General features: G+C 70.2%; 5 protein-coding genes across 7 annotated transcripts; 2 read left to right on the forward strand and 3 right to left on the reverse strand.

Annotated features, from left to right (window-relative positions):
* Nucleotides 1-2,931: 2,931 nt before the first annotated feature.
* Nucleotides 2,932-27,947, reverse strand: INPPL1 (inositol polyphosphate phosphatase like 1). The gene is given in 29 exon segments (XM_075707806.1): nucleotides 2,932-3,022; nucleotides 4,008-4,135; nucleotides 5,115-5,219; nucleotides 5,221-5,824; nucleotides 5,918-6,067; nucleotides 7,328-7,412; nucleotides 7,491-7,646; nucleotides 7,754-7,841; nucleotides 7,962-8,050; nucleotides 8,167-8,280; nucleotides 8,395-8,484; nucleotides 9,361-9,442; nucleotides 9,540-9,628; nucleotides 9,735-9,834; nucleotides 9,938-10,076; nucleotides 10,951-11,047; nucleotides 13,197-13,314; nucleotides 14,627-14,823; nucleotides 14,939-15,041; nucleotides 15,317-15,423; nucleotides 15,663-15,813; nucleotides 16,010-16,108; nucleotides 16,908-16,997; nucleotides 17,855-17,945; nucleotides 18,030-18,167; nucleotides 18,241-18,361; nucleotides 18,457-18,607; nucleotides 20,201-20,264; nucleotides 27,766-27,947. Coding segments are annotated over 29 exon segments (3,819 nt in total).
* Nucleotides 27,948-29,250: 1,303 nt separating this feature from the next.
* On the reverse strand, nucleotides 29,251-30,729 carry LOC142595085 (folate receptor alpha-like). Its single transcript, XM_075722397.1, is given in 7 exon segments — nucleotides 29,251-29,293; nucleotides 29,295-29,544; nucleotides 29,883-29,934; nucleotides 29,936-30,012; nucleotides 30,121-30,196; nucleotides 30,198-30,317; nucleotides 30,583-30,729. Coding segments are annotated over 7 exon segments (765 nt in total).
* Nucleotides 30,730-32,904: 2,175 nt separating this feature from the next.
* Nucleotides 32,905-35,483, forward strand: ANAPC15 (anaphase promoting complex subunit 15). 3 transcript variants are annotated; one of them, XM_075719185.1, is made up of 4 exons: nucleotides 32,905-33,024; nucleotides 34,816-34,875; nucleotides 34,929-35,102; nucleotides 35,344-35,483. In XM_075719185.1, exons 1-4 carry the CDS (start codon nucleotides 32,905-32,907, stop codon nucleotides 35,389-35,391), a joined length of 402 nt encoding a protein of 133 aa, XP_075575300.1. In that variant the 3' UTR covers nucleotides 35,392-35,483. The 3 variants fall into 3 exon arrangements, with proteins under 3 accessions (XP_075575300.1, XP_075575313.1, XP_075575305.1); XM_075719198.1 differs by having other exon boundaries at nucleotides 34,965-35,102; nucleotides 35,332-35,483; XM_075719190.1 differs by having other exon boundaries at nucleotides 34,965-35,102.
* Nucleotides 35,484-35,972: 489 nt separating this feature from the next.
* On the reverse strand, nucleotides 35,973-38,051 carry TOMT (transmembrane O-methyltransferase). The gene is made up of 3 exons (XM_075727750.1): nucleotides 37,790-38,051; nucleotides 36,550-36,746; nucleotides 35,973-36,287 (listed from the first exon to the last, which is right to left on the reverse strand). The coding sequence occupies exons 1-3, from the start codon at nucleotides 38,049-38,051 to the stop codon at nucleotides 35,973-35,975; spliced, it is 774 nt and encodes a 257-aa protein (XP_075583865.1).
* An 8,142-nt stretch (nucleotides 38,052-46,193) lies between these two features.
* On the forward strand, nucleotides 46,194-51,629 carry LAMTOR1 (late endosomal/lysosomal adaptor, MAPK and MTOR activator 1). Its single transcript, XM_075722960.1, has 5 exons — nucleotides 46,194-46,251; nucleotides 48,279-48,424; nucleotides 49,382-49,459; nucleotides 50,036-50,162; nucleotides 51,298-51,629. Exons 1-5 carry the CDS (start codon nucleotides 46,210-46,212, stop codon nucleotides 51,388-51,390), a joined length of 486 nt encoding a protein of 161 aa, XP_075579075.1. The 5' UTR covers nucleotides 46,194-46,209; the 3' UTR covers nucleotides 51,391-51,629.
* The last annotated feature ends 7,257 nt before the right edge of the window (nucleotides 51,630-58,886 follow it).

Genomic DNA, 58,886 nt, shown 5'->3' on the forward strand with positions numbered 1-58,886 from the left:
TTGGGACCCTCAATGTGGGGACAGAACCCCCTGAGTGGGGATGGGACCCTCATGGTGAAGTTGGGACCCCTTGGGTGGGGATGGGACCCTCAGGGTGAGGTTGGGACCCCTTGGGTGGGGATGGGACCCTCAGGGTGAGGTTGGGACCCCTTGGGTGGGGTTGGGACACCCTGGGCGGGGACGGGACCCTCAGGGTGGGGACGGGACCCCTTGGGTGGGGATGGGACACCCTGGGTGGGGATGGGACCCCCAGGGTGGGGACAGAACCCCCTGAGTGGGGATGGGACCCTCAGGGTGAGGTTGGGACCCCCGGGGTAGGGACAGGACCCCCTGGATGGGGATGGGACCCTCAGAGTGGGGACGGGACCCCTTGGGTGGGGATGGGACACCCTGGGTGGGGACGGAACCCCCTGAGTGGGGTTGGGACACCCTGGGTGGGGATGGGACCCCTGGGGTGGGGACGGGACCCCCGGGGTGGGGTTGGGACCCCCGGGGTGGGGACAGGACCCCTGGAGTGGGGACAGGACCCCTGGAGTGGGGACACCCTGGGCGGGGACGGGACCCCCAGGGTGAGGTTGGGACCCCTTGGGGGGGGACGGGACCCCCAGGGCGGGGTTGGGACCCTCAGTGTGGGGACAGAACCCCCTGAGTGGGGATGGGGACCCCCGGAGTGGGGTTAGAACACCCTGGGTGAGGTTGGGACCCTTTGGGTGGGGACGGGACCCCCAGGGTGGGGACGGAACTCCTTGGGTGGGGATGGGACCCCCGGGGTGGGGACAGGACCCCTTGGGTGGGGATGGGACCCTCAGGGTGGGGATGGGACCCCCGGGGTGGGGATGGGACCCTCTGAGTAGGGATGGGACCCCCGGGGTGGGGTTGGGACCCCCCAGGTGGGGACGGGCACCCCGAGCTGTGCCTGGCCTCATGGGTGGGGGCTGGCAGAGCCCCCCCACCCCAAATCCCAGCTCGGCCCCAGCCGGGCACCACAAAGGCACTGGGGTTGGGACAGGGGGTTCCTCAGAGCCTCCTCCTCCTCCTCCTCCTCCTCCTCCTCCTCCTGCCCCCCGGGCGCGCTGGGACCCAGAGGTCCCCGGGGTTCACCCCAAACCCCCCCCCCCCCAGCCGCAGCCCCCCCCCGCCCCGGGGCGACCGCTCGCCCCTGCTCTCAATAAATAAGAAATAACTTAAACGAGGGGAGGCCCCAGCGCGGGGACCCCCTGAAATTGTCTGACCAGGACCCCCCGCCCCCCCCCCCCATCCCCCCCAAATCCTCCCCCCACCCCCCGCCATTACCGGGCACCGGGGGCGGGGGGCGGCCGCGGGGGGTCCCGGTGCTCCCCGCCGGCTGCTGGGGACGGCGGCTGCTGGTGATGGCGGGACGCACGGATGCGCGGCCGCGGGACGCACGGATGCGCGGTTGCAGGATGCGCAGCCGCAGGATCCAGGATGCGCGGTTATGGGATGCTCGGCTGCAGGATCCGGGATGCGCAGCTGCAGGATCCAGGACGCACGGCTGCAGGATCCGGGACGCACGGCTGCAGGATCCGGGACGCACGGCTGCAGGATGTGCAGCCACGGGATCCAGGACACGTGGTTGCAGGATCCAGGACATGCGGTTATGGGATGCTCGTCTGCAGGATCCGGGATGCGCAGCTGCAGGATCTGGGATGCACAGCTGCAGGATCCAGTATGTGTGGCTGCAGGATCCAGGATGCGCGGTTGCAGGATGTGCAGCCACAGGATCCAGGACACGTGGTTGCAGGATCCAGGACACACGGTTATGGGATGCTCGGCTGTGGGATCTGGGACACACGGTTGCAGGATGCGCGGCTGTGGGATGCTCGGCTGCAGGATCCGTGATGCACGGTTGCAGGATGCGCAGCCGCGGGATCCAGGACACGTAGTTATGGGATGCTCGGCTGCAGGATCCAGGATGCACGGTTGCAGGATGTGCAGCCACAGCATCCAGGATGCGCAGTTGCAGGACGTGCGGCCGCGGGATGCGTGGCCGCAGGATCTGGGATGGGCGGTTGCATGATGCGCAGCCATGGGATCCAGGACACTTGGTTGCGGGATGCACGGCCACGGGATGCTTGGCCGCAGGATCTGGGATGCTCAGCCGCAGGATCCAGGATGCTCGGCTGCAGGCTATGCAGCCGTGGGATCCAGGATACTTGGTTATGGGATGCTCAGCCGCAGGATCTGGGACACACAACCGTGTGCAGGATGCGCAGCCATGGGATGCTCGGCCGCAGGTTCCAGGATGCGCGGTTGCAGGATGCGTGGCTGCAGGATCCAGGACACTTGGTTGTGGGATGCGCGACCATGGGATGCTTGGACGCAGGATCCGGGATGCGTGGTTACGGATGCTCAGCCACAGGATCCGCAACACATGGCTGCAGGATGCATGGCCATGGGATCCGGGATGCTCGGTTGCAAGATGCACAGCCACAGGATCCAGGACACGTGGTTACAGGATGCTTTGCCATGGGATCCGGGATGCTCGGCTGCAGGATCCAGGATGTGCGGCTGCAGGATGTGCGGCTGCAGGATCCAGGACACATGGTTACGGGATGCTCGGTTGCAAGATGTGCAGCCACAGGATGCTCTGCTGTGGGATCCGGCATGCTCGGCTGCGGGATCCGGGATGCTCAGCTCCAGGATGTGCGGCTGCAGGATCCGGGACACGTGGTTACGGGATGCTCAGCCGCAGGATCCAGGACACACGGTTGCAGGATGCGCGGCCGCAGGATGCTCGGGATGCAGGATCCGGGATGCTCGGCTGCAGGATGCGCAGCCGCAGGATCCGGGACACACGGTTTGCAGGATGCGCGGCTGCGGGATGCTCGGCCGCAGGATCCGGGATGCTCGACCCGCAGGATCTGGGATGCTCAGCTGCGGGATCCGGGATGCACGGCTGCAGGGCCGCGGCTACTTGCGGAGCTGGAGGCTCTCCAGGAGGACGCGCTTGTGGCCGGGGTCCAGCACGCCGGCCTCCTCCAGGTCCTCCTCCGTGATGTCGCTGGGGGGGGGGGGGGGCGGGGCGTGGGGCTCGCTGCCCCCGGGGGGGACCCCAGCCCAGATGGGGACCCCCTCAGCGGGCGCAGAAAGCCCCCCTCAGGTTGCTGGGTGCCCACCCCCCTCCCCCCCACCCCTGCTGTGGGGCTACGCGGCCGCAGGGAGCAGCGGGGACCCCCCCAATGCAGTGGGGACCCCCAAGGGGCAGTGGGGACCCCCCAATGCAGTGGGGACCCCCCAATGCAGCAGGGACCACCCCAGGGGCAGGGGGACCCCCCCAATGCAGCGGGGACCCCCAAGGGGCAGTGGGGACCCCCCAATATAGTGGGGACCCCAAGGGGCAGCGGGGACCCCCCAATGCAGTGGGGACCCCCCAATGCAGCAGGGACCACCCCAGGGGCAGGGGGACCCCCCCAATGCAGCGGGGACCTCCCAGGGGCAGTGGGGACCCCCCAATGCAGCAAGGACCCCCCCCAGCACAGCAGGGACCCTCCCAGGGGCAGTGGGGACCCCCCAATGTAGCAGGGACCCCCCAGTGCAGGGGGGACCCCCCAATTCAGGGGGGACCCCCAACAGGGGCAGCGGGGATCCCCCAACACAGCAGGGACCCCCAGGGGCAGGGGGACCCCCCAACACAGTGGGGGCCCCCCAACACAGTGGGGACCCCCCAACACAGCGGGGACCCCCATGGCAGGGTGCCCCTACCCAGGCATCACCAGGACCCCCTGGGGAGGATGGGGACCCCCCGGGGGCCGGCAAAGGGGGGGTGTGGGACCCTCGGGGGCCGGCAAAGGGGGGGTGGGGGTGTTGTAGGGTGGTGTGAAGGGGGGTGGGACCCCTGGGGGCCGGCAAAGCAGGGGATGGGGGGGGGTGTGGGACCCCCGGGGGCTGGCAAAGGGGGGGTGTGAGGGGTATGGGACCCCCAGGGGCCGGCAAAGGGGGGGTTTTGGGGGGTGTGGGGGTCCCCGGCCCCCCCGGGGGCCGCTCACCTGAGGAACTCGAGGTCGTCCCAGCCGTTGCGCAGCAGCCCCTCCTCGTACCGCTCCAGCCCCAGCGCCCGCAGCCACGCGCCCACGCCGGGCACCGCGCCCCCGCCACGGCCCGCCGGGCACAGCACCTGCGCAGCACCCTCAGCCCGCGGGGCCCCCACGGCGGGACCCCCGCGGCGGGACCCCCGGGATGGGACCCCCAGGGCGGGACACCCCCAGGATGGGACCCCCGCGGTGGGACCCCCAGCACAAGACCCCCCCAGGATGGGACCACCAAGATGGGAACCCCAGGGCTGGAGCCCCCCAGGATAGGACCCCCAGGACGGGACCCCCCCCAGGACAGGACCCCCAGAATGGGACCCCGCCCCCCCAGGATGGGACCCCCTCAGGACAGGTCCCACTCAGAATGGGACCCCCGGGACGGGACCCCAGGATGGGACGCCCAGAATGGGATCCCCCCCAGAATGGGATCCCCCCCTAGGATCAGACCCCCAGAACAGGACCCCCCCAGGATAGGACCCCAGGACGTGACCCACTTAGAATGGGACCCCCAGGATGGGACCCTGGGATGGGACCCGCAGCACGGGATCCCCAGGATGGGACCCCCCAGGATGCAACCCCCCCCCCAGGACGGGTCCCCAGGACAGGACCCCCCCAGGATGGGACCCCCCAGGACGGGACACCCTCAGGATGGGACCCCCAGGACGGGACATGCTCAGAATGGGACCCCCCCAGGATGGGACCCCCCCAGAACAGGACCTCCAGGTTTGGGACCCCCAGGATTGGGACGCCCCCAGGACAGGACCCCCAGGACTGGGACCCCCCCCCCCCCCCCCCCCCCCCCCAGGATGGGACCCCCCTGCACCGCGGAGGGCCTCTTGCCGGTGCCGGTGGCCGTGCCCAGACCCCCTGCCCCATCCCAGCTGCTCCCCGGGGCAGGGGGTGCAGGCAGCCCCTGGCCCCCCAAATGTGGGGCTGAGGCAGGATGGGTGCCCAACACCCCCCCCCCCCTTCCCCGCTGCGTTTTGTGCCCCACAGCAGCACAGCCCCACACCCCGGCAGCCCCCCAAAACCATCGCCACACCCCCCCCCCCCCCCAGCACCCACCTCCTCAGCCAGGTCCTCCTGGATGCTCTCCCGGATGGGGTGGGGGGGGAAGGCGAGGGGGCGGCCGTAATCGGGGTGCAGGCAGCGGGGGGGCAGCTCCACGCGCACCCCCCTTCGCCAGCGGCAGCGGCGGGGGGGCCGCCCTCCCCTTCCCGCCGCCGTAGTCCACCTCGCTCAGCGTTTTGGCCATCTGCAGCACCGAGCAGGAGCGGTCGTCCAGCAGCCCCCCGGCACCGGGGGTCCCGCCGGACCCCTCCAACCCAAACCCAACCCCCACGGACGGCGGCGGCCGGGGGTGCGGTTTGGGCGGGGGGGACTCGCCGAAGGCGCCGGCGCAACCGGCGCCCGGCCACGGTTTGGGTTCCTCGCGCCCGACGGGCGCCGGCGACTCCTTGGCGCTGCCGTAAAGGGGGTTCGGGGCCAACTCCAGCTCCCGCGGCAGCGGCGGCGGGGGGAAATCCGGCGGCGGTAGGTTGAGGGTGCCGGCGTCTTCGTCCGAGGAGCTCTCCTCGCCGCGGCACGCCGACGGCTGCCCGGCCGAAGGGTGCCGGCGGCGTTCCGGCATGGCCAACTGGGCCTTGGCCTTGGGAGCGGGGGGTTTGCCGGGGTCCCCCGGCGCCAGGAGCTGGTGCGGGACCCCCTCCAGCACGTAGTAAGCCGGGTTGTTGAAGCTGTTCTTCGGCGGCTCCGGCGTCGCCTCCGCCTTGGAGCTGCGGGCACGGGGGTGAGCGCGGCACCCCCGGGGCGCGGGGAGCCCCTCGGTGTGTCCCGTCCCCCCCCAACCCTCCCCGTGCCCCCCTCACCGGCTCGGGGCGGCCTCGTCCCTGGAAGTGCCGCGGTGCGGGGCGGGGGGCCGGGGGGCCGGCGCGGCGCTGGCCTTCTCGGGCTCCTCCGGGAGTTTCGCCGGGGCGGCAGCGGGCAGCTCGGCAGCGGTGGGCTTCCGCCCCGCCGACCTGGGCGACGAGAGGTGTCGGGTGCCCCGCGGGGCTCGGCCCCCCGGGACGGGGCTCAGCCCCCCGGGACAGGGCTCGGCCCCCCAGGATGCTGCTTGGCCCCCCAGGATGTGGCTCAGCCCCCCAGAACAGGGCTCAGCCCCCTGGGACGTGGCTCGGCCCCCCAGGACACAGCTCAGCTCCCCACGACACGGCTCGGCCCCCCGGGACACAGCTCGGCCCCCCCAGAACAGGGCTCAGCCCCCCCAGGACGCGGCTCAGACCCCCAGGATGCAGCTCAGACCCCCAGGACGCGGCTCAGCCCCCCCAGGATGCAGCTCAGCCCCCGTGGCTCGGCCCCCCCAGGATGCGGCTCAGCCCCCCCAGGACGCGGCTCAGACCCCCCAGGACAGAGCTCAGCCCCCCCAGGATACAGCTCAGCCCCCCCAGGATGCAGCTCAGCCCCCCCCAGGACAGGGCTCAGCCCCCCAGGACAGAGCTCAGCCCCCCCAGGATGCAGCTCAGCCCACCCCCAGGATGTGGCTCAGCCCCCCCAGGACGTGGCTCAGCCCCCCCAGGACAGGGCTCAGCCCCCCAGGACAGAGCTCAGCCCCCCCAGGATGCAGCTCAGCCCCCCCAGGACGTGCCCAGGACAGGGCTCAGCCCCCCCAGGATGCAGCTCAGCCCCCCCAGGACAGAGCTCAGCCCCCCCAGGACGCGGCTCAGCCCCCCAGGATGCGGCTCAGCCCCCCAGGATGCAGCTCAGCCCCCCCAGGATGCGGCTCAGCCCCCCCAGGACGCGGCTCAGCCCCCCCAGGACGCGGCTCAGCCCCCCGGGACACGGCTCGGCCCCCCCAGGATGCGGCTCAGCCCCCCCAGGACGCGGCTCAGCCCCCCAGGATGCGGCTCAGCCCCCCCAGGACGCGCTCAGCCCCCCGGGACACGGCTCGGCCCCCCCAGGACGCGGCTCAGCCCCCCCCAGGACGCGGCTCAGCCCCCCCAGGACGCGGCTCAGCCCCCCCCAGGACAGGACTCAGCCCCCAGGACGGTGCCAGCGCCGCTCTCGGAAGCCCCGAGCCCCCCATCCCTGACCCACGCGGCAGAGCCGGCGCCGGGCCCGTCCCCAGCCATATCGCATACGCCCCCCCGCTCCCGCAGCCCGGGGGGACGCTTGAGCCCTCCCGACACCCCCCCGGGACCACCAACCAACCCCCCCCCCCCCCCCCCCCAGCCCCGGGACCCCCAGCCAGCGGCCACCGGCACTCCCCGGCCCCCCCGTACTTGGCGTAGTCCTGGTTGGATCTGGCACCCAGCGGCGCCTTCCCTTTGCCGGCCGCCGCCTCGTCCTTATCGACGCTGATCCACTCTGCCGGGGGACAGGGGCTCAGCGGCGGGGGTCCCGTCCCCGCCGTGTCCCCCCCGGGGGGTGGGTGGGGGTCCTCACCGTAGAGCCTCTCGCGGGTGCCCAAGCGCTCGGCGGGCACCCGGACCTTCATGGAGCCGCGGATGTTGCCCGTCTCCTCGCCGCGGTGCGAGAGGTAGGTGAGGAATTGCTGCGCCGTGCTGCCGATCATGGACTTCAGGGCGATGACGCACTCCCCTGCGGGGGGGGGGGGGGCGGGGGGGGGGAAATTGGGGGTCCCGCAGCTCCAAGGGACCCCCCCCGGGGAGCCGGCGCGGTGCCGGCGAGCCGGCGCGGGCGCTCACCGTAGGACTCGTAGCCGTCGAGGGATTTGACGGTGAGCAGGAGGTGCTGGTCCTGCAGGTACTCGATCTCGGAGAGGATGGGCTTCAGCTGCGGGCGATGGGACGGGATGACGGCATTTTGGGGGGGGGGGGGGGTGTCTCCCCACCAGCAGCCCCCCCCCCCCCCGCCCCTCTCCATCACCACCACCGCCCCGGGGTCCCCGCTCACCGTGGGCAGCTGCCGGGACGACCACTGCACCTTGAGGAAGTTGATGTTGTCGCTGCTCTGGCTGTCGTTCTCAAAGCTCTTCTTGAACTCTGCGGCGAAAAGGGGGACGCGCGGCACGGGCACCCTCAGCACCCCCCCGGCCCCGGCACCGCGCCGAGACACCCCCCCCCCACCCCCCTCGGGACCCCCTAAGCCCACCCCTCACCTTCCAGGCAGGTGGAATAAAACTCGATGAAGAATTTGGTGCGGCTGGCCGTCTTGACGATGGCCTCGACGCTCTCGAACTCGATGTACGCCTGCTCGGAGGACTTGGAGAGCCCTCCAAGGGAGAGGCGAGGTGTCGGGACCCCCCCCGGCACCCCCTTTTTTGTTCGCAGGGGAGAGGTGGGACCCGCAGGGAGGGGAGCGGGGCGTCCCCCCTTGGCACAGGCACCTTTTTTGGAGACGAACTGGGACGTCACCCCCACCTCGAAGGAGCCGAAGACGGGCGAGTGGTCGCTGGTGACGATGTCGTCCGTGCACCCTGCGGCCAGCCGGGGGTGGGGGGTCAGGCTGGGGGGGGGGGGCTGTCCCCCGGGGGGGATGTGACGGTGTCCCGGGGGACGCACGGTGTGATGGGGGGGACGTGGTGTGATGGGGGGGGACGCACGGTGTGATGGGGGGGCACACACGGTGTGATGGGGGGGACACACGGTGTGATGGGGGGGACACACGGTGTGATGGGGGGACACACGGTGTGATGGGGGGACACACGGTGTGATGGGGGGGACACACGGTGTGATGGGGGGACACACGGTGTGATGGGGGGGACACACGGTGTGATGGGGGGACACACGGTGTGATGGGGGGGACACACGGTGTGATGGGGGGACACACGGTGTGATGGGGGGACACGGTGTGATGGGGGGGACACACGGTGTGATGGGGGGGACACACGGTGTGATGGGGGGGGACACGGTGTGATGGGGGGGGGACACGGTGTGATGGGGGGGACACGGTGTGATGGGGGGGGACGCACGGTGTGATGGGGGGGGGACACGGTGTGATGGGGGGGGACACGGTGTGATGGGGGGGGACACGGTGTGATGGGGGGGACGCACGGTGTGATGGGGGGGACGCACGGTGTGATGGGGGGGACGCACGGTGTGATGGGGGGGGACACGGTGTGATGGGGGGCACACACGGTGTGATGGGGGGACACACGGTGTGATGGGGGGGACACACGGTGTGATGGGGGACGCACGGTGTGATGGGGGACGCACGGTGTGATGGGGGACGCACGGTGTGATGGGGGGGGACGCGGTGTGATGGGGGGGACACACACGGTGTGATGGGGGGACACACACGGTGTGATGGGGGGGGGACACGTTGTGCCGGGGGGGCCGCAGCGGCCGCTCACCGTAGGCGTTGCAGTTGATGTGGGTCTCGGGGTAGGACTTCCAGAGGATGCGGTCGCACCAGGACGGCACGTTGGTGCGCACCTGCCCGGGATGGAAGGTTTGGGGAGCCGGGGCGGGGGGGTCAGGCCGGGGTCCATGTGCGTCCCCCCCACCCTGACCCCCCCACCCCAGCACCTACCCCCGTGGGCTTCTGCTTGTGCCAGACGTAGGTGTCCCGGGAGCCCCGCTCGTAGCGGTAGGTGGGGGGGAAGGTGATCTCCTCCTCGCCTGCACCGGCACCGGCGGGGTCAGGACAGTCCCGGCGGCCGGGGCTGCCCCCCCAAATCCCCCCGAACCCCCCCCTGCGCCCCCCCGGAGCCCCCCAAGCCCTCACCGAAGCGCAGAAAAACCTTGTGCTTCTCCTTCTCCAGGTTGAGCTGATCCACCTTGAGCAGCGGCTCCAGCTCTTTGCGGCCGATGTAGTTGAGGATCTCCTGCGGGACGGAGGGGCTGGCATGGCTTGGGGGGGGGGGATGAGGACACCGACAGCCCCCCCCCCCCCCCCCCCCCCCCCCAGTCCCCCCTGCTCCCTCCCACCTGGATGTCCATGTCCAGGCGATAATTGAGGTCCCCGAACCAGAAAAGATGGGTGAAGCGGAGGGAGATGTCGAAGGAGCTCAGCTGCTTGTCCCCCAGCGAGAGCAGGCGCAGGATGTCCAGGTAGTTCTGGTTCCTCCTGCCCGGGGGGGACACGGGGACGGGAATAGAATCATGGAATCGTTGAGGTGGGAAAAGAGCTTTAAGATCACCCAGTCTAACCAGTAACCCAACACTGCCAAGGCCACCACTCAACCAGTTCAGGGCAGAGTCATAATTCCATGTTGCCTGCCTTGGGGGCTGGATTATTTGTTAATGACATTAAAAACTGGGAATCATTAAGGTTGGAAAGGATCTCTAAGATCATCAGTCCAACCATCAACCCAACACCCCCATGCCCACTAAACCATGTCCCAAAGTGCCACCTCTGCCCGTTTTTTGAACCCCTCCAGGGATGGGGATTCCACCACCTCTCTGGGCAGCCTGGTCCAACGCTTGACCACTCTTTCCATGAAGAAATTTCTCCCAATATCCAATCTAAACCTCCCCTGGCACAGCTTGAGCCCATTTCCTCCCATCCTATCGCTTGTTCCTTGGGAGAAGAGCCCAACACCCCCTCCCTGCCCCCTCCTGCCAGGAGCTGCAGAGCGATCAGGTCTCCCCTCAGCCTCCTCTTCTCCAGGCTGAACACCCCCAGCTCCCTCAGCCGCTCCCCACCAGCCCTGTGCTCCAGAACCTTCCCCAGCTCCGTTGCCCTTCTCTGGACACGCTCCAGCACCCCAATGTCCTTCCTGTGCTGAGGGGCCCAAAACTGGACACAGCATTCCAGGTGCAGCCTCCCTGGTGCCGAGTACAGGGGGACGATCCCTGCCCTGCTCCTGCTGGCCACACTGTTCCTGACACAAGCCAGGATGCTGCTGGCCTTCTTGGCCACCTGGGCACGGTGCTGGCTCCCGTTACGGGGGTCGCAGCCCCGGGGTAGGATGGGCCCGTCCCGGCGCCTGGGTGCTCACCGTGCCGTCTTCTCGTTGCCGGAGGTGAGGTGGCAGTTGACGAAGCCGAAGGAGGTGCCGTTGAACATGAAGGAGACGCCCACGGCTCCCTTGTTCCCTGCAGGGACGCGGGGGGCGGGATCAGGCCCCGGCACCCACAGCCCACCCGCCCCGGGGGGACGGGGACCCAGCGGCCCCCCAGGCCCCGGCGACAGAGCACCCGTCCCCACCCAGACCGCGCTGCGCCCAGGCGCCCACCACGCGCCCAGGGCCCTCCTCGTGCAACGCACACGCGCCCAGAGCCCTCCCAGTGCAACGCAAGGGCACCCAGAGTCCTCCTCGTGCAACGCACACATGCCCAGAGCCCTCCTCGTGCAACGCACACACGCCCAGACCCCTCCTCGTGCAACGCACACGCGCCCAGACCCCTCCTCGTGCAACGCACACGCGCCCAGAGCCCTCCCTGTGCAACGCACATGTGCCCAGACCCCTCCTCGTGCAACGCACACACGCCCAGACCCCTCCTCGTGCAACGCACACGCGCCCACAGCCCTCCCTGTGCAACGCACATGCGCCCAGACCGCTCCATGTGCAATGCACGCACTCCCAGGCCCCTCCCTATGCAATGCACGTGTGCCCACAGCCCTCTTTGTGCAACGCACGGGCACCCACAGCCCTCCTCGTGCAACGCACATGCACCCAGAGCCCTCCTTGTGCAATGCACACATGCCCATACCCCTCCCTGTGCAACATGTGCTCCCAGACCCCTCCCTGTGCAATGCATGCACACCCAGAGCCCTCCTCATGCAACACATGCACCCAGACCCCTCCCTGTGCAACACACATGCTCCCAGAGCCCTCCTTGTACAACACACGTGTGCCCAGAGCCCTCCCTGAGCAACACACGCGCACCCAGAGCCCTCCCCGTGCAACGCACGCACACCCAGACCCCTCCTCATGCAACACACGTGCTCCAGGACCCCTCCCTGTGCAGTGCACACACACCCAGAGCCCTCCTCGTGCAATGCACACGCACCCAGACGCCTCCCTGTGTAATGCACGCGCACCCAGGCCCCTCCTCGTGCAACACACACCCCCCCAGACTCCTCATCATGCAACGCACGCGCTCTGGTGCCCCTCCCTGTGCAACGCGTGCAACACCAGGACCTCCCCCCGTGCAACACACGCATGCCAGGACCCCTCCTTGTGCAGCACACGCACGCCCAGACTCCCGTTCACGCAACACATGGGCTCTGGGACCCATCCCTGTGCAACGCACACGTGCCTGGACCCCTCCTTGTGCAATGCACGCAACACCAGGACCCCTCCCCGTGCAAAGCACACACACCCAGACCCCTCCCTGTGCAATGCACGTGTTCCGGGACCCCTCCTTGTGCAATACACAAACACCAGGACCTCCCCCCGTGCAACACGCATGCCAGGACCCCTCCTTGTGCAGCACACGCACACCCAGACTCCCGCTCATGCAACACATGGGCTCCGGGACCCCTCCTTGTGCAACACACGTGTCTGGACCCCTCCCTGTGCAACACATGCAACGTCAGGATGCCTCCTCGTGCAGCACATGCATGCCAGGACCCCTCTTTGTGCAGCACACGCGTGCCAGGACCCCTCCCCATGCAGCACACGCACACCCAGACCCCTCCTTGTGCAGCACATGGGCTCCGGGACCCCTCCCCGTGCAATGCACATATGCCTGGACCCCTCCCCGTGCAATGCATGCAACGTCAGGATGCCTCCTCGTGCAGCACATGCATGCCAGGACCCCTCTCTGTGCAACACATACACACCCAGACCCCTCCTCACGCAACGCATGTGCTCCGGGACACCTCCCCGTGCAACGCACGCGTGCCCGGACCCCTCCTCATGCAACGCACGTGCTCTGGGATCCCTCCCCGTGCAACACACACGTGCCTGGATCCCTCCTCGTGCAGCACACGCATGCCCAGACCCCTTCTCATGCAACGCATGGCTCCGGAACCCCTCCTTGTGCAACGCACGTGTACCACGACCCCTCCCCGTGCAACGCACACGTGCCTGGACCCCTCCTCGTGCAACACACGTGTGCCAGGACCCCTCCTCATGCAACGCATGTGCTCTGGGACCCCCCCCCTCGTGCAACACACACGTACCAGGACCCCTCCCCGTGCAACGCACATGTGCCTGGACCCCTCCTCGTGCAACGCACACGTACCAGGACCCCTCCCCGTGCAACACGCGCGCGCCCCCCACCCCCCGGCCCCTACCCAGGGTGTTGGCGATCCCCGTCTTGACACTGGAGGTGCTGACGTGGCTGATGCGGTTCTCGTGCTCCGGCTTCACCAGCACCACCACCTTGATGTTCCACAGCGACTGCATGGCCACCTGCGGGCCAGCGCCCACCGTGAGACCCCCGCCTCCGCCGGGACCCACCGGGGAGCGGGACCCTGGCCCGCGGGCGCAGGGTGCCCCACGGGTGCACCCATGGGTGCTGCTCATAGAATCGTAAAATCATCAAATCATGGAATCATGGAATTGTTGAGGTGGGAAAAGAGCTTTAAGATCACCCAGTCCAACCAGTAACCCAACACTACCAAGGCCACCACTGAACCAGTTCAGGGCAGAGGAATAATTCCATGTTTCCTGCCTTGGGGGATGGGTTATTTTTGAATGAAGGTAAAACCAGGAATCACTAAGGTTGGAAAGGATCTCTAAGATCATCAGTCCAACCATCAACCCAACACCCCCATGCCCACTAAACCATGTCCCAAAGTGCCACCTCTGCCCGTTTTTTGAACCCCTCCAGGGATGGGGACTCCCCCACCTCTCTGGGCAGCCTGTTCCAATGCTTGACTACCCTTTCCGTGAAGAAATTTATAGAATCATGGAATCATGGAATTGCTGAGGTTGGAAAAGACCTTTAAGATCACCCAGTCTAACCAGTAACCCAACACTACCAAGGCCACCACTGAACCAACTCAGGGCAGAGTCATAATTCCATGTTTCCTGCCTTGGGGGCTGCATTATTTTTTAATGACAGTAAAAACTGGGAATCACTAAGGTTGGAAACGATCTCCAAGATCATCAGTCCAACCATCAACCCAACACCCCCATGCCCACTAAACCATGTCCAAAAATGCCACATCTGCCTGTTTTTTGAACCCTTAGAATCATAGAATTGTTTAGGTTGGAAAAGACCTTTAAGATCATCCAGTCCAACCATTAACCTACACTACCAAGTCCACACTAAACCAGTTAAGGGTAGACCAGACTAAACCATGTCCCAAAGTGCCACCTCTGCCCGTTTTTTGAACCCCTCCAGGGATGGGGACTCCCCCACCTCTCCGGGCAGCCTGGTCCAACGCTTGACCACCCTTTCCCTGAAGAAATTTCTCCCGATATCCAACCTAAACCTCCCCTGACGCAGCTTGAGCCCATTTCCTCTCATCCCATCGCTTGTTCCTTAGGAGAAAAGACGGACCCCCGCTCACTGCAAGCCCCTTTCAGAGAGCTCCTCGCAGAAGCCCCCTCCTTCGCCCCAGCTTCTCCCACCAAGGGCTGTTCCTTGGCGAGGGGAGGGGGACGGACCCCGCCGCCGCCAGCACCCGCAGCTGCCCCAGCACCACGAGACCACCCCAAAACGCCCAGCAGCAGCACCCATCGGCGACCGCACCCCGCCGCCCCCGGGGGTTCGTACCGGGCGGTACTCGACCTCCGTGAAGTCCTTCAGCACGGCGCGGAGGAAATCCACCCACTCCTTGTCCCCCAGGGAATTCTCCTGGGTGCCGAAGACGTAGATATCGTGGGGGATGGCGACCGTCACCTCGTCCAGCGTCTTCCCCAAACCCTTGGAGGTGAACCACGACGTGATGCTCTTGGGCGGGGGCACGCTGCCTGCGGCGGGGCCGGGGGGGGGAGCGGCAGGGTCAGGGCAAGCGGGGGGGGGACACGGGACCCCCCCAGGGGCTCAACCCCTGCAGCGGGGACCCCCCAGCCCGGCCCCGCTCACCCATGTTCCAGGTGCCGATGAAGATGGAGATCATGTCGGGCTCGTCCTGGTGGGAATGCTTGTTCTTCATCAGCTGCAGGAGCTGGCAGAACGCTTCTCGCTTCTGGGGGGGGGGGACGGACGCAGCGGTGAGTGAGGCAGAGGGGGTCCCCACGGCCCCCCCAAACCCCCCCCGTGACTCAGCTCAGCCAAATTCAGCACCTCCCCGGCACGGGGGACCACGACGCCGGGGACATCCCCCCACCACCGGGCACCCAGCGCCCATCCCCAAGCCCCCGGGGGGGGACCAGGGGTTAAATCCTGCAACCCCCCCCCCCCACCCATCCCTACAAGGTGGGGACCCCCCCCCCCCAGCAACCGCGGCAGAGCGCAACCCACCCGGGCGCTGACGAAAACGAAGTCTTTCCGCTGCGTTTTATCTTTTTCCTTCTCGAAAACGATGCCCAGTTTGTTCTGCACCCGCTGCGACTTGATCAGCTGCCGGACTGGGAGCGGGGAAAAAGGCGGAGACGCTGGGATCCGGCTGGGCACCGTCCGTGTGTCCGTCCCCGCCCCCCCGCCAAGCCGGGGGGCTGGGGGACACCCGGGGGCTGGGGGACACCCAGGATGGGGACAACCACCCGCTCCCACCCCAGCTCCGAGCCCCAGAGGGATGCTCGACCTCCGCTCCAGCGCAAAGTCAGCCCCGGATGGCACCCGGGGGCGCGGGGTCCCCGCCGCTCACTTTTGTCGTGGGTGAAGGTGTTCCAGTCCTCCTGCGAGTCCTTCTGCTTCTTCAGCACCACCAGCTTCCCCCCCTCCACGTCCACGCTCAGCGTGTACTTCTGCGATTTGCCGATTTTGGTCAGGTCGCCCAGGGTGACGTCCAGCTTCACCTGCCGTGGGGCACCGGGTGCCGTGGGTCGCGGTGGGCGGCGGGACAGATGCCGACGCCGACGCGTCCCCGGCACCCAGCTCCCACCAGGGAGGTTTGCACCCTCGGTGCCGCGTTCGGCCGACGCCGAAGCCCTGGCCCGGGGGAGCCTTGTGCGGCGGCGCCGGTGCTGGTGCCGGTGCCGGTGCCGGACTCACCTCGAAGGTCTGCACCGGGATGCTCTTGGCTTTGCGGGAGAGGGGCTGGGGGAGCGCGGCGGGGGCGGCCGAGCTCATCTCCTGCAGCGCCTTCAGCGCCTGGCAGAGCCACGGCGGCATCAGCCGAGCGCCGGGGACCCCCGCCCCGTCAGCCCCCCAAACGCCAGCATCAGCCCCCCAAGCCCCGTCAGCCCCCCAAACCCCAGCATCAGCCCCCCAAACCCCATCATCAGCCCCCCCAAGCCCTGTCAGCCCCCCAAACCCCACCATCAGCCCCCCAAACCCCAGCATCAGCCCCCCCAAGCCCTGTCAGCCCCCCAAACCCCACCATCAGCCCCCCAAACCCCATCATCAGCCCCCCAAACCCCATCAGCCCCCCAAACCCCATCATCAGCCCCCCAAGCCCCATCAGGCCCCCAGCCCCACCGTCAGCCCCCCCAGCCCCACCATCAGCCCCATCAGCCCCCCAGCCCCATCAGCCCCCCAGTCCCCCCAGATCCCCATCATCAGCCCCCCAAGCCCCACCATCAGCACCCCAGCCCCATCAGCCCCCCCAGCCGCACTGTCAGCCCCCCAGCCCCATCAGCCCCCCTAGACCCTCATCATCAGCCCCCCAGCCCCACCTCAGCCCCCCCAGCCCCATCATCAGCCCCCAGCCCCATCAGCCCCCCCAGCCCCACCGTCAGCCCCCCCCAGCCCCATCAGCCCCCCAAACCCCATCATCAGCCTCCCCAGCCCCACCATCAGCACCCCAGCCCCATCACCCCCCAGCCCCACCGCCCCCGGGGTCCCCTCTGAGCCGCCCAGGCCCCGGCACCACGTGGATCACACCCCGGCCGTACAGACCCCGGTGCAGACCCCCACCACGGGACCCCCAGCCCGGCACCCCCGGCCTCACCTTCTTCTCGATGCTGGAGAGGAAATCCTTCAGCACGGAGAGCTTCAGCACCAGGCTCTCCAGCTCCTGCTCCCCGCTCTGCCCCGCCGTCTGAAACCCCCGGCATGTCACGGCACCGGGACGGGACCCCCGGGTCCCTCCCCCAGCCCCACACAGGCACAGGACCCCCCTGGCACCATGGGACGGGGCAGGACGGCTGGGCAATTCATGGAATCATGGAATCGTTGAGGTTGGAAGGGACCTTTAAGATCACCCAGTCCAACCAGTAACCCAACACTGCCAAGGCCACCACTCAACCAGTTCAGGGCAGAGTCATAATTCCATGTTTCCTGCCTTGGGGGATGGATTATTTTTGAATGAAAGTAAAAACTTGGGATCGCTAAGGTTGGAAAGGACCTCAAAGACCATCAGTCCAACCATCAACCCAACACCACCGTGCCCACTAAACCATGGCCCAAATCATAGAATCATGGAATCGTTGAGGTTGGAAAAGACTCTTAAGATCACCCAGTCCAACCAGTAACCCAACACTACCCAGTCCTCCACTGAACCAGTTCAGGGCAGAGTCATAATTTCATGTTGCCTGCCTTGGGGGCTGCATTATTTTTTAATGACAGTAAAAACCAGGAATCACTAAGGTTGAAAAGGATCTCCAAGATCATCAATCCAGGCATCAACCCAACACCCCCATGCCCACTAAACCATGTCCCCAAGTGCCACCTCTGCCCGTTTTTTGAACCCCTCCAGGGATGGGGACTCCACCACCTCTCTGGGCAGCCTGGTCCAACGCTTGACCACTCTTTCCATGAAGAAATTTCTCCTAATACCCAATCTAAACTGTCCTCCAGCTTTCCCACCACCCGCGCATCCCCATGGACGGTGCCGGGGGGGGTCCATGGCCACGGCCGTGGGGCCGGCGAGCGACGGCTCGGCCGCGTCCCCCTCACCTGCTGCAGGATCTTGGAGACCGTGGGGGAGCTCTGTTGGTCAAACACCTTGGAGAGGATCTCCAGCCCCGCCAGCACCTTGTCCACCTCGCTGGGGAGGGCGAGAGGAGCGGGCTCAGCAGGCGGCACGGCCATCCGGCTGTCCGTCCCGTCCTTCCCCCTGCCCGGCGCCCACCTGTGCAGCCGTTTGCAGGAGGTGACGAGGGTCTTGTTGAGGTGGGGGAGGCTGCTGGCCCCCCCTTTCACCGCCTCCAGGTCCAGCGTGTAGCTGCCCTTCAGGTACTCGTGGGAGATGCTGCTCAGGCCGTTGGTGCTGCGGGGAGCGAGCCCGGAGAGTGAGGAGCCGGCAGGGACGGGCAGGGACGGGCACGGGCGCAGACCCTCACCTCTCTGCCGTCCCCTCCGGCACGGCCGGCCCCAGGCCGGTGGGGCTGAGCCCCGCCGAGGTGCTGGAGAAGCTGGTGGAGCCGGAGCGCGGCGGTAACGGCGGCTTTTCATCCTCTCCATCTGCAACGGGGCGAGGAGAGGGGGATCGGTCACAGCCCCTGTGGGGTTCAGGGGTCCCGGGACCCCCACCGGCCACCCGGATCGCCCAGCCGTACCGGAATAGTCCCTGTCCTCCGCGTTCTCCTTCTCCTTCTCCCTCTCGACGGGGAAGAGAAGGGTGCAGACCAGCCCCTGGTTGGGCTGCAGGTACAGGGCGATCAGCTCGCTCAGCGTCTTGAAGCGTCTCACCTGCACCCCCTGCGACGTCTGCGGGGACGCGGCGACCGTCAGCACCCGCGGGCGGTGGCACCCGCAACCCGCCGTGCAGGGACCCCCCACGCAGGGACCCCCACCGTGCAGGGATACCTGTGCAGGGACCCCCGTGCAGGGACCCCCACCGTGCAGGGATACCTGTGCAGGGACCCCCGTGCAGGGACCCCCACCGTGCAGGGATATCCCTACCATGCGGGGACCCCATGCGGGGATATCCCCGTGCAGGGACCCCCCCCATGCAGGGACCCCTATGCAGGGACCCCCACGCAGGGATATCCCCATGCAGGGACCCCCACCACGCAGGGGTATCCCCATGCAGGGACCCCCATGCAGGGACCCCCACCGTGTAGGGACCCCCAAGCAGGGATATCCCCATGCAAGGACCCCCACCATGCAGGGACCTCCCCCGTGCAGGGACCCCCACGCAGAATGGGGAGCCGACCCCAGAGCCCCAAAGCCGAGCCCTGCAGGCAGCAGGCCCGGTGCAGGGGGCCCGGCGCGGCGGCTGCCTGCCGGCAGAGCAGGCAGGGACGCAGGCAGGGGCGCAGGCAGGGGCGCAGGCAGGGGCGCAGGCAGGGGCGCAGGCAGGGGCGCAGGCAGGAGCGCAGGCAGGGATGCAGGCAGGGATGCAGGCAGGGGCGCAGGCAGGGATGCAGGCAGGGGCGCAGGCAGGATGCAAGCAGGGATGCAGGCAGGGGCGCAGGCAGGGTGCAGGCGGGCGCAGGCAGGGGCGCAGGCGGGTGCAGGCAGGGATGCAGGCAGGGGCGCAGGCAGGGGCGCAGGCACAGCACAGGCAGCGCGCAGGCAGGGATGCAGGCAGGGGCGCGGGCGCAGGCACAGCACAGGCAGCGCGCAGGCAGGGATGCAGGCAGGGCACAGGCACAGCACAGGCAGCGTGCAGGCAGGGCGCAGGCAGGGATGCAGGCAGGGGCGCAGGCAGGGATGCAGGCAGGGGCGCAGGCAGGGCACAGGCACAGCACAGGCAGCGTGCAGGCAGGGCGCAGGCAGGGATGCAGGCAGGGGCGCAGGCAGGGATGCAGGCAGGGATGCAGGCAGGGCACAGGCACAGCACAGGCAGCGTGCAGGCAGGGATGCAGGCAGGGGCGCAGGCAGGGATGCAGGCAGGGATGCAGGCAGGGCACAGGCACAGCACAGGCAGCGTGCAGGCAGGGCGCAGGCAGGGATGCAGGCAGGGATGCAGGCAGGGCGCAGGCAGCAGCCATCCCTCAGCCTCCTCCCTGCCGGGAGCGGCTTTTTCCTGCCCGCCCGCCCGGCACAAAGCGGGTTCTGTTGCTCTAAAAATACCCAGCGGCGCCGGGCAGCCAAGACGGGCGCTGCCAACCCACCCGGCCATGCCGGAGAGCCGGGCACGCTCGTGGCACGCCGCCGAGGTCCAGCCCCGCTCCCAGCCCTAAGCGGGGGCTGCAAAACGGGGGGGCTGCAAAACGGGGGGGCTGTGCCCACCCCACGCCGCCCCCACCGCCCCTTCGGAGCCGGCTGCGGGTCCCGGCACCGCGACCGCCTGCACCGAGACCCCCCCCCCCCATTGCCCCCCATGCTGCCGAAACGCCGGGGGGCACGGCCCACCTGGACGGCCAAGAAGTCTTCCTCGTCGGGCAGGATGCGGTAGGTGTGGACGTGCTTCTGGAACCTGCGGGCAAGCCGGGACGGCGTCAGTGGGAGGGTGCTGGGGTGGGGGGGACACACAGCAGCCCCCCCACCCAACCTGCACGGCCCCCCCAGCCCCGGGGGGATGCCAGGCACCCATCCCGCAGGACCCCCGTGTCACCGGCCGGGCACGAGCGGCTGCAGCGAGGAGCTCTGGTATCGCCGTCGCCCGTGGCATGCGATGAGCTGCCAGGTCTCAGCTCGGCTCCTGCAGGAAAATACCTGCGGGATGGGTGCTGGGGGTCCCGGATGGGTGCTGGGGGTCCCGGAGTGACCCCCTCCCCGGCTTGCTCCGAGCGGGACCCCCCAATCGACACCCCTGTGCCCCACGCCGTGCCACGGGCCTCGCTGCCCGGCCGTGTGCCGGAGCAGGCAGGAGCAGGCAGCCGCTGGCAGCCAGGAGGCCAGGAAACAATTTATTTTTCAATGGAAGCTCACAGGAACCGGGGACGCGATCCCGGGGCAGGGGGTGACGGGCGGCGCTGAGAGACGGGGTGCCGACGCCAGCGGGCGCGGGACCCCACGGGCGTCCCCCTCCCCGGCAAAGGGACGCGGGGAGCCGGGGACCCCCGGCACGGCCGCGTCTCTCCCCCCGCCCCGGTGCTGGCGGCAGGGACGGTGGCTCTCGGGCTGGCCCCCGGCCACGGCGCTCAGCGGAGGTCACCGGGAACGCGGAGGCGGCTGTCACCGCGCCAGGGCCACCTGTCCGCGGGACGCAGCTCAGCTGCGGTGGCCCCCTGCCCCGGTGACGCCCCGCCGCGGGGCTGGGGGACCGGCGCCAGGCAGCGTCCCCCTGACACCGAGCCGTGCCCCCGGACGGGGGGCCGTGCCCTGCGGCGCCGGGTCCCTGGTGTCACCCCCGCTCCCCATGGCGCTGGGTCCCCGGTGTCACCCCGCTTGCTATGGTGCCGGGTCCCTGGTGTCACCCCCATTTGCCATGATGCCGGGTCCCTGGTGTCACCCCCGCTTGCTATGGTGCCGGGTCCCCCAGTGCCACCCCACTTGCCATGATGCCGGGTCCCCGGTGCCACCCCGCTCCTCACGGTGACAGCTCCCCCGGTGTCACCCCGCTCCCCACGGCGCTGGGTCCCTGGTGTCACCCCCACTTGCTATGGTGCCGAGTCCCCTGGTGTCACCCCATTTGCCACGGCGCCAGGTCCTGGTGTCACCCCACTTGCTATGGTGCCAAGTCCCCTGGTGTCACCCCCTTTGCCACGGCGCCGGGTCCCTGGTGTCACCCCACTTGCTATGGTGCCGAGTCCCCTGGTGTCACCCCATTTGCCACGGCGCCGGGTCCCTGGTGCCACCCCACTCCCCGTGGCACCCGGTCCCCCAGTGTCACCCCCACTCACCATGATACTGGGTCCCCGGGTGTCACCCCCGCTCCCCATGGTGCCGGGTCCCCTGGTGTCACCCCCAATTGGCACAGCACCGGGTACCCCAGTGTCACCCCGCTCCCCATGGCACTGGGTCCCCTGGTGTCACCCCACTCCCCGTGGCACTGGGTCCTCTGGTGTCACTTTGCTCCCCACAGTGCTGGGTCCCCTGGTGTCACCCCGCTCCCCATGGCGCTGGGTCCCCCAGTGTCAACCCGCTTCCCACGGGGCCAGGTCCCCTGGTGTCACCCATTTGCCACGGCACCGGGTCCCCGGTGTCACCCTACTCCCCGCAGTGCTGGGTCCCCCGGTGCCACCCCACTTGCCACGAGGCCGGGTCCCCGGTGCCACCCCACTCCCCACGGTGACAGCTCCCCCGGTGTCACCCCACTCCCCATGGCGCTGGGTCCCTGGTGTCACCCCATTTGCCATGATGCCGGGTCCCTGGTGCCACCCCACTCCCCACAGTGCTGGGACCCCCAGTGTCACCCCACTTGCTACGGTGCTGGGCCCCCTGGTGCCATCCCACTCCCCATGGCACTGGGTCCCCCAGTGTCACCCCACTTGCCATGAGGCCAGGTCCCCCAGTGTCACCCCACTTGCCACGGCACCGGGTCCCCCAGTGCCACCCCACTTGCTACGGTGCTGTGGCCCCTGGTGTCACCCCACTCCCCGTGGCACCCGGTCCCCCGGTGCCACCCCACTTGCCATGATGCCGGGTCCCCCAGTGTCACCCCACTCCCCACGGTGCCAGGTCCCCGGTGTCACCTCGCTCCCCGTGACACCAGGTCCCCCGGTGTCACCCCATTTGCCACGGCACTGGGTCCCTGGTGTCACCCCACTCCCCACGGTGCTGGGTCCCCCGGTGTCACCCCACTCCCCATGGCACCAGGACCCCCAGTGTCACCCCATTTGCCATGGCACCGGGTCCCCTGGTGTCACCCCACTCCCCACAGCACCGTGTCCCCGGCCCCTGCCCCCCCACCCCGGCCCCACAGCGAGCGGGGGCTCGGCGCGAGCGTCCTCCCAGGGGGCTCAGGCAGGGACCCCCCCCGTTTCCGCCTCCCCCGCCGCGGCCGGCGCCGCACCCCGGGGCTGCAGCACCAGCCGGGCTCATGGGGAACCCCCAATTGGGGGGGGGGGGGGTTGAGTGGAGCCTCTCGGGGGGCTACATGGACCCCCCGGCGGGGGGGTAAGGGGGTCCCTGCGGGAAACCCCCGCTGAGGGATCCGGGGGGTCCCCAACTCAAAGGAATCCTTGGGGGGGGGCAACATGGGCAACCCCAAACTGGTATTGGGGGGGGGGGGCGTGGGGGGCGCAGGGGATCTCTGTGGGACCCCCTAAAGCAGAAGCGCAGCCCCCAGAGCCGAACCCCCATGCGGGGGGACGGGGGGCGCAGGGGGGCCCATAGCAGGACCCCAGGCTGGGGAGGGGAATGGGGGGGGCTCTATGGGGACCCCAACTTGGGGGGTGGGGGCTGCGGGGGCCCCCCCCCGGGCGCCGTCCCCCGCCGGCCGCCCAGCCCCGCGCCGCCGCCGGCTGCTGCTATTTTGGTGAGCAATGGCAGGGGGCCGGGGAGCGCCGCGGCCGCCGGCACAAAGAGCCATTATGTGGGAGCACGGCCGCCGCCGAGCGCCGGGGCTCCCCGCCGGCTTTGCTGCGCCATCTGGCACCCCGCCGCGGCACGGCCGGGACCACCCCTGCACCCACCGCCGGCACTGCCGTCACCGTGACCAGAAGAGAGCCGGGATGGGGGCTCCGGCCCCTCACCCCGCCGCGAGATGCCGAACGGGGACCGTCCCCACCGGCGTCGCCCGCCAGCCGCCAACCGGCGATGCCAGCGCTCGCCGGGGTCGCCACCGCCGCGCGAAGCCCCGGTGCGCCGTGGCCGGCCCGGCGAAGGCCGCGGTGCGTCGGCGGGAGGGTTAAAGGAAGACGGCGCTGCCGGGATCCCGGCGCAGTTCCCTTTCCTCCTTCTGCCCCCGCAACTATTTTTAGGCCCCGGCGGCGGCCGCTGCCGACGGGCCCAGCAGCCCCGGCTGCCCCCGTGCCGGCAAGGGGGCTGCTCGGCGGGATCGCGGCACGCTCCTGCCCACCGCCGCCATCGCCCGGGCAGGGACCCCCGCCGGTGCTCGCCGCGGCAAGGGCCGGCGCAGCCACCCACCGCCGCGTCCCGAAGCCCGGCTTTACCCCGCGGTCCCGACCCTCGGCGCGGCCACGCGGCACCCGCAGCCAAAACGGCGGCACCGAGCTGGCGGCGGAGGCCGGAGCCGGCGAGCCCCACGGAGAAGCCACAGCCTCCGCGCCGGCCACGCCACGTTCCCACCGCCAGCACCGGGCCAGCACCCCGGCTGCAGCCCCCCGCCACCCACCCGGCTGCCCCCGCGCGCCGCTCGGTGCCGGTATTCGCAGGGGCGAGGCGCGCTCCCCTCCGGCTTCGCGGCGGGGAGCCGGCGGCCGCAGCCACGCCGTGCCCACGTGGCGGGGAAACCAAATTTGCACGAGGCACCGGCCGCGGGGAAGAAGGCCGGTGCCACCGCGGAGGCCGCACGCCCTGCACCGGCACGGCACACGGCACAGCCCCGGGCCAAGGCAAGCCAGCTCCTGGTTCTCCCTCATTTGCCGTAAAGGAGCCAGCGGCTGCCGGCGCCCACGGGCTTTCGGGGAGCGGAAAAACCTCCTTTCGGGGTGCCCTCGCCGCCGCGCCGCACCGCCTGCCCCGCAACCACATCAAGGTCCCGGTGCAGGCAGCCGGCCCCGAGCAGAGCCGCCGGCGCGCCCCGGGAGCACCCCGGCACGGTGCTGAGCCGCACCGCCGACACGCCGAGGTGCCGGCGAGGGCCCCGGGGGAGCGGGGTGACCGGGTTGCGCTGCACGGCGACGGCACCGGTGCTGCCGCGCGCTCAGCCCCAGGGCCGGCGGTGGCGGGGGGGGTGGCAGCACCCTGGTGACCCCCAGGGCTGTCGGCGTCGCCGCAGGAGCCGGCGAGCCCCCCGGGCACGGAGCCGTCCCCCCCCTGCAGCCTCCCTGGGCTGCGGACCCCCCCCCGGGGGCTGGAGACCCCCCCCGGCACAAGGGTGGGTGCCGCAGCCACCGTGCCTGTCCCCGGGGACCCCCACTGCCCCCAGCCCCCCGTGCCCGTTTCCCCCCCAATTCCCAGACCCCCTCACCCAGTGCCGGTGACCCCCATGTCCCGTGGGTCCCCCGGGGGTGGGTGCTCCCCCTCCTGCCCCCCCCCCGTGCTCCCCCGGGGACCCCCGGTACCCCAGCAGTGCTCCCCCGGTGCCGCTTCTGATCCCCCCCAGGCTCTGCTTGGACCCCCCCGGTCCCCCCAGTGCCTCCCCCGGTGCTTTCCCCCCTGGACCCCCCCCCATGCTCCCCCTAGACCAGCCTTGGTGTCCCCCTCCCCCCCCCCCCCCCCAGACTGGCCTCGGTGCTCCCCCGGACCCCCCCGGTGCTCCCCCCGGTGCCCCCCGGACTCCCCTGGGCCCCCCCGGTGCTCCCCAGATGCCCCTCGGATCGGCCCTGATGCTCCCCCCAGCGCTCCCCCACTGCTCCCCAGACCCCCCGGGCCCCCCCCCGGTGCTCCCCGGACCCCCCGGGCCCCCCCCCGGTGCTCCCCGGACCCCCCAGGCCCCCCCCCGGTGCTCCCCAGACCCCATTTGGACCGGCCCCAGTGCTCCCCCAGTGCCCCCCCAGAGCTCCCCGGTGCTCCCCTGGACCCCACCGGTGCCCGTGCCCCCCCGGATCCCCCGGACCCCACTCGGACCGGCCCCGGTGCTCCCCCAGAGCTCCCCCGGACCCCCCCGGTGCCCCCCCCGATCCTCCCCAGTGCTCCCCGGACCCCCCCGGTGCCCCCCCCCGCTGCTCCCGTGGATGCCCCCGGTTCCCCCCGGACGCCTCTGGTGCCCCCCCGGTGCTCCCCCAGTGTTCCCCCAGACCCCCCCGGTGCCCCCGCCGGACCCCCCCGGACCCCCAGCCCCACTCACAGCAGGCAGAGCGCATAGGCCCCCGCCATGCTCTCGGGTGCCCCTCCGGCCCCCCCGGTGTCCCCCAGCCCCACTACTCACCCCCCCAGTGCCCCCCCCGGACCCCCGAACCCACTCGGACCGGCTCCAGTGCTCCCCCGGTGCCCCCCTGGACCCCCCTGGTGCTCCCCGGACACCACTTGGACCCCCCCGGTGCCCCCCCGGACCCCCCCGGTGCCCCCCAGCTCCACTCGGACTGGCTCCAGTGCTCCCCCCGGTGCCCCCCGGACCCCCCCAAACCCCACTCGGACCCCCCCGGTGCTCCCCCCGGCACTCACCCCCCCCGGCGCCCCCCACTTACAGCACGCAGAGCGCGTACGCCCCCGCCACACTCTCGGGTGCTGCCACGGAGCCCCCCGGACCCCCCCGGTGCCCCCCCGGCCCCCACTCGGACCGGCTCCAGTGCTCCCCCGGTGCCCCCCCGGGACCCCCCCACTCAGACCCCCCCGGTGTCCCCCGGACCCCACTCGGACCCCCCCGGTGCTCCCTGGACACCACTTGGACCCCCCCGGTGCCCCCCCGGACCCCCCCGGTGCCCCCCAGCCCCACTCGGACCGGCTCCAGTGCTCCCCCGGTGCCCCCCCGGACCCCACTCAGACCCCCCCGGTGCCCCCCCGGACCCCACTCAGACCCCACCGGTGCCCCCCCGGCCCCACTCGGACCGGCTCCAGTGCTCCCCCGGTGTCCCCCGGACCCCACTCGGACCCCCCCGGTGCTCCCTGGACCCCACTTGGACCCCCCCGGTGCCCCCCCGGACCCCCCCGGTGCCCCCCGGACCCCCCCGGTGCCCCCCAGCCCCACTCGGACCGGCTCCAGTGCTCCCCCGGTGCCCCCCCCGAACCCCACCGGTGCCCCCCCCAGCCCCCCACTCACAGCACGCACAGCGCGTAGGTCCCCCGCCACGCTCTCGGGTGCCCCCCCCAGACCCCCCCCCCCCGGCACTCCAGCCCCCCCCAGCCCCCCCCGGCCCCCCCAGCCCCCCACTCACAGCACGCACAGCGCGTAGGCCCCCGCCACGCTCTCGGGTGCCCCCCCCCCGGCACTCCAGCCCCCCCCCAGCCCCCCCAGCCCCCCACTCACAGCACGCACAGCGCGTAGGCCCCCGCCACGCTCTCGGGTGCCCCCCCCAGACCCCCCCACCCGGCACTCCAGCCCCCCCCAGCCCCCCCCCCAGCCCCCCCAGCCCCCCACTCACAGCACGCACAGCGCGTAGGCCCCCGCCACGCTCTCGGGTGCCCCCCCCAGACCCCCCCACCCGGCACTCCAGCCCCCCCCAGCCCCCCCCCAGCCCCCCACTCACAGCACGCACAGCGCGTAGGCCCCCGCCACGCTCTCGGGTGCCCCCCCCAGACCCCCCCACCCGGCACTCCAGCCCCCCCCAGCCCCCCCCCAGCCCCCCCAGCCCCCCACTCACAGCACGCACAGCGCGTAGGCCCCCGCCACGCTCTCGGGTGCCCCCCCCCAGACCCCCCCACCCGGCACTCCAGCCCCCCCCAGCCCCCCCCCAGCCCCCCCAGCCCCCCACTCACAGCACGCACAGCGCGTAGGCCCCCGCCACGCTCTCGGGTGCCCCCCCCAGACCCCCCCACCCGGCACTCCAGCCCCCCCCAGCCCCCCCCCAGCCCCCCCAGCCCCCCACTCACAGCACGCACAGCGCGTAGGCCCCCGCCACGCTCTCGGGTGCCCCCCCCAGACCCCCCCCCCCGGCACTCCAGCCCCCCCCAGCCCCCCCCCAGCCCCCCCAGCCCCCCACTCACAGCACGCACAGCGCGTAGGCCCCCGCCACGCTCTCGGGTGCCCCCCCCAGACCCCCCCACCCGGCACTCCAGCCCCCCCCCAGCCCCCCCCGGCCCCCCCAGCCCCCCACTCACAGCACGCACAGCGCGTAGGCCCCCGCCACGCTCTCGGGTGCCCCCCCCAGACCCCCCCCACCCGGCACTCCAGCCCCCCCCCAGCCCCCCCCGGCCCCCCCCAGCCCCCCACTCACAGCACGCACAGCGCGTAGGCCCCCGCCACGCTCTCGGGTGCCCCCCCCCCCGGCACTCCAGCCCCCCCCCAGCCCCCCCAGCCCCCCACTCACAGCACGCACAGCGCGTAGGCCCCCGCCACGCTCTCGCTGTCCCGCACCAGGAAGCTCCCGTCCCGCCCGGCGCGCGCCAGCTGCTCCTCGGCCGCCGCCCGGCTCAGGTCCCGGTGGTACCAGGGCGGCGGCACCGGGACCCCCCCCGGGACCCCCCCCGGGACCCCCCCCGCGCCCGCCATGCTCCCAGCCGGGGCCGCGCCGCGGGGCCGCGCCGGGCTTCGGGGGGGGGGGGGGGGGGCACCGGGGGGGGCGGGGAACGGGGCGGGGGGGGCGGGGATAAGGGGAAGGGGCGGGGATAAACGGGAGGGGGTGGGGGCAGCGGGGGGGGGGAGTGGGGCGGGGAATGGCGGGGGGGGACCGAGGGGGGCGGGGATAAACGGGAGGGGGTGGGGGCAGCGGGGGGGGGGGAGTGGGGCGGGGAATGGGGGGGGGGACCGAGGGGGGCGGGGGGGCGGGGATAAACGGGAGGGGGTGGGGGCAGCGGGGGGGGAATGGGGCGGGGGGAGCGGAGGGGCGGGGGGCACCGGGGGGGGGAGGGGAAGCACCGGCGGGGTCTGGGGGAGCACCTGGGGGGGGGGGATAAGCGGGAGGGGGTGGGGGCACCGGGAGGGGAAGCACCAGGGGGGTCCTGGGGAGCCCCGGGGGGGGATAAGCGGGAGGGGGTGGGGGCAGCGGGGGGGGGGGGGCAGGAGGGGGAAGCACCGGGGGGGGCACCGGGAGGGGAGGGGGAGCACCGGGGGGGTCCCGGAGGGGGGGGGGGATAAGCGGGAGGGGCTGGGGGCACCGGGGGGGGGCACCGGGAGGGGAAGCACCAGGGGGGTCCTGGGGAGCCCCGGGGGGGGGATAAGCGGGAGGGGGTGGGGGCACGGGGGGGGGGGCGGTGGGGGAGCAGCACCGGGGGCCGAGCAGTACCGGGGAGGGGGGTCCGGGAGGGGGGGGGCGGGTGTCGGGGGGCACGGAGGGGGGGAAGCACTTGGGGGGCGGGGGGCACCGGTGGGGGGGGAGCAGCACCCAGGGGGGCACCGGGGGATGGGGACCACCATGGGGGGGGGGGACATCGGGGGTCGGGATAAACGGGAGAGGGTGGGGGCACCCGGGGGGGGGGGAGCAGAGCCCCCCACGCCCCCCAAGTCGAGACGTGGGGACCCCCCGACAGCCGCGTCCCAGGCAGAGGTGGCACTGGGGGTCCCCGGGGACATCTCCCCCCCCCCCCCCATTCCCCATCATTCCCCCCCCACGCACCCCAGCACCCCGAGAGCTGGGACGGCTTCGGGGGGGGGGTCCCACTTCACACACCCCCCCCCCCAAATAACCAGCACCCCCTTTTAGCCCCCATCCCGCCGCAGCACCCCGACAGCGAGCGGCGCAGGAGCAAACGCTTTTATTTTTGGGGGGGCCGGCGCGGCGTGGGGACATGGGGGGGGGGGGGCCGTGCGCCCCGCTGCCCACCCGCTGCCCGCTCCTGCCTGCAGCCGCCGGCGCTCAGAGCAGGCCCGGGAGGGTGGGGGGCAGCAGGGCCAGCAGGAGGGGGGAGCAGGGGGCCGGGGGGCACGGCGAGGGTCCCGGCGGCCCCGCCGCGGGCGTAGTAGCGCGCCACGGCGACGTTGGGGTTCCCCTGCGCCGGATCGAACCACATCTGGATGCAGCGGCCGCTGCCGCGCCGGTGCCGGGTGTAGCGGTAGGAGTGGGACCAGATCTGCTCGCAGAGCTCGGCCGGCGTGGGGAAGACGAACTTGAACTTCTGGCACATGGCGCCCCGGGGACACTGGTTGGAGCCTGGGGGGGGGGTTTTGGGGTGATGGGGGGGGGTTGGATGCGGGGTGCTGCACCCCGGCGCGTGTTGGGGGGGGTATTGGGGTCCTGCTGCATCCCGCTGCCCGCGTCAGCGCGGCGTTTGACCTTGGGGACCCCCCGCCCCGCTCCTTGGGGACCCCCGCCCCGCTGCCAGCACCCCCCCGCCAACGACACCCACCCCGCCACGGGACCCCTCGCGCGCCCGAGGTGGGGGGGGATGCAGCCTGGCAGCGGCGCGATTGGGGGGCAGGGTGCGGAGAGGGGGGCTCAGGTGTGTGTGGGGGGGGTCCCCACGCCCCCCCCCCGCCACCACCACTGACCTGAGGTCCAGTTCCAGCCCTTGTGCCAGTTGACCTTGCAGGTGGCGGCGTCTCTGGCAATCCTCCCACCACTGCTCGCAGTCCTCCAGGCACAGCGGCACGTGCAGGATCCGCTCTTTCCGCCAGGCTGCTGTCCGCCTGCCAGCGGCACCCACCCCGCTTCAACCCCCGCGGGGACCCCCCCTCGCCCACCTCCCCCCGGAACGCCGGGGGTGCCGGGGAAGGGGAGGGGGTCTGCGCCCCACCTGGTTAATCCAGGGCCCCAAATTGGGCGAGCACTCGTAGAGGCACGTGTCCTGGATGAAATGCCGCTTTGCACTTCTCCGGCATGACCCCGCAGTGGTCCCAGTTGAATTTGTAGAGGTACGACTGGTCCTGGTGAGCCTCCACGCTGGTGTTGGCGGTGCAGCAGGCGTTCTCCTTCCAGAGGGAACACTGCGCCGCCGCAACGGGGGGCTCAGCCCCACGGCACGGCCGCCACCCGCCGCCGCTCGCCGGCACGGGGCATGCGTTGGTGGTTGGCGGTTGGGGAGAGGAGGAGGGGGGCAGGTGATGCCGCCGCGCCGGGGAAAGCACCGGCGGCGGGCGACGGAGACCGCGTCGGGGTTGAGGAACCCCCCGCCGCCGCGGTTGTGCCGGGCTTGGGCCCGGTGCTCCCACGGTGGGCGCGGGGAGGGGAAGGGGTGGGCGAGGACCCTACCTGCCCGTAGAGCAGCCCCTCGGGGCCCGGTTGCGTTTTGTGGTGCTTGGCGTCCATGCAGATGTTGAGCACTGATTCCCTCGCCGCCGCCGCCGCGGCAGCCGGCCACGCCAGGAGCGCCAAGAGCAGCACCCGCACCATCGCCATCGGCCTGCCGGCGCTTGACCGGGCGTCGGGACGGTGGCACCGAAGCTCCGTGGCGGGAGCAGCGGTGCCACCGGGGACGCGGTGCCGATGGGGACAAAGTCCCCCCCACGTGGCACGCGGGGAGCCGGCGGCGGCGCCGTCACCGCCGCGGGGGTTTCGGGGTTCTTACCTGGGGGTGGTGGCGAGGAGCGGGTGCGGCGGGGCGAGCGCGGCTCGTCTCAAAGGTCACGGCAGACCCAAAGAGCTCGGCGGCCGGCGGCGGGGGGCACGGCGGCTCGGGCAGCACCCGCCGGGCACGGGGCGGGATGGGGTGCTGCGCCCCGGGGGCCCCCGCTCTCACTGGATTTGGCTGCCCCCCCCCACCCCGCCCCCCCCAAATCACACGTGGAGCCAGGGTCCCTCCTCCCCCGGCGCCGGGTTGGGGCCAACGCCGGCCAAAATCCACTCGTGGCTGCTTTCCCTCCCCCGCCCCGGGGGGGGGGGGGGTGGCCCCGTGCCCAGATGGCCAGGGGCAGGAGCTGCCCCACCCCCACCCCCACCCCCCCCGTGGGTGCCGGGGGAGCGGGGGGGGGCAGCCCGGTGGGTAAGAGGTGAATTGGGGGGGGGGCAGGTACCCCCGGGGGGGTTCACAGATACCCTGGGGGGGGGCAGATACCCCATGGGGGGTCGCAGATACCCCCGGGGGGGTCACGGATGCCCGGGGGGGTGCAGATACCCCTCGGGGGTCATAGATACTCCCGGGGGGGTCACAGATACCCCCCGGGGGGGCAGATACCCCCATGGGGGTTGCAGATCCCCCCCCCATGGGTCACAGATACCCCGGGGGGGGTCACAGATGCTCGTGGGGGGGCAGATACCCCGGGGGGGGCAGATACACCATGGGGGACCACAGATCCCCCCCCCATGGGTCACAGATACCCCCGGGGGGGGGTCACAGATGCCCCGGGGGGGGCAGGTGACCCCCATGGTCACAGATACCCGGGGGGGGTCACAGATACCCGGGGGGAGCAGGTACCCCCGGGGGGGGTCACAGATACCCGGGGGGGGGGGTCATAGATACCCGGGGGGGGGTCACAGATACCCGGGGGGGGGTCATAGATACCCGGGGGGGGGTCACAGATACCCGGGGGGAGCAGGTACCCCCGGGGGGGGTCACAGATGCCCCGGGGGGGGGCAGGTACCCCCCATCATCATAGATGCCTCGGGGGGGTCACAGATGCCCCGGGGGGGGGCAGGTGCCCCCCATGGTCACAGATGCCCCCGGGGGGGTCATAGATGCCCCGGGGGGGGTCACAGATGCCCCGGGGGGGGGCAGGTGCCCCCCATGGTCACAGATGCCCCCCGGGGGGGGTCACAGATGCCCCGGGGGGGGTCACAGATGCCCCGGGGGGGGGCAGGTGCCCCCCATGGTCACAGATGCCCCCGGGGGGGTCACAGATGCCCCGGGGGGGGTCACAGATGCCCCCGGGGGGGGGCAGGTGCCCCCCATGGTCACAGATGCCCCCGGGGGAGTCACAGATGCCCCGGGGGGGGTCACAGATGCCCCCGGGGGGGGGCAGGTGCCCCCCATGGTCACAGATGCCCCCGGGGGGGTCATAGATGCCCCGGGGGGGGTCACAGATGCCCCGGGGGGGGGCAGGTGCCCCCCATGGTCACAGATGCCCCGGGGGGGGTCACAGATGCCCCCGGGGGGGGGCAGGTGCCCCCCATGGTCACAGATGCCCCCGGGGGAGTCACAGATGCCCCGGGGGGGGTCACAGATGCCCCGGGGGGGGGCAGGTGCCCCCCATGGTCACAGATGCCCCCGGGGGGGTCATAGATGCCCCGGGGGGGGTCACAGATGCCCCCGGGGGGGTCACAGATGCCCCGGGGGGGCCGGCCCCGGGGTGGGACGCGCGGGGGGGGGAGGCGCGGGGGGCAGCCCCCCCCGCTGTCAATCAGCCGTGGCCCCACTGCCCTGGCCCCGCCCCTTTCCCCGCCCTTGTGGGCGCGGCCTCGCCGGCCGCGCGCGAGATGGGGGTGGGGTGGGCGTCTCCTTTCCGCGCATGCTCCGCCCGGAGGGGGCGGGGCGGCCCCTGCCAACTGCTTCCGGCGGGCGGGGTTGTACTTCCGGGTGGGTGGGCGGCCGGCGGCGGCCCTGGCCCCCCTCGTCCCGCTGCCGCTGCCCGCCCCGCCATGTCCACGCTGTTCCCCTCGCTGCTGCCGCGCGTCACCGAGCCGCTCTGGTTCAACCTCGACCGGCCCTGCGTGGACGAGACCGAGCTGCAGCAGCAGGAGCAGCAGCACCAGGCCTGGGTGGGCCCCGGGGGGCGGGGGTTGGGCCGGGGCCGGGCCCGGCAGCAGCACCCGTGCCGTGCTGCGGGCCCGGGCTGCGCGGGGGTTGCTCCGCAGCCGGCTGAGTATGAGCCAGCACCGTGCCCAGGTGGCCAAGAAGGCCAGCAGCATCCTGGCTTGTGTCAGGAATAGTGTGGCCAGCAGGAGCAGGGCAGGGATCGTCCCCCTGTACTCGGCACTGGTGAGGCCGCACCTGGAATGCTGTGTCCAGTTTTGGGCCCCTCACTCCAGGAAGGACATTGGGGTGCTGGAGCGTGTCCAGAGAAGGGCAACGGAGCTGGGGAAGGGTCTGGAGCACAGGGCTGATGGGGAGCGGCTGAGGGAGCTGGGGGTGTTCAGCCTGGAGAAGAGGAGGCTGAGGGGAGACCTGATCGCTCTGCAGCTCCTGACAGGAGGGGGCAGGGAGGGGGTGTTGGTCTCTTCTCCCAAGGAACTGCAATAAGACGAGAGGAAATGGGCTCAAGTTGCACTAGGGGAGGTTTAGATTGGATATTGGGAGAAATTTCTTCAGGGAAAGGGTAGTCAAGCGTTGGACCAGGCTGCCCAGAGAGGTGGGGGAGTCCCCATCCCTGGAGGGGTTCAAAAAACGGGCAGAGGTGGCACTTTGGGACATGGTTTAGTGGGCATGGGGGTGTTGGGTTGATGGTTGGGCTGATGGTCTTAGAGATCCTTTCCAACCTTACTGATTCCTAGTTTTTACTTTCATTAAGAAATAATGCAGCCCCCAAGGCAGGAAAGATGAAACGATGACTTTTCCCTGAACTGGTTTAGTGGTGGCCTTGGCAGTGTTGGGTTACTGGTTGGACTGGATGATCTTAAAGCTCTTTTCCAACCTCAATGATTCTGTGATTCTATTCTAGCACCAGGGCCAGGCCAGGTCCCAGCCCCGCTGCGCAGCAGCTGCAGTTCCCGGGGTGCAGGGCCGCTCCCCCCACGCGTTTCTGCCGTTTCTGTCGGATTTCGCAGGGCCCCTCAGCCGCTGCTGCCGCCTGGGCTCTCGTTGCCGCTGTCCGTGTGCCACAGTGGCTGCGGGCGGCTGTGCCCTCCCTGCCCGGAGCTCTCTGTTATCTGCAGCGGTTGATTAAAGAGCTGGTGCCAAGCCGAGGCACCCTGGTTAATTAATTAACCTCTTCCCGAGGAAGGCGGGTGGCGATTTCTCATCCTGGGAGCGCGCAAGCACGGTTTGGTGCCGCGGCCCTACACCTGAGTGTGGTGGTGGTGGGGCAACATCTGTTTGATTAAAATGTAAAAAAAGGAATCTCTGTGGTTAAGTTATGGTAATTAAATAAAATAATTTCGAGCAATAATTAAAAGCCCAGCACCTGGGGGAAGCTTGGAGTCCCTTTGGATGGGAGGTGCCAGAGTGTTTTAATTGGGCTTTAATCACCTGCGGCATTTGGGCTTGTCTAGCTTCAGATTTGGGTTGGGTTGGGTTTTTTTTCCTTTTTTAGAAGAAAAACCTTGTGTCTGAGCTGCGCTCGTGCTCCGCAGATCCCTGGGACCGCCCTGCCTCGCTCCGGGGCGCGCAGGCAGCTGCCCGCCGCCCCTCTCACTTTCCCCGCGCTTGCCGGGGCATGCCACGGGACTTTTCCAGCAGCTGCCAGCCGCGAACGGCCGCGCTTCGGAAGCGGCGCGAGCGCTCGAGGGGCCGGCAGCTGGGCGGGAAGGGCCGGTTTGCCGGCGGGGAGCCGTGCCGGCGCGTTGCGGAGCTGTCGGGGTGCTCACCCGCTTTCTCCCCCTTCCCTTCCCCAGCTCCAGAGCATAGCGGAGAAGGACAACAACCTGGTGCCCATCGGAAAGCCGGCGTCTGAGGTGGGTGCGGTGTCGCGGGCCGGGCAGGGGTCCCCCAGCTTTTTGGGGGTCAGGGGGCCAGCGCGGCGCTGGAGCTGTCGTGTCCGCAGCATTACGATGAGGAGGAGGAGGAGGACGATGAGGACGACGAAGACAGCGAAGAGGACTCGGAGGACGACGAGGACATGCAGGATATGGACGAGATGAACGATTATAATGAGTCTCCCGATGACGGGGAGATTAACGAGGTAACGAGCGGGGCTGGGGGTGCTGGCCCGTGTCCCTGCCTCACCGGGACCCCAAAGTGGGGGGGTGTGCGGCGCCCAGGAGCCCCAGGGTGATCCCTGGGGGTTGTCTCCTCCCCTCCACCCCCTCTGCTGCGTCCCTCCCCGGGTCTCCCTGCTTTTGGGAGGAGAGGGAAGGGCCGGCAGCTGTGAATGGCCTGGCCCCTGCTCGGGGTGGGGGTCTCAAACCTTTCCCCCTTCCCAGGTGGACATGGAGGGGGCAGAGCAGGATCAGGACCAGTGGATGATCTGATTCCGCCCTGGCCACCCCAAATTGCAGCCAGGGACAGGAGGAGGCTGGGGGAGAGCCCTTGCCCACTGCCGCCCTGGGGTGCATGTCGGTGAAGACCCCCGCCCTGCCGTGTGGGGCAGGGGGGCTCGGGGCGTGGCCACCCGGGGTGGGGCCGAAGGGCTGCTGCAGTTTGCCGGGGTGTGTGTGGCTCTGCCTGGCACGGTGGGGATGCGGTGTCTTTTCTAATAAACTCATTTTTTAAGAAAACGGCCCCCAGATCCGGTATCTGAGGCGCACCGGGGCGGGCTCTGGGAGCCGCAGGGGTCCGTGCTTACCAGAGAGAGCCGGGCTCTCCGCCGCACTTCCCCGGCATCTCCCGCAGATCTTCCTGCACGGCTGCGGGGGGAAGCGGCTCGGGCGGGTGCCGTACAGGGAGCAAGGCCCCCCCCTCTTCCTACCTGCCGTGCTGCTTCCGCTGCCATGCCCCACCACAGACCACAGCAGCCACCGCGTTTCCTCCAGAGCCCGTTTATGGCTGCGCACGGTTAGCCGGCAGCAACCGCCATCACCACAAGGCACAAGCTCGCCGTCCGGCTCAGCAGTTAACCGGTGTAACGGAGCTCGGCGATGCCATCGGGGATGGCGCGGAAGTACTCCAGGCTGGCGCGGTGCACCTTGCAGCGGTATTTGCCGCAGGTTTTGGCGTACTGCAGGAAGTGGGGCGCGCCGGGGAAGAGGACGTTGTCGGCCAGGACGGTGGCCCCCTCGGCCAGCAGCTGGTGGCTCTCCAGCAGCCGCAGGTCCCGCAGGTAGCATCGCTTCCGGTGATCCATGAAGATGAAGTCGGCTTTCGGCAAGCCGTGCTTCTCCCGCAGCCGGGGGATCACCTCCTCCGAGGGGCCCACGATCAGCTCCACCTGTGCCGGGCTCCGCTCAGCGCCCGGTACCGGGGTGTCAAACCGCCGCCCGCGTGCCAAACCACCACCCCCGGCCCCTCCGCGGGATGTTTGGCCATGACGGATCCATGTGGGGAAGGATCTGGTGTTTCCCTTCCCAGTTATCCCGCCCTGCAGTGGCTGTGCGGTGGGAGCGGGGTGCAAGGTGCCGGCGTACCCCCCCTCCCCTCCCCGGCAACGCGGCGAAGAGCCGCGCGTTCCCCATCCCGGGCACGGTGCTCACCGTCTGCTCGTCGAAGCCGGCCAGGCGGATCACCTTCTCGGCCACGGCGGCATGGCGGGGATCCACTGCCACCGTGTAGAGACGGGCGCCCGGCGGCAGCCCCTGCGCCAGCAGCACCGTGCCGTAGCCGCAGTAGGTGCCCAGCTCCAGCACCCGCAGCGGCGCCCGCTCGTACAGCAGCCGCTCCACGATCCTCCCTGCCGTGGCGCGTGGCCCTCAGCACCCTGGGGTGCCCAGGGGACTGCGCGCTTCCCCCTCCTGCTCCCAATTCCCTGGGCAGGATCGGGTCCTTGGGGCTGCCGGCACCAGGGGGGCTGTGCCGGCTGGTTCCTTGGCGCCGCAATGAGCAGGGGATGCGGCGCGGCATGGCAGGGGCATGGCCATGCCAAAGCTCCCCGTGTCCCCGAGCAGCCCTTCCCGGGGCACCCGTCCCCTGTCCCCAGCCGCGCTGGCGTGCCAAGCCCTGACAACGTGCCGTGACTGTGCCGGCAGTGCCACGGCTGTGCCGATAATGCTGTGGGCTCTATCGGTGATGCCACAGCCATGCCAACAGCACCATCCATGGTCGTGCCAATGATGCCATGAGCTATATCAACAGTGCCGCAGCTCTGCCAATGATGCTACGGCCGTGCCAACAGTGCCACAGCCATACCAATGATGCCACGGCCGTGCCAACAGTGCCACAGCCATACCAATGGTGCCATGGTCATGCCAACGATGCCATGGTCATGCCAACAGTGCCACAGCCATACCAATGGTGTCATGGTCATGCCAACGATGCCATGGTCATGCCAACAGTGCCACAGCCATACCAATGGTGCCACGGCCATGACAACAGTGCCATGGTCGTGCCAATAATGCCATGCGCTATATCAACAGTGCCACAGCCATGCCAGTGGTGCCATGGCCATGCCAACAGTGCCATGGCCATGCCAACAGTGCCATGGCTGTGATGATGGTGCCATGGCTGTGCCAGTGGTGCCACGGCCATGATGATGGTGCCACGGCCGTGCCAATGGTGCCATGGCTGTGCCAGTGGTGCTGCAGCCACGCTAATGGTGTCATGGCCACGCCAACTATGCCACGGCTGTGTCAACGATGCCACGGCCACACCAACAGTGCCATGGCTGCGCTGGCGATGCCACGGCCATACCACTGGTGCCATGGCCGTGCTTATGGTGCCACGGCCATGCCCGGTGCCGGGGCCCCCGTGGTGCAAGCGGGCGAGGGTCACGCTCACCTTTGACGGGCCCCACGCTGCTGAGGTGCTCGCAGCGGTAGCACCACTGGTCGAACGTCTGCAGGACGTGGCGGGGGTCCCCGGGGATGGCGTGGGCCAGCAGGTACTGGAAGGCGCGCTGCTCCCGCGGGACGCCGGTGAGCCGGTCCCGCAGCCAGCCCACCAGCACCGCCCGGTACAGCAGCACCAGGTAGTGCCGGTAGCGGATCAGCAGGGTGACGAGGAAGGGGAGGAAGGCCAGGGCGATCGCCGGTGACACCATTGTGGCAGGGGGTGGAGAGGCTTTGGAAAGAATCATGGAATCGTTGAGGTTGGCAAAGAGCTTTAAGATCACCCAGTCCAACCAGTAACCCAACACTACCAAGGCCACCGCTGAACCGGTTAAGGGAAGAGTCATAATTCCATGTTTCCTGCCTTGGTGGCTGGATTATTTTTTGACAGTAAAAACTGGGAATCACTAAGGTAGGAAAGGACCTCTAAGATCATCAGCCCAACCATCAACCCAACACCACCATGCCCACTAAACCATGTCCCAAAGTGCCACCTCTGCCCGTTTTTTGAACCCCTCCAGGGATGGGGACTCCCCCACCTCTCTGGGCAGCCTGGTCCAACGCTTGGCCACTCTTTCCATGAAGAAATTTCTCCCAATATCCAATCTAAACCTCCCCTGGCGCAGCTTGAGCCCATTTCCTCTTGTCCTATCGCTGTTCCTTGGGAGAAGAGCCCAACACCCCCTCCCTGCCCCCTCCTGTCAGGAGCTGCAGAGCGATGAGGTCTCCCCTCAGCCTCCTCTTCTCCAGGCTGAACACCCCCAGCTCCCTCAGCCGCTCCCCACCAGCCCTGTGCTCCAGACCCTTCCCCAGCTCCGCTGCCCTTCTCTGGACACGCTCCAGCACCCCGATGTCCTTCCTGGAGTGAGGGGCCCAAAACTGGACACAGCATTCCAGGTGCGGCCTCCCCAGTGCCGAGTACAGGGGGACGATCCCTGCCCTGCTCCTGCTGGCCACACTATTCCGGACAGGGTCCCCCCGGCGGGTGCTGGGGTGGGGGTCCCTCCCAGCTGCCACTGGTGCCATGAGCTGCCCGTGCTCTGCACCCCGGGAAGTGCCTCTCCCCGGGCTCCGGTGCTGCCGGCACGGTGCGCCCAGCCCCGGGGCTGCAGGGCTGTGGCCGGATCCAGCCCGGGGCACCCCGGGGTGCGCTGGGGACCCCTGCACCCCGGGTGCCGAGGGGACCCATCTGCAGGGCCGGTGTCCTGGGGGGGTCGGGCTGGGGGGGCACTGCCTGGCAGAGCCCCTCGCACCCCCCTTGTCCCCGCTTTGCTGACCCGGCGCCCCACAGCCCGCACCCCACACCACACCCCATAACCTGCACCCCACACCCTGGGCTTTTGGGGGGGTCCCCAGCTGCAGCGAGGGGTCAGGGCCGTGGGGGTGGCACCTACCTGTCCCCAGGCAGCAGGCAGGCCTGGGTGGCCCCGAGAGCGGTGCCAAGCCCCGCTGCCCGCTCAATTATTGATGGTGTCACCTCAGCCGCCGCCGGCACCGGCTCCGGTTACCGGGCTGAGTGGGGCTGGGGACGGGGACGGGGCTCGGGGGTGGCCCTGGGGCTGGGGGGGCGGTCCTGGGGCTGGGGGCTCAGTACTGGGGCTGGGTGCTGGGTTTGGGTGGGTGGGTGCAGGGTTTGGGTGCTGGATTGTGGGTTTGGTGGGGTGGGTGCAGAGTTTGGGGGCTGGGTGGTGGGTTTGGGGGGTGGGTGCTGGGTTTGGGGGGATGGCTGCAGAGTTTGGGTGCTGGGTGCTGGGTTTGGGGGCATGGGTGCAGAGTTTGGGTGCTGGGTGGTGGGTTTGAGGTGTGGGTGCAGAGTTTGGGGTCTGGGTGCAGAGTTCGGGTGCTGGGTGCTGGTTTTGGAGGGGTGGGTGCTGGGTTTGGGGAGGTGGGTGCAGAGTTTAGGGGCTGGGTGCTGGTTTTGGGTGCTGGGTGCTGGGTCTGGGGTGGTGGGTGCAGAGTTTGGGGGCTGGTGGCTCAATACTGGGGCTGGGTGCTGGGTTTGGGTGGGTGGGTGCAGGGTTTGGGTGCTGGATTGTGGGTTTGGTGGGGTGGGTGCAGAGTTTGGGGGCTGGGTGGTGGGTTTGGGGGGTGGGTGCTGGGTTTGGGGGGATGGCTGCAGAGTTTGGGTGCTGGGTGCTGGGTTTGGGGGCATGGGTGCAGAGTTTGGGTGCTGGGTGGTGGGTTTGAGGTGTGGGTGCAGAGTTTGGGGTCTGGGTGCAGAGTTTGGGTGCTGGGTGCTGGTTTTGGAGGGGTGGGTGCTGGGTTTGGGGAGGTGGGTGCAGAGTTTAGGGGCTGGGTGCTGGTTTTGGGTGCTGGGTGCTGGGTCTGGGGTGGTGGGTGCAGAGTTTGGGGGCTGGTGGCTCAATACTGGGGCTGGGTGCTGGGTTTGGGTGGGTGGGTGCAGGGTTTAGGGGCTGGGTGCGGGGTTTGGGTGCTGGGTGCTGGGTTTGGGGGGGTGGGTGCAGAGTTTGGGGGCTGGGTGCTGGGTTTGGGGGGATGGGTGCAGAGTTTGGGTGCTGGGTGGTGGGTTTGAGGTGTGGGTGCAGAGTTTGGGTGCTGGGTGCTGGGTTTGGTGGGGTGGGTGCAGGGTTTGGGTGCTGGGTGCTATGTCTGGGGTGGTGGGTGAAGATTTTGGGGGCTGGGCGCTCAATACTGGGGCTGGGTGCTGGGTTTGGTGGGGTGGGTGCAGGGTTTGGGGTCTGGGTGCAGAGTTTGGGTGCTGGGTGCTGGGTTTGGGGGGATGGGTGCAGAGTTTGGGTGCTGGGTGCTGGTTTTGGAGGGGTGGGTGCTGGGTTTGGGGAGGTGGGTGCAGAGTTTAGGGGCTAGGTGCTGGGTTTGGGTGCTGGGTGCTGGGTTTGGGGGGGTGGGTGCAGAGTTTGGGGCGTGGGTGCTGGGTTTGGGGGCTGGGTGCTGGGTTTGGTGGGGTGGGTGCAGAGTTTGGGTGCTGGGTTTGGTGGGGAGGGTGCAGGGTTTGGGGGGATGGGTGCAGAGTTTGGGTGCTGGGTGGTGGGTTTGAGGTGTGGGTGCAGAGTTTGGGTGCTGGGTGCTGGGTTTGGTGGGGTAGGTGCAGGGTTTGGGTGCTGGGTGCTATGTCTCGGGTGGTGGGTGAAGATTTTGGGGGCTGGGCGCTCAATACTGGGGCTGGGTGCTGGGTTTGGGGGGGTGGGTGCAGGGTTTGGGTGCTGGATGGTGGGTTTGGGGGGGTGGGTGCAGAGTTTGGGGGCTGGATGGTGGGTTTGGGGGGGTGGGTGCAGCGTTTGGGGGCTGGGGGCTGGGTTTGGGGGCTGGGGGCTGGATTGGGGGGTGGGTGCTGGGTTTGGGGGGATGGCTGCAAAGTTTGGGTGCTGGGTGGTGGGTTTGAGGTGTGGGTGCAGAGTTTGGGGTCTGGGTGCAGAGTTCGGGTGCTGGGTGCTGGTTTTGGAGGGGTGGGTGCTGGGTTTGGGGAGGTGGGTGCAGAGTTTAGGGGCTGGGTGCTGGTTTTGGGTGCTGGGTGCTGGGTCTGGGGTGGTGGGTGCAGAGTTTGGGGGCTGGTGGCTCAATACTGGGGCTGGGTGCTGGGTTTGGGTGGGTGGGTGCAGGGTTTGGGTGCTGGATTGTGGGTTTGGTGGGGTGGGTGCAGAGTTTGGGGGCTGGGTGGTGGGTTTGGGGGGTGGGTGCTGGGTTTGGGGGGATGGCTGCAGAGTTTGGGTGCTGGGTGCTGGGTTTGGGGGCATGGGTGCAGAGTTTGGGTGCTGGGTGGTGGGTTTGAGGTGTGGGTGCAGAGTTTGGGGTCTGGGTGCAGAGTTTGGGTGCTGGGTGCTGGTTTTGGAGGGGTGGGTGCTGGGTTTGAGGAGGTGGGTGCAGAGTTTAGGGGCTGGGTGCTGGTTTTGGGTGCTGGGTGCTGGGTCTGGGGTGGTGGGTGAAGAGTTTGGGGGCTGGGGGCTCAATACTGGGGCTGGGTGCTGGGTTTGGTGGGGAGGGTGCAGGGTTTGGGTGCTGGATGGTGGGGTTGGGGGGGTGGGTGCAGAGTTTGGGTGCTGGGTGCTGGGTTTGGGGGGATGGGTGCAGCGTTTGGGGGCTACGTGCTGGGTTTGGGGGGTGGGTGCAGAGTTTGGGGTGTGGGTGCAGAGTTCAGGTGCTGGGTGCTGGTTTTGGAGGGGTGGGTGCTGGGTTTGGGGAGGTGGGTGCAGAGTTTAGGGGCTGGGTGCGGGGTTTGGGTGCTGGGTTTGGTGGGGTGGGTGCAGAGTTTGGGGGATGGGTTTGGGGGGGTGGGTGCTGGGTTTGGGGGCTGGGTGCTGGGTTTGGGGGGGTGGGTGCAGAGTTTGGGGGCTGGGGGCTGGGTTTGGGGGGATGGGTGCAGAGTTTGGGTGCTGGGTGCTGGGTTTGGTGGGGTGGGTGCAGAGTTTGGGTGCTGGGTGCTGGGTTTGGTGGGGTAGGTGCAGGGTTTGGGTGCTGGGTCTGGGGTGGTGGGTGAAGATTTTGGGGGCTGGGCGCTCAATACTGGGGCTGGGTGCTGGGTTTGGGGGGGTGGGTGCAGGGTTTGGGTGCTGGATGGTGGGTTTGGGGGGATGGGTGCAGAGTTTGGGTGCTGGGTGGTGGGTTTGAGGTGTGGGTGCAGAGTTTGGGTGCTGGGTGCTGGTTTTGGAGGGGTGGGTGCTGGGTTTGGGGAGGTGGGTGCAGAGTTTAGGGGCTGGGTGCTGGTTTTGGGTGCTGGATGCTGGGTCTGGGGTGGTGGGTGCAGAGTTTGGGGGCTGGTGGCTCAATACTGGGGCTGGGTGCTGGGTTTGGGTGGGTGGGTGCAGGGTTTGGGTGCTGGATTGTGGGTTTGGTGGGGAGGGTGCAGAGTTTGGGGGCTGGGTGGTGGGTTTGGGGGGTGGGTGCTGGGTTTGGGGGGATGGCTGCAGAGTTTGGGTGCTGGGTGCTGGGTTTGGGGGCATGGGTGCAGAGTTTGGGTGCTGGGTGCTGGGTTTGGGGGCATGGGTGCAGAGTTTGGGTGCTGGGTGGTGGGTTTGAGGTGTGGGTGCAGAGTTTGGGGTCTGGGTGCAGAGTTTGGGTGCTGGGTGCTGGTTTTGGAGGGGTGGGTGCTGGGTTTGAGGAGGTGGGTGCAGAGTTTAGGGGCTGGGTGCTGGTTTTGGGTGCTGGGTGCTGTGTCTGGGGTGGTGGGTGAAGATTTTGGGGGCTGGTGGCTCAATACTGGGGCTGGGTGCTGGGTTTGGTGGGGTGGGTGCAGGGTTTGGGTGCTGGATGGTGGGGTTGGGGGGGTGGGTGCAGAGTTTGGGTGCTGGGTGCAGAGTTTGGGGTGTGGGTGCAGAGTTCAGGTGCTGGGTGCTGGTTTTGGAGGGGTGGGTGCTGGGTTTGGGGAGGTGGGTGCAGAGTTTAGGGGCTGGGTGCAGGGTTTGGGTGCTGGGTGCTGGGTTTGGTGGGGTGGGTGAAGAGTTTGGGGTGTGGGTGCTGGGTTTGGGTGCTGGGTGCTGGGTTTGGGGGGGTGGGTGCAGAGTTTGGGGGCTGGGGGCTGGGTTTGGGGTCTGGGTGCAGAGTTTGGGTGCTGGGTGCTGGTTTTGGAGGGGTGGGTGCTGGGTTTGGGGAGGTGGGTGCAGAGTTTAGGGGCTAGGTGCTGGGTTTGGGTGCTGGGTGCTGGGTTTGGTGGGGTGGGTGCAGAGTTTGGGGTCTGGGCGCTCAATACTGGGGCTGGGTGCTGGGTTTGGTGGGGTGGGTGCAGGGTTTGGGTGCTGGATGGTGGGTTTGGGGGGGGTGGGTGCAGCGTTTGGGGGCTGGGTGCAGAGTTTGGGTGCTGGGTGCTGGGTTTGGGGGGCTGGCTGCAGAGTTTGGGGTCTGGGTGCAGAGTTTGGGTGCTGGGTGCTGGTTTTGGAGGGGTGGGTGCTGGGTTTGGGGAGGTGGGTGCAGAGTTTAGGGGCTAGGTGCTGGGTTTGGGTGCTGGGTGCTGGGTTTGGGGGGGTGGGTGCAGAGTTTGGGACGTGGGTGCTGGGTTTGGGTGCTGGATTGTGGGTTTGGTGGGGTGGGTGCAGAGTTTGGGTGCTGGGTTTGGTGGGGAGGGTGCAGGGTTTGGGGGCTGGGTGGTGGGTTTGGGGGGATGGGTGCAGAGTTTGGGTGCTGGGTGCTGGGTGTGAGGTGTGGGTGCAGAGTTTGGGTGCTGGGTGCTGGGTTTGGTGGGGTGGGTGCAGGGTTTGGGTGCTGGGTCTGGGGTGGTGGGTGAAGATTTTGGGGGCTGGGCGCTCAATACTGGGGCTGGGTGCTGGGTTTGGTGGGGTGGGTGCAGGGTTTGGGTGCTGGATGGTGGGTTTGGGGGGGGGTGGGTGCAGAGTTTGGGGGCTGGATGGTGGGTTTGGGGGGGGTGGGTGCAGCGTTTGGGGGCTGGGGGCTGGGTTTGGGGGCTGGGGGGCTGGATTGGGGGGTGGGTGCTGGGTTTGGGGGCAGGGGTTCCCCACAGACCCCCCCCCGGAGTGGCCTCCCCAGCACGGCGGGGCCTCTGCCGCTCTCCCTCCCGCGCAGCCGGAGCACGGGACGACGTCCTGCCGGGCTGAGCACCGACGCAGTCACCGCAGCGACGGGCCCAGGGGACCCAGGACTTGGGGGGCTCAGGGGACTTGGGGGGCTCAGGGCACCCCTGAGGTGCCCCACCCCACTGGGCTGCCAGCCCCCCTGCACTGGGTGCCCCGTGGGTCCCACCGTGCGGCTGGGCCACCCCGTTCCCGTCCCCCGTGGCCACCCCACCCGTGCCCGGCTCGGCTGGAGCAGCGGGGGCCCAGGGTGGGGCCTGCGCTGGCACTGGGGGCACTGGGAGTGCCCAGAGCGCTGGGAGCATGGGGGCACTGGGTGCACTGGGAGCACCGCGGGCACAGGGGTGCTGGGTACACTGGGGGCACTGGGGGCAGTTTGGGCATGGGGGCACTGGTGGCGGTGGGAGCACTGGGGCAGTGGGAGCACTGGGATCACTGGGAGCACTGCAGGCACTGGGAGCACTGGGGGCACTAGGATCGCTGGGAGCACTGTGGGCACTGGGGGCGCTGGGTGCACTGGGGGCAGCGAGGCCACTGGGGGCAGTGGGAGCACTGGTGGCACTGGGGGCAGTTCAGGCATGGGGGCGCTGGGAGCACTGGGAGTACTGGGGGCGCTGGGACCACTGGTGGCACTGGGAGCACTGAGGGCACTGCGGGCGCTGGGATCATTGGGAGCCCTGGGGCACTGGGTGCACTGTGGGCGCTGGGAGCACTGGGGGCACTGGGACCACTGGGCGCTCGGAGCACTGGGGGCACTGGGATCACTGGGGACACTGGGATCACTGGGGGTGGTGGTGGCGCTGGGGGCACTGGGACCACTGGGAGCCCTGGGGCACTGGGTGCACTGTGGGCGCTGGGAGCACTGGGGGCACTGGGACCACTGGGGGCACTGGGGCACTGCAGGCGCTGGGATCACTGGGAGCCCTGGGGCACTGGGTGCACTGTGGGCGCTTGGAGCACTGGGGGCACTGGGATCACTGGGGACACTGGGATCACTGGGGGTGGTGGTGGCGCTGGGGGCACTGGGACCACTGGGAGCCCTGGGGCACTGGGTGCACTGTGGGCGCTGGGAGCACTGGGGACACTGGGATCACTGGGGGCAGTGGTGGCGCTGGTGGCACTGGGACCACTGGGAGCCCTGGGGCACTGGGTGCACTGCGGGCACTGGGTGCACTGCGGGCACTGGGAGCACTGGGATCACTGGGGGCACCGCGGGTACTGCGGGCGCTGGGATCGCTGGGAGCCCTGGGGCACTGGGTGCACTGCGGGCACTGGGTGCACTGCGGGCACTGGGAGCACTGGGTGCACTGGGGGCACTGGGATCGCTGGGGGCGGTGGTGGCGCTGGGGGCGGTGCCCGGGGCGGGATCACGCGCGCCCCCCCGCCCCCCCCGCGCGGTGACGCGGCCTCGGTCTCGCGGCGGCCCCGCCCCTCCCCGCGCAGCCGCGCGTGCCGCCGGTGCGGTCACGAGGCCGCCGGCACGCGCCTCGCCCCCGCCCCCGCGTGACACCGCCCGCCGGCGCGCGCGCCCCCGGCGGAGGGCGAGGCGCAGGGGCGGGGCCGGGCGCGCGCTCCCCTCTCCCCCCCTCCCTCCCGCCCCTCCCACACGCCTGCGCGCTGATTGGCCGCCATCCACGTGACGGCGGCGCCACAGGCGGGGCGGGGCGGCGGCGCGGCCCTGCCCACCTCCCCCTCTCCCATTGGCTGCCGCCGCTCACGTGACGCGACGGCGGGTCACGGGGCTTGGCGGGCGGGTGGGCGGGGCAGGTAGGCAGGCCGGAGGCTCCGCCCCCTCCGCCCTCACGTGACCGGGGCGGCGCGGCCCCTACCGGACCCCGTAGCGGCGCCGCGCCCGGCCCTGCCCCGCCGCGCCATGGGCTGCTGCTACAGCAGCGAGGCCGAGGCCTCCGACCAGGTGGGCCCGGGGCGGCCGGGGGAAGGCCCGGGAGGGGCGGGGGGGCGGCCCGGCCCTGCAGGAGGCGGCCCCGCCGCGGGGGGGGGGGGGAGGCGGCCTGGCCGCTCCGGGTGAGGCCTTGCTGCCGGAGGGCCCCCCCCCCCCCCCCCCGGCCCGGTGTCTCCCCCCGCCCGCGGCCCGGTGTCCCCCCTACCCCCCGCGGCACCGGGCTTCGCGGATCCCGGGCCCTTCCCCGGCTTCGGGATCGCCGGTTGCGCCGTGACGGCCGCGGGGGCCCGGCCACGGGGCCCTGCTCCCCCCCACCCCCCCGCTGTATCTGGGGGTCCGGCCCCGCTGCCTGGGCCCCGCTGGCTGCACCCCACCGCTCCCGGCCCGGCCGCTGCTGCTGCCGTGCCGGTTGACGTCTCGCCCTGCGGTGCGGGGAACGGGGACACCGGGGACCCCGGCACGCAGCCCCCACGCTGCGAGGGGGGGGGACACGGGCTGCCTGTCCTGCCTCCCCGGCCCCGCGGAGCCCCGGGCAGCCATCCCCAAAGAAACCCGACCGTGCCTTGGGGAGCAATGGGGCCGTTTCCCCGGTGCTACCGGACCCGCTGCGGCCTCTCTCCCTGCCTCCGACGCCGTCTCATCCTTTCCGCTTCGCAGAATCCCTGAGGAAGCTGCCACGGCGCCTGCCCGGGCCAATTCGGGGTGGCTGATTTCTTCCCGTGCTGGTGGCCGCTTGCCCCCGCCGGGGTAGCGCCAGCCTCCCCGCCGGCGTTCCCTTCTCCGGAACCTTCCCCTCTCCGGCGGCGCAGCCCCGGTGCCGGCTCCTCTCCTAGAACAGCTTCAGCGAGCCGCTGCTGCCCGCGAGCTGCTTAACGTCGCTTTTTCCTTGCGTTTCTGCCGCATGCAAAGAGGAGGAGGGGGCTCAGCGGATCGCGCAAGACGAGCTTCCCCCCGCCACCACTGCCCCTGCAGACCCCATCCCGGGTGCAGGTGTAAACCCAGGGCCCGGAGCAGTTGCGGCCGTCGCGGTGCTGGCGGGAGCAGTGCCAGGTTTTCCTTCCCGAGACGGAGCAACTGTCCCCGCTGCCGCCTCTTGCTGAGCGGCTCAGGGGGGCCGGTGCAAAATCGGGGCTGTTACCTGTCCCGTGGAAACATAATTCCCGGCTCCGGTGTGGGCCAGGGAGCTCGGCCGCGACGGCTCGTCCCCGGGGGAGCCCAGCCTGCCGCCGAGCTGCCGTGGTGCGGCGGGGAAGGAGAGGGGCCTGGGCTGGGGTGGGGATCGCGGCGGCGTTTCCCAGCGGGAGGAAGGGGAGAGGGAGCTGCTGGCCGGGCTGGAGCCGAAGACGTCGCTGCCTGGGCGTGCGGAGGAGCGACCGCGTCCCGGCTCGCCCCAGCTCACAGGCTGCGCATCCCGCTCTCCTGGGTGCGTGTGCCCATCGGCTCCCCGCCGGGTTCTTCTCCCAGCCCCTGCTCTGCCAAGCCGGGGGATTGAGGCCTGAGCCACGGCTGGGGGGCTCGGCACCCCCGGCGCTGCGGCGGGGGACGTGCCCTGCGGCTCCGCTCCTGCCAAAAGCCTCCTCCGGGCACCCCCTGCCCCGCTGGTGGGGTTCGCCTGGCCCGGGCGAGCCCCGTGCGGGCACAAAAAGCTGGCAGGGGTATCTCCGGCCCCTGGGCACGCAGTGTGTGCCGTGTAGGCAGGTTTGGGATGCGCCGGGCACGTCTTCATTAGCCGCGAGGTTTCGGGTGGGTCGGCGCTGGCGCGTCGAGCAGGTGACAGGGATGCCCACGGCGTTTCGGCTGCGCTTGCTCCCTTCCTGGCAGCGGGGTCTTCGGCTGGGGGAAAAAGCGAAGGAACTGGGGAGGAGGAGCCCGGCCGTTGCTTCGGCGGAGTCGGGGCTGTGCTGGGATCGCGCCGGGAAGCACGAGGAGCCGTCCTGGCAGCGCTTGGCAGGCGCGGGGCGAGACTCGCCCCGTCCCGTGGAGCGAAGGCTGCTGGCGCGGGGGAACCCGGGGCTGATTCTCCTCTCCCTTTTCCCCAGGAAGAAGAGACAAAGCGGCTGCTGGAGCCGGCGGCCAGCCCTCCCAACAAGGTGCTGAACGGAGCCGAGCAGAGCTACCACAACCTCCCGTCGGCGCGCACCGACGAGCAGGCCATGCTGTCCTCCATCCTCGCCAAAACGGCCATGTAAGCCTCGCGCCGTAACCCCCTCGGCGCTGCGGGGAGCGGCCGTAGGCGGCGAGGGGAAGCAGGGGGCTGCGGGCCGTGCCTGCGGTGGGGGTGGGCTGCCTGCGGCCGGCCCCCTCCCTCTGATTTGAGCCCCACGGGGGTGCAGAGGCGAGACCCCGGGGGTGAGGTGACCCCTGGGCTGGGAGCAGGGGCTGCCGCAGCGAGGGGAGCCCAGCCCTACACTGGGGCGAGTCTCTGGGGATGCGGAGAGGGGAATTGGGGGGCATGGGCGCTGCGTCCCCTTCCGGGGAGGGCAGTTTGGGGTGAGGGCTGTGCCCAGCCTGGCTTGGGGGGGCCTTTGGGGTGCTTGTGGGGCCCTGCCGCCCCCCTGCCTGGCACGGAGGGGCCGGTGGCAGCCAGTCCGTGTCCCACGCATGGCGGCACAGCAGCCCTGAGCAGCGCTCTGCTTGCAGGGGGAGGCGGGGGGCACCGGGGCAGGGCTGTGGCACGGACCGCGGCGAGTGCCCAGATCCTCTCTGAGCCCAAGGCCCCGTACCGGGGCTCTCGGGATGTCTACCAAGCGTTTAATCCTCGCGGCGTGACACAGCGTCCTTCCCCGAGCGGCTGTGTGCTGCGGTCCCCGGGGCACGGGCCTGCCTGCGCTGCAGGAGGCCACGAACCGAAGCCCCCCAGCCCCTGTACCCCCGTCCGTGCCTGCCCCGGGCCGGTTGCAGTCCTCAGCATTTCCCTCCCGGAAAGCAGCCCTTCCAGCCTGGCACGCTCCTGCCCAGCCGGCCGCGTCCACGCTGCGAGTTTGGCCTCGTAATGGCCCCGCGCTGTTCATTTTGTGATGCTGGAGGCTGCCGAAATCCTGCCCGCCCTCGTCGGAGGGTGCTGGGTCTTCCCGAGATGCGGAACGGGGCTTGGGGGGAGCGAGGAACCCGCAGCGGGACCCGCTGTCTTGTGTCTCCGCAGCAACATCATTGACGTGTCGGCAGCGGATTCCCAAGGCATGGAGCAGCACGAGTACATGGACAGAGCCAGGCAGTACAGGTGGGACTCGCCCCGCTCCCTGGGGATGCTGGCAGCCCCCCAAAACCGCATCCCCGGGCAGGGCCTGGTGGTTTTGAAATCGGGAGAGTAACCCTGCGCGGAGCGGGGCTCTCCGCGTCCGAAGAGGTTCTGCTCGGCCCCGCTCCTCCCCTCCGGCTCTCCCGGCACTGCTGGGCGAGCCCTGGGGCAGCGCCAGCGGCAGAGCCCTCGTCCCGGCTACGGGCTCGGCTGTGGGCTCGGCTACGGGCTCGGCGAGGGCGGGGCGCGCACAAAGGGCCCCTGTGTTTGCCGCTGGCGCGCGGGGTAGACGGCGGCTTGGCTGGATGCGATCGCTCCGGCGTGAAAAGGCGCCTGTGTTGGAGAGCTGGAAGCTCCCTCGTCTTCCTGCCGCCGGGAGCGAAGGTGGGGGTGGATGCCGGCGGCGGTGCAAATGCGGCTCTCCCCGGCTTCCCCTCGGTGGTGCCGGCGCCCTGGAGGTGCGGCACCCGTCTTTTGCCGAGCCGGGGGTCTCCCTGCGTCGGGGCGGGCCGGCGTGCTCCTCCCCGCCGCTGACCCTCGCCGCTCTCCCCTCGGCAGCACGCGCCTGGCCATGCTGAGCAACAACCTGACGCACTGGAAGAAGCTGCCGCTGCTGCCGTCTCTGACCAACCAACCGCACCAAGTGCTCGCCAGCGACCCCGTCCCCTTCGCAGACCTGCAGCAGGTGAGGAAGGGGCTCCACGCTCCGCGGAGATGCCGGGGTTGAAGCATCCTCGGCCCGGAGGAGCGGCGGTGCCGTCCCCGTTCTCCGGGAGCCCTGGCAATTGCGGCAGCGATCGCTCCGGCTTGTCTGCGGCAGCCCGGCCGTGCCGGAGGGGCCCCGGGGACGTCCCGGCGGCCGCTCTCGCTGTCTTGAGCTCGGCGCAGCCTCGCCGGAGGAGCGCGGGCACCGTGGGCTCGAGCGCGGCTCGTGCCGGGGCTCCGGTGAGCGTGGAGGCGGGAGTCACGGCGCCGGCAGGCGATGTTGGGGCCGACGCAGAAACATCCCGAGTTTCAGGCAGCCCCGTAACGAGTCGTCAGCGCTGAAGGCGAAGCCCGATTGCGGGTTTCTAAGTGCAGGCGGCACAGGCAGCGCCTCTGTCGTCCTTCCAGTCCCTTCGGAGGGGCGACGGCGGCAGCAGGGCGTTCTGCAGCGCAGGCGGCATCGCTCCCGCGGAGCCCTGCTGCCGCTTTTGAGGAAGGAGCTGCCGGGGAAACGCTCTCCGTTGCGGGCGGGAGCTGCCGCCTTGCCCGTTAAACGCACTGAAAAAGGCCCCGGTTTGCTCCGGGCTGCTTTGCAGGGGGGTCTCCCCATTCTGCACCGGAGAGCGCTGGTTCCCAGCCTGCCTGCCGGTCCTGGCAGCCGCGGGATGGCTGGTGCAGCCCGGCACAAAGCCCCTGCTGCGGCGTCTCCGGCTCGCGGCGCTTCCTCCCCGGCCGCGGGGTCCGAATAGCGAAGCGGATTTCGGTACCGAAGTGTGTGGGGAGAGGAGACTGACCCTGGGCTGCCAGAAACCCCTTCCCAAACAGAGACGGGCAGGGATCCGGGCACGGCCCGGCAAGCGGAACGGCTCTGCCCAGCCCACCGCATCCCTCTGCCCCACCGGCGCGGCGGGCGGGCTTTTGCCAGCCGGTTTTACGCTTTTGAAGGTTTTTTTTTTTTCTTTTTTCAGTGGGAAATGGGGTTTGCCTGCGGGAAGGCTGGGGTGGGTGGGATGTGCCGGGGCCGCCGGCCTCACTGCTCCCTGCGGTGTTTTCTTTGGGATACCGGCGTTTGCCGGAGCCGCCGCTGACGCTGGCCACTGTGCTTGCGCCCGCAGGTGTCCCGGATAGCTGCCTACGCCTTCAGCGCGCTCTCACAGATCCGTGTCGACGCCAAAGAAGAACTGGTTGTACAGTTTGGCATCCCCTGAGCCCGCCTCGCAGCACCGCAGCTTCACCGGTTTTGAGTTGTTTTTTGGGTTTATTATTTCTTTCCCCCTCTCCCCTTTCTTTTTTTTTTTTTTTTTTTTTTTTTTTTTGGTCTTTAATTCCCCTCCCTCCGCACGGTGCCGTGACAGAACTTGTACAGACACCCGGTTTCCTACTCTCGGCCGAGACGCTGGCGCGTCGACCCTGCCGCGGTGCCCGCCGGCGCTGCTCGGAGCCTTTCTCCCCTTTGTGGGTGGGCGCGCCTGGGGAGGGGGCTGCGTTTTACCCCAACGCCGCCTTACACGGGGGTGACTGCAAAGGGAACGCCGGCGCGGGGAGGCCCCAGCGTGGGTCGGCACCACTGTGCCGGGTCAGGGCAGGCGGTGCCGGAGCGGGGCTGCCGCGGATGTGACGCTCTGCGCGGGACTTGGTGGCTTCTAACACCCTCCCTGCTCATTTTTACATGTTCGGAGCTTTATTTTGGGGGGTTGGTTTGTTTTTTTTTTTTTTAATTATTATTTTTGGCCACAGTAGATAAAACCATGTTCATCCCGCGCCCGTCTCCTCTGTTCTGCGCCAGCCGCAGCCGGGGCGCGGTGGGAGAGCGCCAGGGGAGCCGTGCTGCTGTGTGTTGGCAGCAGGAATCGGCCCCCGGCCCCTTCCTGGGAGCAAGTACGGGAATTTTGGGGAGGGACGTGCCTTGTTTAGGGACAGCTCTTTGTGCCGGCTACGGGATTTGCACTGGAGCCCTGTTAGTAGTTAGCAATAGGGTGAGAGGAAATGGGCTCAAGCTGCGCCAGGGGAGGTTTAGATTGGATATTGGGAGAAATTTCTTCATGGAAAGAGTGGTCAAGCATTGGACCAGGCTGCCCAGAGAGGTGGGGAGTCCCCATCCCTGCAAGTGTTCAAAAAACGGGCAGAGGTGGCACTTTGGGACATGGTTTAGTGGGCACGGTGGTGTTGGGTTGATGGTTGGACTGATGATCTTAGAGATCCTTTCCAACCTTAGTGATTCCTAATTTTACTTCCACTAAAAAATAATGCAGCCCCCAAGGCAGGCAACAAGGAATTATGACTCTGCCCTGAACTGGTTAAGTGGTGGCCTTGGCAGTGTTGGGTTACTGGTTGGACTGGATGATCTTCAAGGTCTTTTCCCACCTCAATGATTCCATGATTCCATGATTCCCGTCTCCCAGCTGGTTACTGGGACCAGCTCCCCCCCAGCAAAGGTGCTGGGGGCCGGACAGCGCCCGTCCCGGTTCCGCCGGAGCCGCCGGCAGCTCCTGGGGGGGGTTTCCCGGCGCCTCGTCCATCCCGGGGGCAGAGGCAGCCCCACGGCTTCTCCCCGCTGTGGGGCCGAGCGGGATGCAGGGGGGCTGCCAGGCCCCGCTCGTGCCCCCCGGCTGTGCCGTGGGGCAGGGGGCCGAGCGTGGCTGCATCGCTGCCGGTGGATCCCCGGGGCGGCCCCGTGCCCCCGCCGCTGCACAGACACACGGACAGGGACGCTGGCGCCGCCGCGCCACGCTCACCGCACCGCGAAGCCCACCGGCACGGGCAGTGCTGGCGCGGCGGGTGCAAGGGACCCCCGCCCGGGACCCCCCGCAAGGTGACGGCCGAGCGGTGATGTCCCGGTGGGCCCGGCTGCAGCTGCGCCGGTGGGAGCAGCCGTCCCGGTGCCGGCCGGCGAGGGGTCGCGGCTCCTCCGAGGGGTCCCACGCTCTGCTCCAGGGGGTCCGGCCCCTCTCCGGGCTGGCTGCGGGGTCACCGGGGCAGCTCAGCCCCAGCACGGTGACCGTTCCCGGTGCCGCGTCCCCCGTGAGCGCAAGGCCCCCCGGTCCTGCGTCTGCCCCCCAAAATCCCCTCGCATCGGGGGGGGAGGGTGGCCCCGGGGGGCCCTGTAGCCCCTTTACGGGGGTCCCGTGAGGTGGGGCAGCCCCTGTCACCCCCCACGCGTGTCCCCAGCCCCACCGTGGGCATCACCCCCCCCCCCCCCCCCCAGGGTCCCCCGTGTGTCCCCACCCCCTGAGTGGGGCCCTGGGGCCCATGCACCCACGCGTGTCCCCCTCCCACACGTGTCCCCATGCCCCACTGCAGACCCACGTGTGTCCCTGTCCCCCTGTGTCCCCCCCACGCGTGTCCCCAGCCCCACCGTGGGCCTCACACCCCCCCCCAGGGTCCCCCGTGTGTCCCCACCCCCCGAGTGGGGTCCCAAGGCCCGTGCACCCACGCGTGTCCCCAACCCCCCCCCCCGCACCCTCCCCGTGTCCCCAGCCCCACTGTGGGCCTCACCCCCCCCCCCCCCCCCCCCAGGGTCCCTCCTGTGTCCCCACCCCCCGAGTGGGGTCCCGAGGCCCGTGCACCCACGCGTGTCCCCAACCCCCCCCCCCCAGCACCCTCCCCGTGTCCCCAGCCCCACCGTGGGCCTCGCACCCCCCCCAGGGTCCCCCGTGTGTCCCCACCCCCCGAGTGGGGCCCCGGGGCCCGTGCACCCACGCGTGTCCCCCTCCCACGTGTGTCCCCATGCCCCACTGCAGCCCCACGCGTGTCCCCAGCCCCACCGTGGGCCTCACACCCCCCCCAGGGTCCCCAGTGTGTCCCCACCCCCTGAGTGGGGCCCCGGGGCCTGTGCACCCACGCGTGTCCCCCTCCCACGCGTGTCCCCAGCCCCACTGTGGGCCTCACACCCCCCCCAGGGTCCCCCGTGTGTCCCCACCCCCCGAGTGGGGTCCCAAGGCCCGTGCACCCACGCGTGTCCCCAACCCCCCCCCGCACCCTCCCCGTGTCCCCAGCCCCACCGTGGGCCTCACCCCCCCCCCCCCAGGGTCCCCAGTGTGTCCCCACCCCCTGAGTGGGGCCCCGGGGCCCGTGCACCCACGCGTGTCCCCCTCCCACGCGTGTCCCCAGCCCCACCGTGGGCCTCACACCCCCCTCAGGGTCCCCCGTGTGTCCCCACCCCCCGAGTGGGGCCCCGGGGCCCGTGCACCCACGCGTGTCGTTCCCCCCCCCCCGTGTCCCCTCCCCACGCGCGTCCCCGCCGTCGCCCTGGCAACCGGCTCCCGGCCCTCCCCCGCGCCTCTCGCGAGATTTCACCCCCCCCCGCACCACCCTTCCCCGCGCAGGGGCCGCCGGGATTGGTAGTTCCCGCCCACGTGACCCGTCCCCTCTCCGGCAGCGGCCAATGGGGAGGCGGCGGGGGCGGGCCCCGACGTTTGAATCGCGGCGGAGGCGGCGGCGGCGGCGGCAGCGCGGGGGGGGGGCGGCGGCCCCGGCACGGTACGGGGGGGGCTGAGGGGGCGGGGTCACCGGGGAGGGGGCGGGGACACCGGGGAGGGGACGGCGCTGAGGTCACACCCGGGCCCGGTGTTTCCCGGGCCGAGGCCTTGGTGGGGGCCTGGGCCCGGGCCCGGGCCTGGTGCTGGTCCCGGTCCCCGTCCCCGTCCCCGGTGCTGCCATCCCGGGCTTACCGGGGCCGGTGCTCCTCGGGGCCCGGCTGTGCGGGCCGGTGGGGCCGAGCCCTGTCTGGGTTTGCCGGGGCTGCCTTGCGCTACCCCCCGCCGCCATGTGCTGCGCCGGCTGCGCCCTCGCCCGCTCGACGCCCCGGGCCGGTCACGGCCTCCCCGCCTGCCCGGGCGGGAGCAGCTCCGGTCGCGAGCTGCCATCGCTTTGTGCACTGGGGCCCGTGTCTGAGTGGGCCTGCCGCCTTCCCTATGGGCAGGGGGGGCCCAGCCGGAGCACGGGGGGCTCGCCGGCGTCTGCCTTCGCTTCTCGGCCATTTTGCCAAGCCCGCGTCCCGCCCCAGGCTCTCCCGCTGCCCCTGGCGCCGGTTTAACAGAACCGTCGCAGCGGCACGCGGCGTTCCTTGGCCCCTTCCCAGTTGCTGCGGTGAGCGCCGTGCCGGGGGCACCCCCGGCCTGTGGCCCGGGGTCTCCTCGGGCAGCCCAAACGCCCTGGGGATGGCTCCCCACCCTGGTAGCGAGGGTTGAGCGCCCCGTCCTCGCCCGCTCCCTGCCAACCTGGGGTCCCCGGGTGCAGGCAGGGCTCTGGCAGCTGCCCTGCCTGGCAGGAGGCAGGGGTCCCGCAGCCCCTTGAGCTCCAGAGCCCCTCCGCAGCGAGTGGACGTCTCTGCCGGCGGTGCGGCACCGCTCCGGTGGTCCCCGTCGAATCAGTGGCTGTTGCGAGTCCCGGGGGATGGCGTCAGGGGGGGAATTTTTCAAAAAGCAGCTGGGATGTGGCTCTGGCCGGGTTAGAGAGTGACGGGGGCTGGCACCGGGGGCCCCAGCACCCTTCCCCGCTGAGCCCCCCGCTCCCTGCCGCCGCGCCGGGGCCGGGGTCTGTGCCGGCCCTGCCCACCCTTGGGGGTCCTGGCAGGATGACGGCAGCGAGCGCGCCCGTGGCCGGGCTCCGGACGTTGCCCCGTCCCTGTGGCGGCGGCGGCGGCTTTCTGTGCCGTGCGCCTTTAACGAGCGCGGCCTCGGCGCGGTGACGTGGGGTGGCCCAGGGCCAGGAAGGGGAACCGTCGCCTGCCAGCCCCGCCGAAGAGAAGCCCAACAACTTTTCTTTTGTGCGTGGCCGCTGGCTCCCCGGCCCTCCCCGGCTGCCAGCGCTCATGGCGGATTAAACCCCGTGCGCTGACGGCAGCCGCGCGCCCCCGGTAAGGCCCGAACAAAGACTTTATCCCTCTTCCTTGTTTGTTTTCAACAGGGCTGGGAAGGAGGAGGAGGAGGAGAGAGGCGGGGGAGGCGAAGCTCGCCGTCTCCCAGCTCCGGCGCCTTGCCGCGGCGTGCAGCTCCCGCCCTGGCACCCCGTCAGCCCCCAAGGTGCGAATCCCCGATTCGCGTCGGGACGCGGGCGGCCCAGTTGGCTTTGCCAACATCCGGGAGCTCCAGCTCCGGGGTGGCGGCCGCGTCGTCGTCTCCCCCCCCCCGCCGCCGTCGCTGCCTCCTCCCCACGCCAGCCGTGGGCCCGTCCCGCGGGGGGGGAGGCTGCTGTGGGTCGCCCACCCTGCCTGGGTGAGCTGCTGGGCTCTTCCTGCAGCCGGACCCCCAGCCCCGGGACGGCTGGGGGGGCTGCGGGCGCGTCCCTCCGGCAGGTTGGCACGGCGGGAGCTCCGGAGGCGCGGGCTTGCGTAACGCCGTGTTTTGACCGGAGCGGGCGCTGGGGAAAAGTGGCGAAGGACAATGCCGCCGCGGCCGTCGCCACCGTTGCCGCCGGGGCTTCTCCCCGCTCCCGCCGGACCCTTCCTCACCGACCCTCCGCAGTCCCCCTCCCCTGGGACGCGGCTGGAAAGCGCTCAGGCCCGCTGCCGCGCTTTGTGCCGCCGCGCCGCGCTCCCCGACTGCTTCCCGTCTGCCGTCGCACGGATCCAGGCGTAACGCGAGCGGCGTCTCCCCCGCGGAGGGTTGTGTTGTTGTCCCCCGCGGTTGGCAAGCGCGGCTCGGGGAAGCCGACGGCACTGGCGACGTGCCGGGCTGCGACGGGGGCAGGAGCGGGCAGCCCTGCCTGTCCCGGCCTTTCACCGGGCACCGGCGCTTCTGCAGAGCGGCTCCGGTAAAACCCAGCTTGGCGCTGGCGGGGTGAGCTCGGCGGGATGCGGCCCTCCGTGGCGGGAGTCGGCGTTCAGGACTGGCACGGGCGTTTTGCCCGGAGGTTCCGGATGGATTTTTGGGGAGAGGTCCCGGCCTGGGCACGCTGCACGCGGGGCTGGAGGGGCGGTGGGTGCCGAGGGGCCGTGTGCTGCAGCCACGGGGCAGAGGAGCTGGTTTTTAGCCAAACTGGGGGGGGACGGACCCGTGCTGCCAAGGATCCTGCGCTTCCCAGCCAAGCTCATGGAGGCGGCGGGCGCTCCATGTCCCCCCAAAAGCCCGGTGGCCGGTAGCCGCGCTGTGCCAGGCGCTCCCGGGAACGGCTGCGGATCCCAGCCGGGCTCCTGGCCTGTCGTGGTGGGGGGGGGGGGTGTCAGGGCGCAGTATGGGGGGGTGAGGAGCCGAGGAGCACCCTTCCCCCTTTGGGTGATTTTTGGCAGGGGGCCCGGTCGGCCCCCGCCTCCGCTCAGGTCCGCTCCCAGCAGCTCCCTCGGCGGGGAGGATTACCGGGGTGGCACCGGGGACGGCCGGCGCGGAGGCAAAGGTTGCCGCCGAGGGGAGCTGGCAGCGCCGCCGGGGGCAGCGGGGCGGCTCGTCCCTGCTCCCACCCTGCGCGGCGATGCCTGGGGGGGTCCCCCCTGTCCCCGGCAGCTTCTCCTTAGTGCTGGCAGTGGCGGGGACATGGAGCTGGCAATGCTCCGCCGCCTTGGCCACTGCCTCACCGGGCTAGTTTGGGGCCGGGTGACCTTTGCGGGCTCCTTCCAGCCCCCGCAGTGGGGAGAGCGGGCAGCCTGCCCGCCCCCCGAGAGTCCCAGAGCCGGGGCAGTGGGGGACGGGGGACCCCCAGCTCCCGCCCTGCCGGCGTTTTGGGGGCCGGTGGCCGCACAGCTGGGACAAGCCAGAGCAACCGCGGGCAGTACCACGGTGGGAGCTCAGCTGCGGCCGGCTCCGGACCCCCAGCAGCCTGGGTTCTCTCCTTTTTCTTTCTTTTTTTTTTTTAAATTTCCTTCCATGAGGTCTGCGGGAGACCCCTCCGCCAGCCGAGGCCGGGCAGCCCGCGCTCTCCACGGCTCCCACCGTGCTCTCGGCCGGAGCCGGTTGCCGGTGCCCATGGCCCGGCTGGTTTGGGCGCTTGCTTGCTGCCGGCCCCTGTTCCCCCTCTGCTCCCCGCGGGCCGTGCCGCTCCGCTCTGCCGTGCCACGCTCTGTGGCCGCCGTGTCCTGCTGGGCTGGGGGATTTTTTTCCTGCTCTTGCCCATCCTGCAGGACCGCCGCGGCTCTTGGCACAGCATCCCTACGTGTGCCGGAGTTGCGTGCCTTGAGCTACGCCGTCTCTCTCTAAAATTGCTGCTCGTGTTTTCTAGAGGAGGAGAATTTTCCTGGGATGCCGGCGGTCCCCGGCAGCGATGCCCGGTGCTCAGCCGCAACCGGCAGCGGGGGGCAATGGCCGTGCCCCGGGTGGGCAGCAATGCCGACGACCTGCCAGGCCCTGTGCCAGGAGCCCGCGGGGTGCCCAGGGTGCCACAGGCAGCCGAGCCCCACGGTTTGGCACAGCCACGGAGAAGCCCTCGGCCGCCCGCGCTGCCCCATGGCGACGCAGGATCCCTTGGGGTGACAGCAGCTGCCGGGGCCGGCTGGCCGTGAGCCGCGACCGGTTGTTTTTGTGCCACCGTGGCATGAAAGACAGGCCCGACGGGATGCTGCCGCCTCACCGGGGCTGAAACCGTGCGGCAGGAGGGACCAGCCTGGGCACGGGGGCTGAGCGGGCTTGTGGGCTGCTTGGCCTTGAAATTTCTCTTAAAAGAGATTTCAGAGAAGTTTGGGGGTGAGGGGGAGGGAAGGAGGCACAGCAGGGCAGGAGGTGCTGGGGACGAGGAGCCCGAGCAGCGCAGTTTTCCCGATTTTCCGGGATCCCGA

The sequence above is a fragment of the Pelecanus crispus genome, chromosome 1 (assembly GCF_030463565.1).
Source record: "Pelecanus crispus isolate bPelCri1 chromosome 1, bPelCri1.pri, whole genome shotgun sequence".
NCBI classification, from domain to species: domain Eukaryota; kingdom Metazoa; phylum Chordata; class Aves; order Pelecaniformes; family Pelecanidae; genus Pelecanus; species Pelecanus crispus.

Coding starts and splice junctions, on each gene's coding strand:
- ANAPC15 (XM_075719185.1), top strand. CDS start 32,905: ATGTCCACGCTGTTCCCCTCGCTGCTGCCGCGCGTCACCGAGCCGCTC. Junction 33,025..34,815: donor AGCAGCAGCACCAGGCCTGG/GTGGGCCCCGGG, acceptor TCCCTTCCCCAG/CTCCAGAGCATAGCGGAGAA. Junction 35,103..35,343: donor ATGACGGGGAGATTAACGAG/GTAACGAGCGGG, acceptor CCCCCTTCCCAG/GTGGACATGGAGGGGGCAGA.
- TOMT (XM_075727750.1), bottom strand. CDS start 38,051: ATGGTGTCACCGGCGATCGCCCTGGCCTTCCTCCCCTTCCTCGTCACC. Junction 36,747..37,789: donor CAGCGTGGGGCCCGTCAAAG/GTGAGCGTGACC, acceptor GCGCCACGGCAG/GGAGGATCGTGGAGCGGCTG. Junction 36,288..36,549: donor CCGGCTTCGACGAGCAGACG/GTGAGCACCGTG, acceptor AGCCCGGCACAG/GTGGAGCTGATCGTGGGCCC.
- LAMTOR1 (XM_075722960.1), top strand. CDS start 46,210: ATGGGCTGCTGCTACAGCAGCGAGGCCGAGGCCTCCGACCAG. Junction 46,252..48,278: donor AGGCCGAGGCCTCCGACCAG/GTGGGCCCGGGG, acceptor CCTTTTCCCCAG/GAAGAAGAGACAAAGCGGCT. Junction 48,425..49,381: donor ATCCTCGCCAAAACGGCCAT/GTAAGCCTCGCG, acceptor GTGTCTCCGCAG/CAACATCATTGACGTGTCGG.